At 43.1% G+C, this 71,775-nt stretch overlaps 2 protein-coding genes across 2 annotated transcripts; both read right to left on the reverse strand.

The window, feature by feature from the left end:
* Positions 1–1,401: 1,401 nt before the first annotated feature.
* Positions 1,402–28,619, reverse strand: LOC142312264 (uncharacterized). Its single transcript, XM_075351196.1, has 5 exons — positions 28,091–28,619; positions 27,886–28,009; positions 27,705–27,802; positions 26,802–26,892; positions 1,402–2,018 (listed from the first exon to the last, which is right to left on the reverse strand). Exons 1-5 carry the CDS (start codon positions 28,337–28,339, stop codon positions 1,765–1,767), a joined length of 816 nt encoding a protein of 271 aa, XP_075207311.1. The 5' UTR covers positions 28,340–28,619; the 3' UTR covers positions 1,402–1,764.
* A 13,361-nt stretch (positions 28,620–41,980) lies between these two features.
* LOC142312263 (uncharacterized) lies at positions 41,981–49,594 on the reverse strand. The gene is made up of 4 exons (XM_075351195.1): positions 48,894–49,594; positions 48,713–48,810; positions 48,425–48,515; positions 41,981–43,306 (listed from the first exon to the last, which is right to left on the reverse strand). The coding sequence occupies exons 1-4, from the start codon at positions 49,024–49,026 to the stop codon at positions 42,600–42,602; spliced, it is 1,029 nt and encodes a 342-aa protein (XP_075207310.1). The 5' UTR covers positions 49,027–49,594; the 3' UTR covers positions 41,981–42,599.
* Positions 49,595–71,775: the final 22,181 nt, after the last annotated feature.

Raw genomic sequence — 71,775 nt, forward strand, 5'->3', positions numbered from 1 at the left:
AATACCAGCCTTCAGCCGTATGGCTTTATCTGGCTGGTATTAAAATTGGGGGGGAACGCACGCCGTTTTTTTTTTTTTAATTATTTATTTATTTTACTGCACAGTATAGACACGCCCACCGGCTGCTGTGATTGGGTGCAGTGAGACAGCTTTCACTCAGCGCGGGGGGCGTGTCTGACTGCAACCAATCACAGGCGTCTGTGGGTGGGGAAAGCAGGGAATACGAGATTGATTAATGAGCGGCCGGCATATTCAAAGTAATTGTTGCCGCGTATTCTCTGCACAGCTGTTCCTCGTCGTGCTGGTGATCGGGGAGCGGTATGAGCCGTGGGAAGAAAAAAAACGAGCGCCAATGTAAGTATGACTGAAAACAGCAGAAAAAAAGGTAAGTGTACTGAATTTAATTTAAAAAAAAAATAAAAATAAGATCGCTAGTGTAAAAACGCACACGCACGAAACGTGCTGAACATGGACATACTCCGTGTGCGGGCCGTGCAGGCACGGACCCATAGACTTTACCGGGTCCGTGCCTGCGTGCTGCCGGCCAAAAACGGACATGTCATCCGTGCAGAAAAGCGCACACACGTACTTATCACACGGACACACGTTCCGTGTGATTTTACGTGTGTCTGCCATCTACCATTGTATAACATGGGTCTCCGTGTCTCCGGTACGTGCAAATACGTACCGCATACGTACAAAAAAAACGGAGGTGTGTTGCAGGTCTAAAACATTTCACACATTCTGAAAATGTAGAAGGCTTCTCCCCTGTGTGATTTCTTTGATGTGTAACAAGAAGTGATTTACTTGCAAAATATTTCCCACATTCTGAACAAATAAAAGGCTTCTCACCTGTGTGAATTCTTTGATGTGTAACAAGAACTGACATGTAAAACATTTCCCACATTCTGAACATGAATATGGCTTCTCCCCCCGTGTGAGTTCTCAGATGTTTAACAGCATCTGATTTATGTGGAAAAACATTTTTCACATTCTGAACATGAAAAAGGCTTCAGCTCTGTGTGAGTTCTCTGGTGTGTAACCAAATGTGATTTACATGTAAAACATTTTCCACATTCTGAATAGGAATGATCGAATACCACAAATATTCAGCTTCGCGAATATCTGATAAATAGGTCGCCGCTATGCGAATATTCGATGCGCAATGTAAGTCTTTGGGAAGCCCAAATAGTTGTTATTCGGGTTTTCCATAGACTTACAATGTCTATCGAATATTCGCAAATAGTCGAATAGCGACGACCTATTCTGCAAATATTTGCAAAGCCGAATACATGTGGTATTCGATCATCCCTAATTCTGAACAAAAAAGGGCTTCTCTCCAGTGTGACTTTTTTGATGTTTAACAAGAAGTGATTTATTTATGTGTAAAACATTGCCCACATTCTGAACATGAATAAGGCTTCTCCCGTGTGAGTTCTCTGATGTGCAACAAAATCTGATTTCTGGTTAAAATGTTTCCTAAATTCTGAACATGAAAAAAAAGCTTTTCCCCTGTGTGATTTATTTGAGGTGTAACAAGAATTGATTTACGTATAAAACATTTCCCAGATTCTGAACAAATAAAAGACTTCTCACCTCTGTGAATTTTTTGATGCGTAACAAGAATTGATTTATGTGTAAAACATTTCCTACATTCTGAACATGAAAATGGCTTCTCCCCGGTGTGAGTTCTCTGGTAACTAACAGACTCTGAAGAAAATCTTTTCTCCCATGTGTGAATTTTTTTATGTATTTTTTTAGATTCTAAAGTTGAAAACAGCTTTTCTGCTGTAAGAGCACTTCTATTTTGAATGCCTGTTTTGTGACGTTTAATTTGCTTAATAGTCTGTGATAAATCAGAATGTCGGACTTGTTTAACAGAATCAGATGATAGATCTTTGCTGTGAAGAGATGATGGTATATCTGGATTTGCTTTAGTAATAGCTTGGGTGATCTCAAAATCATCTGATTCAAAACTGAAGATAGCAGTAGTCCCTCTGATCTTCGGATATAGTCATCTGCCAAGAATAAAAAATATTTTTAATATTTAAAAATGTAATGGTATAACTTCTAAAATAGCTAAAAAAAATTGCAAGTTATGTAGCAATCTGTTATTATAATAATTATTTACTGAAACAAAAACAGTTCACAATCTAACAGTAGACCTCAGAGCAGGAACCAGTAGACAATGATGTTCAATCCACTAAAATGATCCAACAGTCTTCGACATCAATGATTTAGTAACTAGAGGTAAAACATCTGGAGTAATTAGAGTACAAGACAAGAGCGAACAACTTCTACAGTTCTGTCTCCTCATATGTTTCTCCTTATTATCTCCAGGAATTGTATTATTACAGCGGATTATTTATGATGTTACATTGTCATCTTCCCATTCAGGTCCCTACAATATTGGATCCTCTTAGTGAAGATCCCTTATATAAGAGAATTATCCCGATTGTCCCGTGAAGGATGGATATGGACAGTGACAAGATGGCGGAGAGGATATTACACCTCACCCTAGAGATCCTTTTCCGGCGTACTGGAGAGGTGAGAGATTCTGATGACGTCACATTACATCATTCTTATCTATGAGAATAACAGATGGACAGAACTGGAGAGCTGAAGACTCTGGAAATGTCTGTAGTGAGATTTATTACTGTGTCTCTCCATAACCAGGATTACACAGTAGTGAAGAAGACCTCTAGTGAGCGCTGTCAGGCCCTTGTGTCTGAGGGATGAGGAAGACCCCTGAGCCCAATCACGGGGCCTCCACCTCACCCCCCGATACATGAGGACATCAATGACCAGAAGATCCTAGAGCTCACCTACAAGATGATTGAGCTGCTGACTGGAGAGGTGACACTGCTGGGAATGCTGGGACATTATACAGTAACGCTATGAAGGGATCGGGGGTGACGGTATCATTGTATGTGTCAGGTTCCTATAAGGTGTCAGGATGTCACCGTCTATTTCTCCATGGAGGAGTGGGAGTATTTAGAAGGACACAAAGATCTGTACAAGGACGTCATGATGGAAGTTCCCCAGCCCCTCATACCACCAGGTAATAGACAGGACTAAATACACACTGCCTACAATTATCTGTATGAAAGTAATGAATTCAGTCCCTGTATGTGTCTCCTCCAGTTACAGTTTCCGCCCAGCCGTGTGCTCATCTTGGCTGTGTATCAAAATAGGAGGAAACAAATGTGACTTTTTTTTTTAATTATTTATTTAAATAATTTAATAATACAGTGTATGGTCCCCACAATTTTAATATCCAGCCATGATAAAGCCTCACACCTGGGGGCTGGTATTCTCTGGTTGGGAAGACCCATGTGTGACGCCCTGGCTTAGCCAGGTAGTCACAGAAGAGTGCATCCTCCTTGGTAATTCCACACACCCCCCCACATGGTGCATATGAGCAGCTGCCCTTCCCCCCCAGGGTAGGAAGTGAAGAGAGCAGGAGGGGGGGAGTTGAGTTCAGTTGTAGGAGAGAGGCAGAGCAGTGAGGAGTGTGTCTCGTGGGCTGCTGGAGAGAAAGAAAAAGAGCAAGCTGTGTGTCGGAGGAGTCTGTAGAGAAAGGAGCAGAGCAATCAGGGGTTGGAGCCCCTGGGCTGCGGGAACAAGTCAGGCATTAGGAGGGGACCCGAAATGGACCGGGGCAGGATAGTGGCCCGCCGGCATTGTGATCGGGAACCCAGACTAGTGCAGGGGAGTGAACTCCCCGTTCCAACCAGAGGAGCTAAGTAGACTACAAAGTGCAGTGCAATAAAGAGGACCCCTGCTCATTGCACCATGTGGAACCCGGACACTACTCGCCCATGGCTCCCGGACACCGGCAGTTTGTTTTACAAAAGGACTCTGTGTTTACTGACCCTCCACATCAGTACAGCCTCATCCAGCACCACGACTACCAACTGTAAGTTCCCTACTTCCTGCCTCCTAAAGACTGCTCCCTGCAACCCCTCACAATACCCTGGGCCCCTACCCGTGGAGGGGATCCCACCTTGCTGCGCTGCTCCATCAGCCCCGGGCACCCCCATATCTAGGCAGCGGCGGTGTCATCATCCATCACCGCCACCCATGGGTGGCGTCACAGACAATTTCACTTGTAAATAACCCTTTTTTACTCGTGGGCGACGGACGGCTGGGCGAGCCCCGGATCTGGCTGCCACTCGAGCCACAGCCACTGCCTGGATCAGAGTGCCTCGAGCGGCCCCCCGGTTGTGATCTGTCCCCCGCCAGCGACACATGCTTATCGGGCCAACCCCCCAGCCTAAAAATAGCAGCCTGCAGCTGCCCGGAATTGTTGCATCTATTAGATGCGACAGTCCCGGAACTCTACCTTTACTCTACAGGTCCCATAGTAACATTTTCAGGTTCATTTCGCAGGGGACCTTCTCCAATGCAACACATAGCGACCATTTACATTTATGATCATTATCTCAGAAAATATACACACACGTGCTTCTCAATAAATTAGAATATCATCAAAAAGTTTATTTCAGTAATTCAATACAAAAAGGGAAACACATTATATAGAGTCATTACACACAGAGGGATCTATTTCACTTATTTCTGTTAATGTTAACGATTATGGCTTACAGGCAATTAAAACCCAAAAGTCATCACAGAAAATTAGAATAATTACCACAAAACACCTGCAAAGGTTTCCCAAGCATTTGATCATTTGATCTAAATAAGCAGCTTACAACACTAAGGAGCATTGCAAACCTGGAGAGGAGTTTAGAGCTCACAGAGCTTTCTCTGGCTGGGGCCAGTGATATGGAGGAGGGTGGAGGTGGGGAAGATCAGGACCCAGAGGTAGGTAGCTGGGTAACAGTTAGAAGAAGAGGTAGGGGGAAAAGTGTCAGGGAGCCTAGTCCAGACCTGGCACAACCTAGTAAATATGCCTGTTTGGCTGATATTAGGAATGAAGGGCCTGGACTAGGGTCACTACAGCAGGATGTTGCTCCTAGCAACCAGGAAAACAACTGCTGTAGGAAGGAGGGAAATAGGAGTGCAGCAAAGCCCAGACAGATGTTGGTGGTAGGGGACTCTATAATTAGGCGGACAGACAGGGTCATCTGTCGCCGAGACCGTGAATGCCGAACAGTGTGTTGTCTGCCGGGTGCTCGGGTTCGGCATATTGCGGATCGGATAGACAGATTGCTGGGTGGGGCTGGGGAAAACCCAGCGGTCATGGTGCACATTGGTACTAATGACAAAGTTAGAGGCAGGTGGAAGGTCCTTAAAAATGATCACAGGGAACTAGGAGAGAAGCTGAAGTCCAGGACCTCCAAGGTGGTGTTTTCAGAAATACTACCGGTGCCACGAGCGTCACTAGAAAGACAGCGGGAGCTTAGGGAGATAAATATGTGGCTTAGAAATTGGTGCAGGAAGGAAGGGTTCGGGTTCATGGAGAACTGGGCCGACTTCTCAGTCGGCTACAGGCTCTACGGTAGGGACAAGCTGCACCTCAATGGCGAAGGTGCAGCTGTGCTGGGGGAGAAAATAGTCAGACGGATGGAGGAGCTTTTAAACTAGGATCGGGGGGGGAGGGAGGGTAGTGGAGCAAATAAGGGGAGAGATAGAGCAGATAGAGATGGTGAGACGGTAGGGGTCAATGAAGGATTAGGGGGGGATGGGACATACAAGGAATGTAGGGAGGCTAGGAGTAATAAAGGTGTTAATAGGATTAAATGTCTACTGGCAAATGCAAGAAGTCTTGCAAACAAAACGAATGAATTGGAGACTCTTATGTCAACCATGGATTATGATGTGGTGGGCATTACGGAAACCTGGCTGGATGAAAGCCATGACTGGGTGACAAACATACAGGGTTATAGTACATTTAGGAAGGACAGGAAAGGCCAAAAGGTGGTGGGGTGTGTATATTTATTAAATCTAACCTAAAACCTGTGTTGTATGATGATATTGAGGGGAACAGCAACAATGTAGAGTCAGTATGGGTAAATGTACATGGGGAGGGGAATAATGGAAAAATGCTAATTGGAGTTTGCTATAAGCCTCCTAACATACCTCAACAAATAGAGGGTGAAATGATGGAACAAATTGAAAAGGCAGCTAATAATAATAATAATCGGGTTCTTATTATGGGGGATTTCAACTATCCAGACATACAGTGGGACATAGAATCTTCTGGTTGTGCTAAAATCTGTAAGTTCTTATCTACTATTCAAGACCATTTCCTCTCTCAGATGGTAGGTGAACCGACCAGGGGAGATAATTTGCTAGATCTGGTCCTGTCAAATAGACCGGATACAATTTCAGATCTACAGGTCCGGGAGCACTTGGGCACCAGCGATCATAATATGGTAAGCTTCAACATAATATTCAATAGAACATTTCAAAGGGGGAAATGCTAAAACCTGGAATTTTAGGAAAGCTGATTTCAACAAATTAAGGGAAGAGCTTAAATGTGTAGATTGGGACAAAGTCATAATAACTGGGGATACCGAACATAAATGGGGTAAGTTTAAGGATATACTACTAGAGTCCTGTAAAAAACGTATACCCTCTGGTAATAAAATGTCCAGGAATAAAAAGAAACCACTATGGATAAATAAGAGTGTACAAAGTATAATAAAACAAAAACAAAGGGCATTTAAAATCTTAAAGGCTGAGAATACAGAAATAGCATTTCAGAAGTATAAAGATATCAATAGGAAATGTAAAAAAGAAATCAAACAAGCAAAATTAGCTACTGAAACAAAAATCGCCAATGACATTAAAATAAATCCCAAAATCTTTTATAAATACATTAATGCCAAAAGGAAAACAAAAGGATAGTATCGGCCCCATAAAATATAATAACAAGTTAGTTATAGAGGACAAACAAAAGACTGAGATATTAAATAGGCATTTCTCATCTGTGTTCACCAAGGAACTGACTGTACCAGGGATCATTCAACAAGTGAAAAATCAAAGTCCACCACCCGATATAATTAATTTAACACAAGATGAAATACGCCTACGTCTGAGTAAATTAAACATTGACAAATCCCCAGGGCCAGATGGCATTCATCCACGAATATTGAGGGAATTGAGCTCCGTAATTGACAGACCGCTGTATCTTTTTAGACTCACTTGTAACAGGGTTGGTGCCTCAGGATTGGAGGATTGCTGATGTGGTACCGTTATTTAAGAAAGGTAAGAGGGTAGATCCAGGCAACTACCGTCTAGTAAGCCTGACATTAGTAGTATGCAAAGTTTTTGAGGGCATTTTAAGGGATGACATGCAAAAATATATTGCAGAAAATAATATGATAACTGACAAACAGCATGGATTCATGAAAGATAAGTCGTGTCTAACCAACCTGTTGGGGTTCTATGAGGGGGTAAGTTCAAACCTGGATATTGGTAATGCAGCTGATGTGATTTATTTGGACTTTGCAAAGGCATTTGATACTGTACCACATAATAGCCTTATACTAAAGCTCCAGAAGCAAGGACTAGGGGACACAATATGCAACTGGGTAAGGAATTGGCTAAAAGATAGGAAACAAAGAGTAGTCATAAATGGTACATTCTCTAAATGGGCTATAGTCAGCAGTGGGGTGCCGCAGGGATCTGTGCTTGGACCGATTCTTTTTAATCTCTTTATTAATGACCTTGTGGATGGGATTGATAGTACAGTGTCAGTCTTTGCCGATGACACCAAACTATGTAGGATATTAAAAACTGACCTGGATAGTACAATATTACAAAAAGATCTGGATAAGATGTAAGAAAGGGCAGATACTTGGCAAGTGAGATTTAATGTTGATAAATGTAAAGGAATGCACCTAGGACGGAGTAATCCTATAGCTGCGTATACATTAAATGGAAGTAAACTCGGGACTACAGAACAGGAGAAGGACTTGGGTATTCTCATTACAAATAAGCTGAGCAGCAGCACTCAATGTCAAGCAGCAGCTGCTAAAGCAAACAAGATTTTAGGGTGTATAAAAAGAGAGATTAGATCCCGTGATCCCAACGTATTGTTACCCCTCTATAAATCACTTGTAAGGCCACATCTGGAATACGGGATCCAGTTTTGGGCTCCACATTTTAAAAAGGACATTCAGAAGTTAGAGTCAGTTCAAAGGCGGGCAACTAGACTATTACAAGGAATGGAAGGCCTCCCATATGATGACAGGTTGAAAAAGTTAGATATGTTTAGCTTAGAAAAAAGACGTCTCAGAGGAGATCTCATTTATATGTATAAATACATGTGTAGTCAATATAAAGGACTGGCACATGACTTATTTCTTCCTAACAATACTAAGGACCAGGGGGCACTCACTGCGAGTGGAAGAAAAGCGATTCCAACAGCTAAATAGGAAAGGGTTCTTTACAGTTAGAGCAGTCAGACTGTGGAATGCCCTACCACAAGAGGTAGTAATGGCAGATACTATAACAGCTTTTAAAAAAGGGCTGGATGATTTCCTCAGTACACAAAACATTGTTAGTTATAAATGACTTAGTGACTAAATGTAGAACTGGTGGAGGAAGGTTGAACTAGATGGACCTAGGTCTTTTTTTCAAACTAAGTAACTATGTAACTATGTAACTATGAAATGCTCCCTTAGGCCCTGTGCGCACTTACCGGATTTTGCCGCGGATTTTTTGCGGTTTTGCTGCATGTTTCGCTGCAGAAAATGTTCATAACATCTCTGCAGTGAATCACCAACAAAACCTAGGGGAAAAAAAAATCCTGTGCGCACTAGGCGGAATTTGACAGCTGCATGTTTTGCTGCGGGATTCCCACAGCAAAAACAATTGCATGTCAATTCTTTCCGCACGTCACTGCGGGATTTCACTCCATTCACTGCAATGTAATCGTGAAATCCCGCAGGGAATAACGCAGGCAGCAAATTCTGTGCGGTTCACTGCGTTTTCCTGCGTTATTCCCTGCGGTATTTTGCGGTTTACCTGTGGTAATGTACATCGCTTGCCTGCGGTTTTGCAGGGAAGTGATGTCATTACAGGAAGAGGAAGCGGAGCAGAGAAAAAACACACACACATCACAGACACACACACAGACATCACAGACATAGAACACAGACACATAAAATACACATAGAAAGCAAACGGAAATATAGAAAAGAAAGCACGTGGGCTCCGCTGTATATTTACCGTCCAGCCAAGGTAAACACACAGCCGCGGCCCGATATTCTCAGGCTGGGGAGGGAGAGGGGCAGGGTTAATGTCCCCCGCCTCACTCCCCCTCCTACAGCCGAGAATATCAGCCGCAGCTACCCCGGGACTGTCGCATGCATTATGCGGCAGTACCGGCGTGTCCCCGGCTCTTCCTGCCACCGTGTAGCAGTGGCAGTCAGGGTAATACAAGGAGTTAATGGTGGCGGATCGCCGCCACTAACTCTGGGCTTGATCATGGCAGCGTCTATGTGACAGCGGACATGATCAACCCGTAAGTAAAGTGAAAAAACACACAGAAAAATCCTTTATTTTAAATAAAACACAAACAAGCCTCGTTCACCCTTTTACTAACCCCTCCCGAAACAAAGCTCCGGCGTAATCCACAGCTCCTGGGCTGCTTACATCCAGCCGCGACTGACACACAGCGCTGAATGAATGCAGCCTCGCAGCAAGACAGCAGAGGTAATTACCGGTCATTTCCCACGGCCGGTAATGTGAACTCACTGCCGAACGTGGGAAATGCAGCGATCTGTCCTCTGTCTGTCTATCTATCTATCCCTCTATCTATCTATCTACTATCTCTGAATGAAATTACTTTTTTTTTTTCAATGTGCTTTATTGCATTGAATGCAATAAAGCACATACCAACCCGCACGCGGCAAAACCGCGGCAATACCGCGAACAATACTGCGGTAAAACCGCAGCAAACCGCATGCGGTTTTCGGGTGCGGTTTGCCGCGGTTTTTTACCGCTGGTGTGGTAATCTTTGAATACCTGCGGAATTTTCTTGAGAAAATTCCATTTTCCAGTGCGCACATAGCCTTAGTCTGGTTAAGTAGGCTACACAATCATGGGGAAAACTGATGACTTTACAGATGTCCAGAAGGCATCATTGACAAACTCCACAAGGATAAAAAGCCACAAAAAGTTATTACTAAAGAAGAGAAGCTGGCTGCTCACAGAGTGCTGTGTCCAAGCATATTACCAAACAGTTGGGTGGAAGGAAAAAGTGTGGTAGAAAAAGGTGCACAAGCAACTGGGATAACCGCAGCCTTGATAGGATTGTTAAGAAAAGGCCATTATAAAATTTGGGGGAGATTCAGACACAGACGTATCCAAGACATGGGCTACAAGTTTCGCATTCCTTGTGTCAAGCCACTCATGACCAATAGACAATGCCAGAAGCGTCTTACCTGGGCCAAGGAGAAACAGAACTGGACTGTTGCTCAGTGGTCCAAGGTGTTGTTTTCAGATGAAAGTAAATTTTGAATTTCATTTGGAAATCAAGGTCCCAGAGTCTGGAAGAAGAGTGGAAAGGCTACAATCCAAGCTGCTTGAGGGCTAGTGTGAAGTTTCCACAATCAGTGCTGGTTTGGAGAGCCATGTCATCTGCTGGTGTAGGTCCACTGTGTTTTATCAAGAGCAAAGTCAGCGCAGCCGTCTACCAGGAAATTTTAGAGCACTTCATGCTTCCCTCTGCCGACAAGCTTTTTGGAGATGGAAGTTTTACTTTCCAGCAGGTCTTGGCACCTGTCCACACTGCCAAAAGTACCAATACTTGGTTTAATAACCATGGTATCACTGTGCTTGATTGGCCAACAAACTCGCCTGACCTAAACCCATTAGAGAATCTTTGGGGTATTGTCATGAGGAAGATGAGAGACACCAGACCCAACAATGCAGACAAGCTGAAGGCTGCTATCAAAGCAACCTAGACTTTCATAACACCTCAGCAATGCACCAGGCTGATCGCATCCATACCACACCACATTGATGCACTAATTCATGCAAAAGGAGCTGCAACCAAGTATTGAGTGCATTTACTGCACAGACTTTTCAGTAGGCCAACATTTCTGAGTTAAAAATCATTTTTTCAATTGCACTTATATAATATTCTAATTTTCTGAGAGAACGACTTCGGATTTCATTGGCTGTAAGCCATAATCATCAACATTAACAAAAATAAACACTTGAAATAGATCACTGTGTGTAATGACTCTATATATCATAATATATGTGATTCACTTTTTGTATTAAATTACTGAAATAATTTATAACTTTTTGAAGATATTCTAATTTATTGAGAAGCACTTGAAATATATATATATATATATATATACACATTTGATATATAATATATATATATATATATATATATATATATATATATATTATATTATATATATATTACACACACACACACGCACTGTATATACACCGTGTGCAGAATTATTAGGGAAGTTGTATTTTAGAGGATTTTTTTTTATTGATCAACAACTATGTTCTCAATCAACCCAAAGGACTCAAACATTAAAGCTTAATATTTTTGGAAGTTAGAGTGGGTTTATTTTTTAATTTGGCTATCTTAGGAGGATATCTGTTTTTTCAGGTAACTAATACTGAGCAGATTTATTAGGCAACTTTATAAAAACCAAATATATTCCCATCTCGCTTGTTTATTTTCACCATGTAAACCAATATAACTGCACAAAATTTAGAAATAAACATTTCTGACATGCAACCCCCCCAAAAAGTAGTGACCAATATAGTCAACTTTCTATATGATGACACTCAACAGCCTAACATCCATAGATTCTGTCAGTTGCTTGATCTGTTTACTATCAACATTGCGTGCAGTAGCCACCACAGCCTCCCAGACACTGTTCCGAGAGGTGTACTGTTTTCCCTCCCTGTAGATCTCACATTTTATGAGGGACCACAGGTTCTCTATGTGGTTCAGATCAGGTGAACAAGGGGGCCATGTCATTATTTTTTAATCTTAGACCTTTACTGGCCAGCCACACTGTGGAGTAGTTGGATGCATGTGATGGAGCATTGTCCTGCATGAAAATCATGTTTTTCTTGAACGATACCGACTTCTACTAAAGCTTGAAGAAGTTGTCTTCCAGAAACTGGCAGTAGGCCTGGGAGTTGACCTGCACTCCATCCTCAACCTGAAAAGGTCCCACTTTGATGATACCAGTACCCCACCTCCACCTTGCTGGCATCGGTGTCAGAGTGGAGCTCTCTGCCCTTTACTGATCCAGCCTCTTGCCCATCTAGAGTCACTCTCATTTCATCAGTCCATAAAACCTTTGAAAAATCAGTCTTAAGATATTTCTTGGCCCAGTCTTGACGTTTTAGCTTCTGTTTCTTGTTCAAAGGTGGTCGTTTTTCAGCCTTCCTTACCTTGACTATGTCCCAGAGTATGGCACACCTTGTGCTTTTTGATACTACAGTAACGTTGCAGCTCTGAAATATGGCTAAAATAGTGGCAAATGGCATCTTGGCAGCTTCATGCTTGATTTTCCTTACTTCATGGGCAGTTATTTCTTGCGACCCTGTTGGCTATTTGCTATGAAACACTTGATTGGAAATTTCAAGACTGCTGCATCCCTCTGCAAGACATCTCACAATTTTGGATTTTTCAGAGCCCGTCAAATCTCTCTTCTGACCCATTTTGCCAAAGGAAAGGAAGTTGCCTAATAATTAAGTACACCTTATATAGGGTGTTGATGTCATTACACTACACCCCTCCTCATTACAGAGATGCACATCACCTGGTTTACTTAATGGGTAGTTGGCTCTCAAGCTTTCAGGCCTATACAGCTTGGAGAAGGACAACATGTATAAAAAGTATCATGTGATCAAAATACTGATTTGCCTAATAATTTTGCTCACAGTATATATTATACACATATATATATATATATATATATATATATACATACATACATATATATATATGTATGTATGTATACACACACACAGGGTGGGCCATAAGTATGGATACACTCTGATAAAATGGAAATGGTTGCTGATATCCCCTTACCGTTTGTGGCATATTAGTACATGGGAGGGGCCGGAGGACTCTTGACACACCGAGAGCAATACCGCAGATCCAGGATCCAGTATGTGGGGCACCTAAAACAACGGATACAGAAGGCCTGTCATAGCATTTCTTCTGCAGTATTGCTCTCAGTGTGTCAAGAGTGGGAGAAGAGAATCGTGTTGACAATTCAACACAATGGGCAGCACTTTGAGCACATCCTTTAGTGGGTTACTGTCATTGTTACATGTCACAAACGTGTCAATAAAGGCCCTGTCACACACACAGATAAATCATTGGCAGATATGTGGTTGCAGTGAAATCATGGACATATTGTTCCATTTGTACACAGCCACAAACCTGGCACTTATTGTCCACACTTTCACTGCAACCACAGATCTGCCACAGATCTGCCACAGATCTGCCACAGATTTATCTGTGTGTGTGACAGGGCCTTAACTCGATAATGAATAGAGCTATGTTAAAAATACACAAGGCCCACATAAAACAAATACTAAAATGACGCACTCCATATAAACACCTACCTGGAGTAAAGTTATTACGAATGTAAAATCATAACCAGCAGGTTTGGTTGGAGACACCAAGGTTTTATATAAGGGAATATAGAAGAATTGACACTGGACACATGTGGGAAAACTTCGGTAGGACAAATTGTTTCTTACACATAAATTGATAAAATGTTGATGATTCAGATGACGCTCCAACAAAATATGATAAACAAAGTCATTACTACAGGAGATTACGAGAAGAGGATTTATTCTAAAAGAAATGCCGGAGCCAAAAATGAGGGAATCTGGGCCCCGGGGCTGGAGACTTCAGGCTTCCAGCGTGTCAGTACAAGACGGGGTCTTTATCCGTTCTCTACTTGGTATAATGAGACTCACTGATCTTATTCATAGAAAAAGCGTCTTTGTAAAATAGAAAATGCCTAAATATGAGGAGCTTGTCTGATCAATGTCATTGTATAAAGAACTATGGAGACAGCGCTATTCTTTTGTATAAAATGTGATGTTGCTGTAGCCCTAAGGCTATAAGCCCACATTGCATTTTTATTTGCAGAAAATGTGCACATAAAAATGCCTGTTTTGGCAGGAAAAAAGCAACTGAACAAAACGCACACTTTTATTGTTTTTTCATATGCTTTTTTCCATGCTTCTTTTTGTGCTTTTTTAAGTCATGGAGATCGCGGGGGGTTCAAGCAATGTATCCCCGAGATTGCCACCAGGTCACTAGCCCTCGCTGCTCCCGACACCTTAACTCCCTAAATGCTGCGATCAGTGCGATCGCAGCATTCAGGAGGCAGGGAGAGGAATCATAGAAGGGACCTCAAGGGCCATTGGGTCCAACCCCCTGCGAGTGCAGGCTTTGCTAAATCATCCCAGCTATATGTTTATCCAGTTTCCGCTTGAAGATTTCCATTGATGGAGAGCTTACCACCTCCTGTGGTAGCCTGTTCCACTCTTTAACTGCCCTCACTGTCAGAAAGTTTTTCTTAATGTCTAATCTGAATCTCTTTCCATTAAATTTCATCCCATTGTTTCTTGTACTTCCTTGTGCTAATGAGAATAGGGTAGTTCCCTCTGCACTTTGACTACCTTTCAGATATGTGTAGACCACTATTAAGTCTCCTCTCAGCCTTCTCTTTTTCAAACTAAACATCCCTAGTTTTTAGCCGTTCTTCATATGACATGATTTGCAGACCTTCTACCATTTTAAACGTAAAAAAGGAGGGGAGCCAGCACTGCTTATGAGTCGCATACAACAATGATGAAATAAAAAGTGTAATATTCACAAATTCATTCCTACTGTAACAATTCAATGAGATTTTTGGCAAATAATTGATCAATGATTTGAGCCCCCCTGCCTCATCATGGCAAATCTCTATAAGGGGGGTCCCTACACTATATTTATAATTTATATATGTACCATAAGGTCTCGTGTAATGCGCAGGACCGTATAAGAACACCACCTACCTGAGAAGTGTCAGAACCGCTCCCATGCTGCATGGGCTGACAACTGCGAATAAAAGGGCAGCCCAGGTGCCAGTGTGTGTGGCAAAACCACACACACCAGCACAACGTCAGAACTGGCCCCCACAGTGCCAGATCAGCAAACATGGATGAAGTTGCTCTTCTCTGCACTTGCTCCAATATATCGATGTCTTTCTTGAATTGGGGCGCCCAGAATTGTACACGGTATTCCAGGTGGGGTCTGACCAGGGCAGAGTATAGGGGAATAATTACCTCTCTTGATCTATATTCAGTGCTTGTCTTGATACATCCCAGAATTTTGTAGGATTTTTAGCTGCAGCTCCGCATTATTGGCTCATGTTGAATCTGGGATCCACTATTATGCCCAAGTCCTGTTCCCTGGTGCTATCACCTAGTTCTATTCCTCCTATACTATATATGCTCTTTACATTTCTTTTACCCAGATGTAGGACTTTGCATTTGTTCCTGTTAAAAACCATGTTGTTCTCCTCAGCCCATTGTTTGAGTGTGTCTAGATCCTTTTGAATACGCTCTCTTTCCTCTCTAGTGTTGGCTACTCCTCCTATTTTAGTATCATCTGCAAATTTTATGATTTTCCCAATAATTCCATTACCCAGATCATTTATAAAAGATATTAAATCGCTTACCTCTCAATGCGATTGGGTCCTTGTCATGAGATCACAGGGACCTGATCGCTGCTATGGTAACCCTAGGTTGTCACCGTGACGACCCCAAGTTACTGAGGTACGGATTGCTTCACAGACCAGGGCACCTACATCACCGGAGTTCCCTGCAGTAAGGTCCCACGGTAAAGACTGCGAGGCCTAGGTGCAGGAAATCCCAGTGACGTCACAAGGTGAACTGAGTTCATGCCGGCGGATCTGCTGGAAACCCCGGTGATCCGCCGACAGCAGCAAGGTGCAGCGGTAAATACCGCAAGATGAGGAAATGGCTGCAGGGAACCCCAGTAACGTCAAAAAAGCAACATGTACATTACACATGCGTTTTTCCTCCATTTTTCACTGACTCCATTGAAGTCAATTGGTGAAAAAAAAAAACCCCACAGATTTCTGCACATGAGATCTCTGTATAGATAATCTTACTCTAGCATTCCTGATTGGGAAAAGGTGGAAATGGAAAAGGGGGGTAATTTTGTCACTTATTCCCATCATTTTCTATGCGCAATAAAAGCTATATTTGGATTTTAAAAAGTATTTAAAAGCATAGAAAATATAATGAAGGACCTCGTGTGGAGAAGTAAACAGCCGAGAAAAGGAAGGAAAAGGACAAGGAGGTCATATTGTCTAAGAGGCCAAGAGTATAGGCTTAAAATTGTTATGTCAGGCCTCACAGAGGAAAAATGGATATACTTTTGGAAAAATTAGCAAACAGTTAAAGCTTTGTTAGTGAGAAATTGCAGTAATAAGAGTATTTTATCCAAGATATTTAATGTCATAATAATGAGGGAACAGGTTGAGCGACCTCTGCTCCAGCAAAAAGGAAATGGAGGAAGAAGAAATGAAGAACGTTAGTTTAGATACTCAGACTTTATTGGGAAAAATGTTTTGGGTGTCAGGTTATTGGGACAATTTAGTAAGTATTTACAACTAAAGTCCCCTTAGAACCTATAATCGGTGTATTGGAGAATAGAGAAGAGAGGCAGTTCCCAATGATGAGGAAAAAACTACTAAACTTAGCGGAAAGTGATAATAAAAACTCGATCACATCAGATGTTCCCACAAAGAAGGAATGGATCGTAGATGGAAATATTAATTTGTAATATGAACATGTTTATTATTGTAGTATAGAGAGGTTACAGACATTGTTCAGACATGGAGATAGTGCGCTGAAAGTAACTAATGAATGGCAGCTAGCTGAGATTGGGAGTTGGGAAGAAGAGGGAGGAGGAATGTTGTGTATTTCTTGGGGCAGGTGTAACGCCCCTTCCTGGAGCCACAGACTCAGACTAGCTGTAAAGGGAGGCCAGAGGAAAGCCGCTCACAAAGCAGGACCCCGAGAACTCTGCAACCCTTTAACTCCTATACAGTGATTTGGAATTTCACAGAGCCCCAGAGATCACCACCTGTGGTAGACTGTAGTCCGTGGTAGTCAGGCAGGGTCAAAAACAAGGAAACGCAATACAGGAAGAGAATCGGCAGGCAAGGGCGTAATGAGGAAACAAAGCAGAGGTCAAATCAAGGACTGGCAGCAAGGTACAAAAACGACAGACAGGAGGGTAGTCCGAAAACAAGCAGAGCTCAGCACACGGGAATCACTATACAAACAAAACAGGAACCAGGAATACAGAAGTATGTCTGGCAGTGGTCAGCAGATAGGAGGGGGATTAAGAAGGGTGTGGTGTCTTCCCATTGGCTGTAGCTGAACTGTGGTAACTTCAGCTAGAAGACAAATGCCACCTACAGTCAGCCAGTGGTACTGCAGGTCCCAGGGAAACTCAGCTTAGTGGATGAGCGGAGCCTGCGCCCACCAGAGCCACTCGCACCGACTCCTCTCCCATCACCAGCATAGTCCATAGCAGGAATACGGCGTCTCCTGGTGATTGGAGCAGAAGTCGTAGGAGCGAACTCCGAAGGGGACCTGACAGCAGGGTTGCAATACTCTTGTCCATATAGTGAATATATACATATATAACAATGTGAAATGCTCGATGCACATGGAATATTGCTTTTTGTTTGATGTGTAGAAAACAGACATCTATTAGTAAATGCATAAACTGTATTGTAATTCTAATTAACTTCTAACATGCTTTTCCTTTCTTGCAATGTTACTTGCCTTTACTTTGCCTGTTTTTTTTTTGTGTTTTCTAGTTCAGTTTGTCAAATCTATATTTTCTCCTCATGTCAATTTTTCTTAATGGTTAACAAGTTATAATTCAAGTAAAACATTTCCCACTTCCTAGGTATGATAATGGATTCTACCCTTGTGAGTTTTATGATGTTTAAAAAGTTGCCATTTTTCTGTAAAATATTTCCCTTATTCTAAACATTACAAGGAGTTCTCACCTGTGTGAATTCTCTGATGTCTAACAAGATGTGATTTTTGGTTAAAACATTTCCCACATTCTGAACATGAATATGGCTTCTGCCCTGTGTGAGTTCTCTGATGTGTAATAAGATGTGATTTTTGGTTAAAACATTTCCCACATTCTGAACATGAATATGGCTTCTGCCCTGTGTGAGTTCTCTGATGTGTAACAAGATGTGATTGATGTGCAAAACATATCCCACATTCTGAACATGAAAAAGGTTTCTCCCCTGTGTGAGTTCTCTGATGTATAACAAGATTTGACTTAATTGTAAAATATTTCTTGCATTCTGAACATGAATAGGCTTTCTCCCCTGTGTGAATTCTTCTATGTTTAGCAAGACTTGACTGATGTGCAAAACATTTCCCACATTCTGAACATAAATATGGCTTCTGCCCTGTGTGAGTTCTCTGATGTGTAACAAGATTTGATCGATCTGCAAAACATATCCCACATTCTGAACATGAAAAAGGTTTCTCCCCTGTGTGAGTTCTCTGATGTATAACAAGATTTGACTTAATTGTAAAATATTTCTTGCATTCTGAACATGAATAGGCTTTCTCCCCTGTGTGAATTCTTTCATGTTTAGCAAGACTTGACTGATGTGCAAAACATTTCTCACATTCTGAACATAAATATGGCTTCTCCCCCATGTGAGTTCTCTGGTAACTAACAGAAGGTGAAGAATGTTTTTTTTCCCTTGTGTGAATGTTTTGGGGGATTTTTAGATATTCTGAAGTTGAAAATGGCTTCTTTCCTCTAAGAACAGTTTGATTTTTAATGCCTCTTTTGTGACATTTACTTTTCTTAATAGTCTGTGATGAATCAGAAGGTAGGACTTGTTTAAAAGAATCAGATGATAGATCTTTGCTGTAAAGGGATGATGGTGTATCTGGAGTAATGACATTCGCTTCAGTTATATTTTGCGTGATATCAAGGTCATCTGATTTAAAAATTGAAGATGTCAGCTGTGCCTCTAAACTCCTAGTACAGCAATCTGCCAAGAATAAAAAAAAATATTTTTAATAATATATTAAAATGTAAGGATATAATTTATAAAATAGCTTGTAATGCCGTTACAAGCATCCCCACACTGTCCTTCACCCTTTGTCCAGCGACGACTCCAGCACACTTACCTTCCCAGCCACACAACGGTGTCTTCAGTGTCCCCGGTCCCTTTTGCCATCTTCCAGGGCCTGCCCATGGCATACAGAACGTCTGGGAGTATACATAGGGCGCACTCACCTATTCTTAAAAGGCTAGAATGCCCTAACTAGGAAAAATCTCTCACTCTATGGCTGAGAGTCATTACGTATTTAAGGCATCCTCCTCCTATGGGAGGTACCTAAGCAGCATAGTCTATCCTTAGATACGTGTTGCTAGCTGTTAAATCCGTTTCCTGAGAGTTATGCTGTGTGTGCGAACACGTGTCTGTATCCTGGTATCCACTGTGCCCGGTGGACCTGCTGCATCTATCTATACCAGTTGTAACTACCATAGCTGACGCATCTATTTATCCCAGCTGTGCGTGCCAGACCTGCAGTGACTGTCAGTATCCTATCTCCAACAACTGGAGCCAGCTGTCACTGTACCTGGACTCCCTGGAGTGACACCAGGTGGGTACCTTCCAGCAAAAGGCTATCATCGCCATCAAAGGCTCTAGTGAAGATGAGGTAGTCACTTAGTTACACCCTTCCTAGTTGATCCAGTGCTGCGGCCCAGTGGGTCCACTTCTGCTCGCACCCACAAGTATAACATAGCTAAAGAAATTGCAAGTTAAATTGTAATTATTTACTAAAACAAAAACCATTTACAATCTAATAGTAGATCTCAGAGCAGGAACCAGTAGACCAAGATGTTCAACCCTTTGTTAATTTTGCCTCCCGTATATTAGAATATGAGCCATCAAATAATATTTTGTAGGTCAGCATTATATTAAATGGCTACTATATCAGTGGAGAAATGGAGAGTTTCCACAGTGGTTGCAGCTGAAAGACTCTTGATTGTAGACATATAGCGTCTGTAGAAAATAGTTGTAGAATGTAGTGAAGAGCAAATCCATGGAGAAAAAATAAAACAAAACAAAAAGCAATGAACTTGACCGCAAACAACGAACCCCATACAAGTCAAATGGGGAGCCTAAGTTCTGGACTGTAAAATGGTCGTACTAAAAGGACTGCAAAAGGAACATAAATAGAGGTAAAAGCAGGACAATTGCCCTGCAAGCAAATGTGGATAGGTAAATTACTTAAACCCATTGTCACGATAGCAAGTAAATGCAGAAACTAAAAATGTTAGCAGTGACCCTACAAAGATGGATTTGAGAGATTCTCCACAGACCAACAATTTAAAAAAAAAAAAAAAAAAGGCCCTTAGAGTCGTCTATATGCCCAGTTCCCCACAAAGCCAAGATTAACAGAGATCCACCACAAAGCGCTCAATTAAAACAGAGATGGGCCACAGAGCCCCATCCAACAGAGTCTTCAAGAAACAGAAGTGACAGGTGCCCGACTTGTTGAGGTTCCCACTGATTTGCTCATTTTCAAAGGGGTGACATTGACAAAAGACTCCCATGCTCGCTCCTTAGGTGTCAACTCTGAGCTTTCAGCAGGGCCCCCGATTCTTTAAGTGCCTGTTTTAACAGTTCCCACACAGGAGCCAAATTTTCTGCTTAGTGGTGGACAGTCTGGTTGCTGCATTTAAAAAGCTCATAGTTGAATTTGGAATCGAGCTGGGGGTACATGAGCTAGACTTTCTACTGCCAGTCCCAGCCATTTACACTTGCAGCAGCTTACCCATGCGGATCAGTGTCTATCCCGAGAATGTGAAGCATTTATTTGGAAAAAATATTGTTCAAAGCAGGAAGCTCTGTTTGAATACGACAGCTTTGAATAATGGAATAAAGACTGTGTTTCCATTTTTGAATTTGGTATTACTGTAATGCTGTGGCCATGATGAAAAGGAGACTCTGCCACACTTCACTGATGGAAGTTACCATGGCACCTTGACATAGTAACGGGCATCCAGAGGGTGGCCACCCAGTAATCAGCACTGGTAACAGGTAGGATAACTTGGAGGTCACTTGGCAGTCACTGCAGCAAAGATTTGCTCACATTAGCCACGCTGCCCAGAGGTGACAACAAGCTGTCATCAGTTGGAGGTGTATTGAGGTTTAAAATCTATAGATTCCCTTATACTCCAGAAAACCTATTTTAAATAGGCTCCTAAACAGCCTCTTTAACCTCTTTGATCTTCACAGCCAAAACTGCACAGACCTGTAACACAGATGGTCTTCATAGCTCCATAACAATGTGCCTGCTGCAGCGCAGTTACAGGTTTGTGACAGATTAAGCCGCAATACCTGGTGCTCAGGGACTACATGTTTTTTATTAATTTTTAAAACTAAAGCCGTAGACCCAGCTGCACACTGGCAACAAGACGAATTGTGTTAAAAACAAAGGCCACACACCCTGATGAGAAGTGGAGACAGACATTTTTTTTCAAGCATTTAAAGCAGTGCAAAATGGCACACAGGTCCTGCATGTAGGCACACTCATTGGTAGTGAAGTGGTGTTGGTCCACAAAGCGATTCTGTCGGGCGTGCTTCAGCCGAAATGCCACTATTCCCTGCTGATGATCGCAGTCTCTCCGTCATATGCAGGGTGGAGTTCCACCTCGTTGGTACGTCACATATGAGGCGGTGAGTGGGAAATCCCAAAGTGACTTTGCAGTGCAGACATGCGAGAAGCATCAGGGTGAAATCACCAAAAGTGCACATACTGCCCACACTTTCATTAGAAGCTCTGACATGTGGATAATTTTGGAGGAAGCTCTGCTCCACCAAATTCAGCACACTTGCCCAGAAAGGATGTGTGTCAAGCCACCTGGGCCCAGAGCTGCAACGATATTTCAGCCATTGTTGCCCACCACCAGATCAGGCTGTAAGTCCACAGTCACCAGCCAGTCAACTGTTCTTTTATGCCAGTCCACAGCTCCTGTGTGGTGTGAGGTTTGTCCCCCAGGCAGATAAGCTTAAGAATGGCCTGCTGTCATTTACCCCTGGCTGAGCTGAAGTTGGTGGTGCAGGTCTTAAGCCCGCTTTACACGCTACAAGATATCTTACGATGTGTCGGCGGGGTCACGTCGTAAGTGACGCACATCCGGCATTGTAAGCTATGTTGTAGCGTGTGACAGCTACGTGCAATTGCGATTGAACAAAAAAAAAAAAAAAAAAAAAAACGTTCATCGCATGCACATCGTTCATTCCTGACGAATTGAACGTCATGTTGTTCATCGTACCCGGGGTAGCACACAGGTGGTGGGCGGGATGTTTACGTCCCGCTCATCTCCGCCCCTCCGCTTCTATTGGCCGGCTGCCGCGTGACGTCGATGTGACGCCGAACGTCCCTCCCACTCCAGGAAGTGGATGTTTGCTGCCCACATCGAGGTCGTATGGACGGGTAAGTACGTGTGACGGGGGTTACTCGTGTGTGCGACACGTTCAACAAATTGAACGTGCCGCACATACAATGGGGGCGTTGCAATCACATACAATATCGTATGCGAAATTGCAACGTGTAAAGCAGGCTTTACTCTGACCAGATGAGAAGGAGGTGGAGGAAGCGGAGTAGAAGGTGGGGGGAAGCAACAGTAACCAATAATTGTCCAGCGATCTGAGGTGGTGGTAGGATATGCGCTTGAACGCCTGGAGCCTCATGCCCAGGACAGAGAGAGACAGAGAGAGACAGAGAGAGACAGAGAGATATACTGTCCCTGCCCGTGATTACTAGTCCAAGTATTCGTAGTTACAAATAAAGAGAGGAGGATCAGCATTTCCTTAAAATCATGTGTACACAAATGCTGATCCTCTCTTTTTTTGACAGGGTCAAACAGTTTTGATCTCTGCACCCACATAACAAGTCTTGATATCTACAATGGCATGGTGAGGCATTTTGCATATATTTTCTTTTCTATCTATTCATAGTTACATGCACATTTCCACTTATGCTGTTGCGGAGTGAACAACAGATTTGTTCTGCCCCATGTGCGGGCAGGGCAGGAATGGCAAACCTGAATCTGACAAAAGTAATAATAAATAAAAAAATCTATGAAAATGAACAAATGAAAGTCAGACATTGCTTTTCTGCTTCCATAAAATTTTTAAAAAACATAAAATTTATGAAACAGGCCTGGACAGAAATGATGATACCCCTGAAAAATAATATGACAAAAGGGACATGTTCAATGAAGGTGTGTCCACTAATTAGCATCACAGGTGTCTACAATCTTGTAATCAGTCAGTGGGCCTGTATATAGGGCTACAGATACTCACAGTTTGGTGACACTCAGCATGGACCAAAGGAAGCAAAAGGAAAGAGTTTTCTCAGGAGCTTAGAAAGAAAGTTATAGAAAAGCGTGTTATAAGTTAAAGGTTATAAGACCATCTCCGAGCAGCTTGATGTTCCTGTGACTACAGTTGCACATATTATTCAGAAATTGAAGATCCATGGGACTGTAGCCAACCTCCTTGGACGTGGCTGCGGAAGAAAAATTGATGACAAATCAAAGAGACGGATAATACGAATGGTAACAGAAGAGCCCAGAAAAATTTCTAAAGAGATTAAAGGTGAACTTCAAGCTCAAGGAACATCAGTGTCAGATTGCACCATCCGTTGTTGTTTGAGCCAAAGTGGACTTCATGGGAGACGACCAAAGAGGACATTTTCTTTCAACAATCATAAAAAAGCCAGACTGGAATTTTCCAAACTACATGTTGACAAGCCACAAATCTTCTGGGAGAATAGACAGATGAGACAAGAATGGAACTTTTTGGCAAGGCACATCAGCTCTATGTTCACAGACGGAAAAATTAAGCATATCAAGAAAAGAACACCGTCCATACTGTGAAACATGGAGTAGGTGCAGTAATGTTCTGGGGCTGATTTGCTGCATATGACATAGGGTGTCTTGAATCTGTGCAATACAAAGAGAAGCCCTGCGTCACTGAAAAGATAGGTGCTCTGAGGTAAAAAACATATACAAAAAGGGAGATAACCCCGGCACACTACCACTCCCAAAAAGGCAATGATACATTAATTTGTATGCAAAAAAATTGTTTTATTGACAAATTTATTCAATATTTCATCACATGTACTTGGTCCAAAAATTATAATTGACGTTTCGGCTGGAGGCCTTAGTCAGTATGGACTTTTTTATCATATACTTATAGATATAAGTGAAGATATATGGCAGTTAAGCCGCAAAATAACATGTGGAAAGTCTCTCAAAATCCTTATCTGTGACTTTAAGAGGACTTCGGGTAATAAATGTACATAAACAATTTTTTGGCAGGCACTGTGACCATATGCTGTGATGTGAAGGGAGAGAGGGTTCCAAAACTATGGACACCACGTCTTCAATGAGATAACGTATATTGGGTAGTATTGTCATATATGGTATAACCAATCGTCTGAATTGTGGATAAATTCTATACTCCTATAGGGAAGCAGAAATGACTGTCAGCAGTGGGACCCCCCCAGCATTAGCAACAGGAATGTGGATAATTCTATACAATCCTAACTGGTCCAGGAGGGGGAGAGAATCCGGTATAACCGGTGGGAGAATATGACCTTCCCTAATGGCTGCTGGACATGTGTTCAGAGAGGAGGGTCCTGCACAGTGACTGTTCACATCCCCCCCCCCCATCCAGCCTGTTCACATCCCCCCCCCCCCATCCAGCCTGTTCACATCCCCCCCCCCCCATCCAGCCTGTTCACATCCCCACCCCCCCATCCAGCCTGTTCACATCCCCACCCCCCCATCCAGCCTGTTCACATACTCCCATCCTGCTATATGCCCCCATCGTGCTCATATACCATCCTGGTATATGGCCTGTATCCTATAGCACAGAGAAAAAAAAAAATAAACGTTTATACTCACCTTTTCCTCACTCCCTGCAGCACCGATCATCTTCCTCTCTGGCACGCTGACCTGTGTGTGTGGAGCCGTTCCCCTGCTGCATCGCGATGTCTTCCTGTCTGTGCCGATCAGCTGACCAGCTCAGCACAGATCAGCTGACCGGCACAAACAGGAAGACATCTCGTGCAGCAGGGGGGCGGCTCCACACACGGGGATGGGTGAGTGTACTGATTCACTGCACCCCGCACTGGTAATGACGCGCGGGGTGCAGTGAATACAGCCGCACATGATCACTCCAGGCTGTAATTGCCAGGGGTGATCATGCGGCCGGCTCTTTGCCATGCGCGCGTCCCCGCTCGTCCTCCCGTCCACCTGTCAGTGCCGGCTTCTGCGCTGAGAGATGGGCGGGAGGATGGGCGTGCATATGTAATGAGCGGGCCCACGTGGTCACGGCAGGCGCTGCTGCTGCCTGCTCGTGTCCCCGATGACCCGCTCCACCGCAGCACCCTCGTTCCCGGCCGCAGCCCTATAGTCAGACCATAAGACGCACCCCCAACTTTCCCCCAACATTTGGGGGAAAAAAAGTGCGTCTTATGGTCCGAAAAATACGGTATTTGTTTTTTAGTAACTGCACCTATCGCTGCTCCTCACTACAACAGCGTACTCTCCCTATTCTAGTTAAGGTAAAATGGCAGCGCGGCCTGTGATCCGGCCTTTATACAAGGAAAGTCACAGGGTGCCAGTAATTTGCACAACTGCGATACCTTCAAAAAAGGGCCCAAAGCCTAAATGTTTGCTGATTGGCTGCTCTGCAACCTTTCAACAAGCTTTATTCGGGCGACAAACCCCGATATGAACCGGACGTACAGTAAAAATTCTGTGTTCGGGGTTCAGCAATGGAAACAAAGTTCGGGCTCGCTTATCCCTGCTTATGATTATTTTTGTTAGCCATTAAAAAGTAACTAAATGATGTTACAAAGCAAGCTTTCCAGACTACTTAAATCTCTTCATCAACTACAAGATCATTATTTAGTTTCTCCCACTGAGAGCAATCAATCTTCATTCACATGACACCAAACTAAGAATCTAGGACGTCACCAGCATCATTACCCTCCGCTTTCTCTTAGGGGTCCACCATACAGATTAGATTCTTCTTCCCATGATTTTCTGAGGTTAGATTAGAGATCTGGGCAACTAAAGGCCGCTTTACACGCAACAATGTATCTAACGATATGTCGTCGGGGTCACGAAATTCGTGACGCACATCCGGCATCGTTAGCGACGTCGTTGCGTGTGACACCTACGAGTGACCGCTAACAATCAGAAATACTCACCAAATTGTTGATACATCGTTCATTTTCCAAATGTCGTTGCTCGTTCAGGACGCAGGTTGTTAGTCGTTCCTGAGGCACCACACCGCTACGTGTGACACCCCAGAAACGACGAACAACAGTATTTGCATATGATTATAGAGTTTTTTTCTCTGAAACGCGTAAGGCGTGGAAAGGCATATGGAGAGATTTTGTTGATCCATTAACATTTTTTTTTTTTAATGTGACCTAATTTACAGACAACGGTGCTCGATTTGTTTCCCTCCCTGTTTTTCCTTTGATTATATCAGCTGTGGATGCCAACCACAGATATACCGTGCACCGACCCAAATGGAATTCTATGCAGAGGAGTGGTGAGTTAGAACTTATTTTTTGTTACTTTTACCTAGCAGCAGAATGGTGACCATTTGATATGGCCGGCCTACAACCCTGATAAAGCAGCCACAGCCGGTGACTGAGAAGAATCTGTGACTTCTCTGCATTTAGTGGTCACTACTCACCTGGGCGGTTATCTGTAGGAATCTCCTCTTTACACCGCTCCTCACCACTCACACATGTCTCTGTAGTATTAATATGGGTCAGATCTTCACCCTGAAACAAATATTGTAAAAGTCACAGACAGATGGAGAAGTCCCATCTATGATCAGCTCTAATCCTGCCATCTCCACCGTTCTCATTACACAAGTATAAAACATATACCATATTTTTTATTTTATCAGACGCACCAGATAAGACGCACCCCAAATTTAGAGATATAAAAAGGTAAAAAAAAATACAAATGGGGTTCATCTTATACTCCAGTGTTGTCTACTGGAGCGAGGCGGCAGCGGTCGTGGAGCGGGGTCACAGGAGGTAGTGGCTGTGCTGCCAGCGGGTCAGTGCTGGCAGTGGTGGGTCTGTGTTGGCAGCGGAAGCTGTAGTGGTTGTGTGATGGAGCAGGCTGCTGTGGCGAGAGTCCCAGATGCTCTGTCGGCGGTCCGGGCTTCAAAGAAACGGCGCCCGGTGCAGCGTGTGTGCAGATGGAGCTCTAATCCAAGTGCTCAATCTGCGCACGCGCTGACTCTGGGCTCCATCATTTGAAGCCCGGACCACTAACAAACCATCTGGGACACCTGCCACCGCAGTCTGCACAGAGTAGCAGCCATACGCATGCAGCAACAGGCATCCTACAGCCCGCACAGAGAGCTGTACAGACAACCCCTGCCAAATATACACCTCCCTGTAAGCTATATTTGGATTTTAAGATGCACTCCTCATTTTCCTCCCAAATTTTTGGAAGGAAAAGTGCGTCTTGTAATCCAAAAAATACGGTAACACTGGTGGAGAAAACAAGACTGAGCACAAGACCTTCACAGCAGTCTACACATCATAGGGAGATTTCATGGCACCTTCTCTCCATCTACCTGATGATCCTGAGGAACATCGGGATCTTCTTGTTTACAGTCCTGTGGGAGAAGAGGACGGGGACATCTCTCTGGTGTTGTCCTCTTACTGGATAGAACTGGAGGAGACACATACAGGGACTGAATTCATTCCTTACATACAGATAATTATAGGCCGTGTGTATTTAGTCCTGTCTATTACCTGGTGATGTGAGGGGCTGGGGAACCTCCATCATGACGTCCTTGTACAGATCTTTGTGTCCTTCTAAATACTCCCACTCCTCCATGGAGAAATAGACGGTGACATCCTGACACCTTATAGGAACCTGACACATACAATGACACCGTCACCCCCGATCCCTTCATAGCGTTACTGTATAATGTCCCAGCATTCCCAGCAGTGTCACCTCTCCAGTCAGCAGCTCAATCATCTTGTAGGTGAGTTCTAGGATCTTCTGGTCATTGATGTCCTCATGTATCGGGGGGTGAGGCCCCGTGATTGGGCTCAGGGGTCTTCCCCATCCCTCAGACACAGGGGCCTGACAGCGCTCACTAGAGGTCTTCTTCACTACTGTGTAATCCTGGTTATGGAGAGACACAGTAATAAATCTCACTCCAGACATTTCCAGAGTCCTCACCTCTCCAGTTCTGTCCATCTGTTATTCCCATAGATAAGAATGGTGTAATGTGACGTCATCAGAATCTCTCACCTCTCCAGTAAGCCGGAAGAGGATCTCTAGGGTGAGGTGTAATATCCTCTCCGCCATCTTGTCCCTGTCCATGTCCATCCTTCACGGGGCAATCAGGAGAATTCTCTTCTATAGAGCGATTGTTCTCCCCCAGCATCTAATGTGTATGGAGCCTGAGCCCAGTAATGGGGAATCTCCACACACCTCCTCCTGCAGAGCCGCACACTAGATATATGGCTGCTCTGTGCTTCCAGGACCTGTGATGATGTCACATGGAGGGGAGGAGTCAGGGGTCACATGATCAGCTCCTCAGTGTATGCAGGACTCTGCTGTGCTGGGTGTCATGGTGCTGGATGAGGGGAAGGTTATGTGTGGGGTCAGGAGGGGTTTACAGTGTGTACGGAGCAGACCTTCATGTATATTATTGTGTTCACCTCTTGTTGTCACCTCTAGTTTCAGCCTTACAGCTCCATTTCTCCATACCTCCCAACTTTTCAAGAAAGGAAAGAGGGACAAAGCAAATGCAAATGCAAATTTTGACCACGCCCCTAGCCACACCCCTAGCCACACCCATTTGGCAGTAAGGGTCATTCAGCAGATGCCCCGGACTGTTCATTCATATTTATAGCCGTCAGAATGTTCTTATATTTCTGTGTCACTATAGACATATTGCTTATTTGTGCCTATCAATCCGTGTTCACACGCTGCATAAATTCTGTTTCTTTTTGTTTCTGTCTGCACCAAACTATACAATAACAATCTTCTCTGGTTTTTCCATTTCTGCTGCATTTTTTCTGCCTTTTCTCCATTATTTAATGCATTTTTGGTTCAGATGTGAATCTGCGTTTTTAAGTGTTTTTATTGTGCAGAGAAGCTTTTTCCTGCATTTTTTAAGCTCCACATAGAAACCTCCAGAGAAACCCCCCCGAAAACCGCAGAGTTCACCGGCGTCTTTTCATGGAACCACATCCACTTTACTTGGACAATTAAACACAGCAGAATAAATGTGCAAAAAACCAGCAGAAAAAAGTGCAGCATTTACACTACATGTGAACACGGACTAATTGTCCAAGCAAAGTGGATGAGACGTCCTGAAATCTCCGCTCCTGGTGCGTGGAAAGACGCCGCTGAACTGTGCGGTTTTGGTGTTTCTTTCTTTATAAGCTTCAGGATTCACATCAGCAACAAACATGTATCAAATAAAGGGACAATGTATAAAAAATACCGCAAACACGCAATAATCAGAGAACATTGTTATTGCACTCGTGGCGCGGACACCTGAAGAAAAAATGCAGCATTTACGCTATGTGTGAACACGGCCTCAGTGATCCATTTTTATTACATTTTTTATGGGTTTTAATAAAGAAAAATAATAAATTGCGCCTTTTTTTCCCACCATTTACCGATCCCCATAAATAACCTGATCGCTGTGTTGTTCAGGTCATTACGATTACAGGGACACCAAATATGTCCATGTTATTTGCTGATTTGTGATGTTTATTATTTTAAAAAAAAGTGCAATAAAATTACATTATTCTATTTTTTTTTATTGTTTTTAGTAACTTTATTAGAAGAAAAAAAATCCTCTTTTCCTCTCCCTCTAGAATACAGGACATAGAGATGCTGCTCTGTACAATGTAGCTGTGTCCTGTGTAATCTGCTGTGTAAGAGGCTGCATTGTAGGTTCATTTATGTAAAATCCTCCCTCTGACATCATCAATCCTAGTGGCTCAACAGCTAGAACAGCTAGGAAAGCCAGGAGGTTGCTGGACACAAGTTTTGAACGTTGCTGGTTTGAATCCAAGGTGGTGAAGATAAAAAAAAAAAAAATTGTATTTGTATTTTTTTCCTCATTTCTTTATATTAGTTTTATGGGAACAAATGAATCTGACTCTTTCACCAACATTAAGATACAGTATTTATCTATCTATCTATCTATCTCCCTCTATCTATCTATCTATGATTCTATCTCTCTATCTATCTATCTATGATTCTATCTATCTATGATTCTATCTATCTATGATTCTATCTCTATCTATTATCTGTCGTGTATCTATATATCCCTCTATCATCCATCCCTCTATCATCCATCCATCCCACTATCATCCATCCCTCCCTCTATCCCTCCCTCTATCTCTCCATTCATCCCTCCATTCATCCCTCTATCCCTCCCTCTATCCCTCCATTCATCCCTCCATTCATCCACCCATCCCTCCCTCTATCCCTCCATTCATCCCTCCATTCATCCCTCTATCATCCATCCATCCCTCCCTCTATCCCTCCATTCATCCCTCCCTGTATCCCTCCATTCATCCCTCTATCATCCATCCATCCCTCCCTCTATCCCTCCATTCATCCCTCTATCATCCATGCATCCCTGCCTCTATCCCTCCATTCATCCCTCCCTCTATCCCTCCATTCATCCCTCTATCATCCATCCATCCCTCCCTCTATCCCTCCATTCATCCCTCTATCATCCATACATCCCTCTATCCCTCCATTCATCCCTCTATCATCCATGCATCCATCCCTCCCTCTATCCCTCCATTCATCCCTCTATCATCCATCCATCCCTCTATCCCTCCTTTCATCCCTCTATCCCTCCATTCATCCCTCCTTCTATCCCTCCATTCATCCCTCCATTCATCCCTCTATCATCCATCCATCCCTCCCTCTATCCCTCCATTCATCCCTCTATCATCCATCCATCCCTCCCTCTATCCCTACTTTCATCCCTCTATCCCTCCATTCATCCCTCTATCATCCATCCATCCCTCCCTCTATCCCTCCATTCATCCCTCCATTCATCCCTCTATCATCCATCCATCCCTGCCTCTATCCCTCCATTCATCCCTCCCTCTATCCCTCCATTCATTCCTCTATCATCCATCCCTCCCTCTATCCCTCCATTCATCCCTCTATCATCCATCCATCCCTCTATCCCTCCATTCATCCCTCTATCATCCATGCATCCATCCCTCCCTCTATCCCTCCATTCATCCCTCCATTCATCCCTCTATCATCCATCCATCCCTCTATCCCTCCTTTCATCCCTCCATTCATCCCTCCTTCTATCCCTCCATTCATCCCTCTATCATCCATCCATCCCTCTATCCCTCCATTCATCCCTCTATCATCCATCCCCCCCTCTATCCCTCCATTCATCCCTCTATCATCCATCCATCCATCCCTCTATCCCTCCATTCATCCCTCTATCATCCATGCATCCATCCCTCCCTCTATCCCTCTCTCCCTTCATCCCTCTATCATCCATCCATCCCTCCCTCTATCCCTCCTTTCATCCCTCTATCCCTCCATTCATCCCTCCCTCTATCCCTCCTTTCATCCCTCTATCCCTCCATTCATCCCTCCTTCTATCCCTCCATTCATCCCTCTATTCATCCCTCTATCATCCATCCCTCCCTCTATCCCTCCTTTCATCCCTCTATCCCTCCATTCATCCCTCTATCATCCATCCATCCCTCCTTTCATCCCTCTATCCCTCCATTCATCCCTCCTTCTATCCCTCCATTCATCCCTCTATTCATCCCTCTATCATCCATCCCTCCCCCTATCCCTCCATTCATCCCTCCCTCTATCCATTCATCCCTCCCTCTATCCATTCATCCCTCCCTCTATCCATTCATCCCTCCCTCTATCCATTCATCCCTCCCTCTATCCATCCCTCCCTCTATCCATCCCTCCCTCTATCCCTCCCTCTATCCCTCCCTCTATCCCTCCATCCATCTTTGCAGCTGAATAATCTGCTTCTGGTGTCTCACCTGCAGTATAGAGGTCAAGATAACAAAATCTTCCTACTGGTTTCATTACAGGCAGTAGCTCAGTGGTAAAGCTGCTGCCTTTGAAACAATTAACTCACAGCTCCATGGGTTCGAGTCCCGGCCGCCCCGAAAATCCAGCCGATGATAATTTAATTTAATTTATTCACTTCACTGAGGGGAGGAGTCGGGACATCAGCTGTGAGCCGCGGGAGTGCGGGACAGCCCTGATAAATCGTGCAAGTACCGCAGAATCCGGGACGGTTGGGAGGTATGATTTCTCTGCCCTGAGCTCAGTCCCGGGGGTCCGGCACTCTCTGGTTTCTCTGCACTGAGCTCAGTCCGGGGGTCCGGCGCTCTCTGGTTTCTCTGCACTGAGCTCAGTCCCGGGGGTCCGGCGCTCTCTGGTTTCTCTGCCCTGAGCTCAGTCCCGGGGGTCCGGCACTCTCTCTGGTTTCTCTGTCCTGAGTTCAGTCCCGGGGTCTGGCGCTCTCTGGTTTCTCTGCACTGAGCTCAGTCCCGGGGGTCCGGTGCTCTCTGGTTTCTCTGTCCTGAGCTCAGTCTCTGGGTGTCTGGTGCTCTCTGGTTTCTCTGCCCTGAGCTCAGTCTCTGGGTCCGGCACTCTCTGGTTTCTTTGCCCTGACCTCAGTCACGGGGTCCGGTGCTCTCTGTGTTATACATTCGTACATCTTGGTAGCAGTGTCTCCCGGTCTCTTACACCGACTCATGGTCACATTTTCAGCCTTATTTGCTCCTCACTTCTGGCACAATTACGCCGTGCTGCATTTTGTAGACAGTTTTTTTTCAACTTTTTATTTTTGAAGTGTTTCATAACAGTATAACAATCACATGGAGAAGAAATATTCAGGTATACAAAGGTAGAGATATCACCAAAGTCTTTCACATTCAGGTAAACATAGATCATCAATCAATGGGGGCTCAAGCGGAGGCTACACCGGTAGAGGGAGGACAGTACCCCAATTCAGAAAAGTCTTGTAACATTCAGTCCCTGGTTTCAAGTTTGCATCGGGATCCCGGACAGGGTGCAGCAGGCCAGGTCATTACATCTGATAGGGGACCAGAAGAACATCCCAGGGGGTCCAAGTCAAGACAAAGCTGTCCATTGAAACATGGAGAACCGCTATCAGCCGCTCCAAAACTCTGATGTCCTTTACACTGGCATGTAGATCTGACGCTTGGGGAAGGGGGGGCATTCACTATCAGCATACCAATATCAAAAATTTAGCTGCCGTCAAAATATGTAATAAGAGTTCGATTTCAAATCTGCCGAGGGACATTGGAAATATGTACATTCAATAGGTAAACAGGATCCCTAGGACTCCCTCTACTCAAGATTTGACCAATTAAGGCCTCCACTTCACGCCCAAAGCCAGCAATTCCCAGACATTTCCAAAAGACGTGGTACAAGGACGCCCGCCCCTCTACATCTCCAACATACATCTGGCAAGGCGTGATTAAATGTATGAAGGAGCTCAGGAGTGTGGTACCATGTCATCAGAACTTTAATTTGATTTTCTTTGTAGAGGGTATTAGCCGAGGATCTGAATGCTCTTGACCATATGACCGACCAAAGCACCGGTGATAGAGGCCTTCCCAACCGTCCCTCCCACCTCAGCATGTAAGAGTGGTTCCGATGGGTTGTGGTTATTCAGGATGGAGTATATAGCCGAGATCAAGCCCTTCTAGACAGTTTTGTGTGTGGAATGTAACCTGTGATTTTTCTTGAAAGCCAAATAGACCAGACACATGAGATTATTATTACCAGTTACCGGACAACCACTATATGGCGGCATTATATATTTCTAAATGTCTTGTTAGTTCATTATTAGGGTTATACATTTAGCATGACATTTCCAAAATCATCATTCTATTTTGGAGATGAATATTATAGAGTATAATATGTGTGTGGGCGATCGCATGAGGTGATTAAATAGGAAAAAATGAGACAATGTAAAGGAAGAAAAGAGCAGAAAATGGGGAAAAATGTGATATAAATATGAATAATATATGTGTTAATTATAAATAGAATATATACAATGAGGACAGTGAAAATGTTCCTGCACGTATTTCATCCACATCAACTTTAGGGGCCGTAGCCGGATCTCCAGACAGGTATGTTTAAAGAAAAACGAAGATAAAGAGATAAAAAACTTACGAAAAATAAAAAAAAAACCTTTATAAACATAATAACTCTCCCAATAAAAAACATTAATGTAATACTCTGTACAAACCCACCGTATCCAATCTAAAGATCCATTGTCTTTTCAGCGGTGACAATCTCCCTTCTATGTTCCATCTCCTCTTGTCACCATAGAATTTATCTCCTCGGACTTTCAGGAAGGTGGAGTTGGACTGATGGAAGATCTTGAGGTGTCCGGGGAGCGTCTTCAGACTGGGAACTTCATGAGCTGTTTTACCCTTTTCAGTATCTCTGATGTGTTCTCTGGTTCTTGCTCCTAATTCTCTTATTCTGACATCAGATTCTGTATCACGGACATTCTGCGTAGTATATCACTGCCTTAAGGGGGCTTTACACGCTGCGACATCGCTAACGATATATCGTTGGGGTCACGTCGTTAGTGACGCACATCCGGCGCCGGTAGCGACATCGCAGCGTGTGACAGCAATGAGCGAAGAACAACAAGTGCAAAAACGTGAAAAATCGCTGCTCGTTGACACCGTTCATTTCCTTAATATCGTTGCTTCTGCAGGTACGATGTTGTTCATCGTTCCTGCGGCAGCACACATCGCTATGTGTGACACCGCAGGAACGACGAACATCTCCTTATCTGCGTCCACCGACAATGAGGAAGAAAGCAGGTGGGCGGGATGTTCCGGCCGCTCATCTCCGCGCCTCCTCTGCCATTGGACGGCTGCCGTGTGACGCCGCACGAACCGCCCCATTAGAAAGGAGGCGGAATGCCGGCCAGAGCGACGTCCCAGGGAAGGTAAGTCCGTGTGATGGGTGTTAGCGTTGTTGTGCGCCATGGGCAGCGATTTACCCATGTCGCACAACTGACGGGGGCCGGTACGCTCGCTAGCGACATCGGTACCGATATCGCAGCGTGTAAAGTACCCTTTAGACGTACACCTTATATGAAGTTTCATTCTGTTCTTTCTGGACCCGCTCACATTTTAAAAGATTTTAGCTTTTGAATGTACATGTCTTGCTACTAACGCAGAGGAAAGAAACCAATGGTGGTACTTTTGTGTCAAGAAATCGGTGTTTGGGGGGTATAGAGTGTGAGCCCTTGCGGACAGGGTCCTCTCTCCTCCTCTACCTGGCTGTGCCTTGTATTGTTCATAATTATTATACTTGTCTCTATTATCTATACCTTTTCACAAGTAAAGCGCCATGGAATAAATGGCACAATAATAATCATAATATATAGTGCCTATAATTTTTTTTTTATCTTCTTGCAGTGCACATGGGTTTATAAGGTAAATATTTCTTGAGGATGGATTCAGCTTTAAAAATCTCTAAATGTTTTTTCAAGATTTTCCACATATTATCCCATTTATTATTATATGTAGTGTGACGTACTCCTCGTGTGGGGATCACCTTTCCCGGGGTGAAGAGTACGGTGTGATTTGCTTGTAGCCCACAATTCAGGTCTCTGGAAGCCGCTACACGATTATAGAACTGTGTGTCACTTTATTGTCACTAGTTGCACAACAAAGTAAAAGCATAAACATAACATCCCTAGCCTTGTCCAGGCGTTAAAGAAACAACCCAAACCCTGGCTACTCAGACACGGCCGGGCTAGTCCCAGTCCAGTCACACAGGAATGTCTACTGTCTATGGCATCCAGTTGTACTTGCAATGCGGCGTGCACCGTCTGTGCAGGCTCCTCTCAGAGAGATGTCTCTTTTCTACTTCTCCTGACTGTGTGACTAAGGTGATCACCTAGCCAGGTTATATGCACAGCTAGCCAGGTGCAGTTCATCAGAACCTGTAGTGCTAGGATTTAACCCCATCCTACCCAGCTTTCCTAAGCATACAGCAAGATTTTGGGAGAAACATAGACCCCTTTATTAACTTCACCATGCAATACACTCCATTTCTTTTGAAAGGCTATAGGGTTGAGCTCTATAGTTTACCAGATGCTGAGTATGTGATAACCCATCACCATTTCCCTATAGGCTACCCGCCTTTCCTGGAACAGAAAACCTAAAAGTTTGAAGTGCTAGAAACCACCATATCACTCTACGTTTCTTTTCCCGGTTACTCTGCATCCATTTCAATCGCTCGTGACCAAGTGAAACTCTCTCCACAGCAGATAGTACCTTAGATTCAAGAGCCCACTTAATGGCCAAGGCCTCTTTTTCCACGGCTGCGTACCTTTTCTCATGATCATTTAGTTTCCGGCTGATGTACAACACAGGGTCCTCTTCCCCATCAATCACCTGTGACAAAACTGCCCCTACCCAATGGTCTGAATCAGCACTTTGCACGGTAAAGGGTTTCTGAAAATCTGAACACATGAATGCTGGTTGGGAACAGAGGTCTTGTTTCAGGGCCTGGAGTGCTCTTTTCGCCTCTGGTGTCTATTTAAACATTACAGAACTCTTTCCTTTTGTGAGGTCTATAAGAGGGGTTGCAATAGATGCAAAATTAGGAATAAACCTCCAGTAATACCCTGCAATCTACAAAAATACCTGCTTTTTATTCAGGGGTCTAGACCAGCTCTGTATGGCTTCAGTTTTATTTACTGAGGCTTAATTCGCCCTCTTCCAATGGTGCACCCCAAATACTTGACCTCTTCTATATTGTACATTTCTTGGGGTTTGCTCTTAGCCCTGCCTGTCTGTGAGTTCACCACAGCTTGTACCATATTAAGGTGGGACTCCCAACCCCCACTGTATATTATCACATCATCAAGGTAGGCAGAAGCATATTGAGTATGGGCTCTGAGTATCCTGTCCATCATTCGCTGAAACGATGCCGGGGCCCCATGTAAGCCAAAAAGCAACCGGATGTATTGATAGTGACCAGTGGGTGCAGAAAAAGCCATTTTTTCCTTGGCACTTTCTGTCAACGGAATTGGCCAGTATCCTTTAATTAAATCAAGTGTTGTTATGTATCGAGCATTACCCAGCTTCTCGATCAGCTAATCCACTCGAGGCACTGGGTAGGAAGAATGGATCAATGAAATTTTAATAAATTCATGATGTATACATAACACCATCTGTAAAAAAGCTGAAGTTGAAAAGAGGATGGCTTCTACAATTGGATAATAAATAATCCTAAACACAGTCAAAATCCACAATAGACGACCTCAAAAGGCGCGAGGTGAAGGTTTTACAATGGCCCTCATAGAAAATCTGTGTCTAGACCTCAAAAGGTCAGTGCATGCAAGACGAGCCAGAAATCTCACAGAACTGAAAGATGTCTCCAAGGAAGAATGGATGAAAAAGCATTTACAAGCTGTGAGACTTGCCAAAGGGGGTGCTACTAACCATGCAGTATTTGTTAATTGCAAAATGTAAAAACTGAAAATATATATTTGTTTGCCTAATATACAATGTAAATGTATCATCTTCACTATTATTATTTATTATTATTGTGCCATTTATTCCATGGCGCTTTACATGTGAAACAGGATACACCTACAGTAGGTACGGAAAATATTCAGACCCCTTTAAATTTTTCACTCTTTGTTTCATTGCAGCCATTTAGTAAATTCAAAAAGTTAATTATATTTTCTCATTAATGTACACTCTGCACCCCATCTTGACAGAAAAAAACAGAAATGTAAAAATGTTTGCAACTTTATTAAACAAGAAAAACCTGAAATATCACAAGGTCATAAGTATTAAGATCCTTTGCTCAGACACTCATTTAACTCACATGCTGTCCATTTCCTTGTGATCCTCCATGAGATGGTTCTGAAACTCCTTCATTGGAGTCCAGTTGTGTTTAATTAAACTGATAGGACTTGATTTGGAAAGGCACACATCTGTCCATATAAGACCTTACAGCTCACAGTGCATGTCAGACCAAATGAGAATCATGAGGTCAAAGGAACTGACCAAGGTGATCAGAAAGATGAATATGGCAAAGTACATGGATATCCTGGAAGAAAACCTCTTCCAGAGTGCTCTGGACCTCAGACTTGGCCAAAGGGTAACCTTCTAACAAGACAATGACCCTAAGCACGCAGCTAAAATAACAAAGGAGTGGCTTCAGAGCAACTCTGTGACCATTCTTGACTGGCCCAGCCAGAGCCCTGACCTAAACCTAAATCTCTGGAGAGGCCTGAAAATGGCTGTCCACCATCCAACCTGACTGAACTGGAGAGAATCTGCAAGGAAGAATGGCAGGGGAGCCCCAAATCCAGGTGTGAAAAACTTGTTGAATCATCCCCAAGAAGACTCATGGCTGTACGAGCTCAAAAGTGTGCTTTTACTCAATACTGAGCAAAGGGTCTCAATACTTATGACCATGTGATATTTCAGTTTTTCTTTAATACATTTGCAAAAATTTCTACATTTCTGTTCTTTTTCTGTGAAGATGGGGTGCAAAGTGTACATTAATGAGAAAAAAAATGGACTTTTTTGAATTTACCAAATAGCTGCAATGAAACAAAGAGTGACAAATTTAGAGGTGTCTGAATACTTTCCGTACCCACTGTAATAGGGAGAAGTACATTAATCATAAACAAAACAGTACAGGAGGTGAGATTACTCTGCCTGTGATGGCTCACAATCTACAAGGGATGGGTGAGGATACAGTAGGTGAGGGTTGAAATGGTTGTTCGGCGTTATAGTGGACTGAGGGTTACTGCAGGTTGTAGGCGTGTCAGAAGAGGTGGATCTTTTGAAGCTTTCCAAGGTAGGCAGGAGTCTGATATGTTGAGGCAGAGAGTTCTAGAGTATGGCGGAGGCAAGGGAGAAATCTTGGATATGATTGTGGCAAGAGGAGATACAAGCAGAGTAGAGAAGTAGATCTTGTGAGGATCGGAGGTTATGTGCAGGTAAGTACTGATAGACTAGGTCACAGATGTACGGAGGACACAGGTTGTCTCATGGTAGACATTTTTACTCTGTTTGCCTGTCCCCGTCTCTTTTTCATACAGCCATTGTCTTACACATTACACGCTAACCTTTGTATTTTATATTTGTATGTCATATATTTATACCTTTTCAGATATTTCTTCTGTCTCCTTTTTTTTTTAAGGACTTAAAACTGCAACGGTTGTTACAAAAGTTTAAACAAAAATCATTGTGTGAAAGAAATTGTGTTTAATTGTGATGTAAAATAAAACCCTTAGGAGATAAAGGCCTCACGTTTTATACATCTGTGGGGAACAATCAGTCCCTTCCTGAATTCCTACATCTAGATGGGTTTGAGAAATGAATTTCATCAGGTATTACGAGACTTAGCCACCTATTGTCCAATAATGATTTCTGCTCGTTTCAGCAATTAGAAGAATTTAACCTCCTCATAGATGTTGTCATCGATATATTCAGGTCTGATCCAGTTAAAAGCTTTTAATACACAAAATAGAATTAAAAAACTGCGGTCCGACATGATGCTGAGCACAATATCTAATTCACAGGGAATGTCTGGTGAGATTTCTGGACTTTATAAAGTGCCACTATCCAAATAGGTGGAAAATTATCCTCTTGTTATTATGTGTAAATGGGAAAGAAACTTTGAGCCGTTACTGACGATCAATGGACAAGGATCCATGAAGGGGTCAGATCTATATACCTAGTGGAAATTGTAGACTGTCAGAGCTACAAATCATCCATAGGGAATATATGACCCCTCTGTTTCTCCACAAGGTCGGCATATGTACAGAGGACAAACGTCGGAAGTGCTTAGCGGAAGCTGCTGATCTTATACACAGGCTGCAGATTATAAATACTTTTTCGGATTAAAGTTATTACAATTGTAAAATCATAATCCGTAGGTTTGGTCGGAAACACTGTGGGAAAATTGCAGTATGACGATTATTGTTTCTTGCACATAAATTGATAAAATTTTGATGATTCAGATGACGCTCCGACAAAACATGATTAACAAAGTCATTACTACAGGACGGTATGAGAAGGGGATTTATTCTAAAAGAAATGCCAGGGCCAAAAATGAGAGAATCTGGGCCCCGGGGCTGGAGATTTCAGGCTTCCAGCGTGTCAGTACGAGACGGGGTCTTTGTCCCTTCTCTACTAGGTATAATGTGACTGACTGATCTTATTCATAGAAAAAGCGTCTGAGTAAAATAGCAACTGCCTAAATATGAGGAGCTTGTCTGATCTGTAAGTCATTGTATAAAGAACTATGGAGCCAGCGCTATTCTTCTGTGTACAATTTGTGAAGTTGCTGTAGCCCTAATATTTCTGTACATGACTTCTCTCTATAGATAATCTTACCCCAGCATTCTGGATTGGGAAAAGGTGGAAGGCAAAGGAGGGATGGGTGCATTTTATTGTCATTTCTCTTAGAAAAAAAATAATACTTATTCCCACCATTTTGTATGTGCACTCAAACCTAAATTTGGATTTTTAAAAAATAATTAAAATCATAGAAAATGTAATCAAGGACCTCGTGTGAAGAAGTAAACAGCCGAGGAAAGCAAAGAAAAGGACGAGTTCATATTGTCTAAAAAAAAACAAGCAAAAGGCCAAGAGAATAAATTGTTATATCAGGCCTTACAGAGGAAAAACGGATATACTTTTGAAAAAATAACAAACAGTTAAAGCTTTGTTAGTGAGAAATTGCAGCAATAAGAGTATTGAATTGAAGATATTTAATGTCATAATGAAGGAATAGGTTGGGCGACCTCTTCTCCAGCAAACATTTGTCATGCCCCGACCCATGGGACCGACCCCTACTGGGCAGAGGGGTTGGTATCCAGCACGCGGCTCCGTCCGGTCTGCCCATCCCCGTTCTTCCTTTAATACAGGGTACTCATTCGGATCGCAGTCCTGGATCCTCCTCCAGCTCTCTGCTTGTGGCCTGCTCATCCAAAAACATGTATGCACTGAACAGGTCTTCCAGGACCTTCCTTAGGCGATGCCCACCGCATTCTGCTGTGATTTAAAGGGCCAGTACTCCTTAACCTGGAAGTGGTTCTCAACCTATTGCAGAGAGGCACTGGATATATAAGGCAGCTTCCCCCTCTGGGAGGTGCCTGAGCAACGTCTTCCTGTTTCTTTCTGTGGCATTGCTTCTAGTCAGATCTCTGTCCCCTGCCTTATTGTTTACCCTTGCTCCTGTTCCTAATCTCTGTATCTTGCCTTCCCTCAGAGCTGGCTGTACCTGTCTGCTGCCCATACCTGGGTTCCTGCACTCCACAGAGTCCATACCTGTCCGGCCGTGACCTCTCCGCTTCAGTCCACTGGATCAGATCAAGCACCACCAAAGAAGGTCCTTACTGAGTTGCCTGTGTTAACATTTTTCCTACTACTGGATCAAGGTCTGGCTCGGTGTTATCATCTACCTCCACTTTGGACCTTGCTGGTGCTCAGGTCGTACCTGCTGTGCATTGTCAATCGGCCATACCTAGGGGTATTCCGTCTATTCATGTGCTGACTATACCTGCACTCCGGACTCTACCATAGGACCCTTTGTTGTTTGACACTGGTCGCGCTCTAATCATTAAAGTCCTTCCCTTCCCTCAAGATTTGTCCGAGTCCGTCTCTGGGGTCAGCTGCCACTGACCTCTGCGGTCCTGTGGGTTCATAACCACGCTCCCCCGTGGGTAGCGCAAAAAAAGTAAATGCGGGGGGGGGGGGGGGAAGAAAAAATGAAGAACCATACTTTAGATACTCAGACTTTATTGGAAACAAAATTGGGTGTCAGGTTATTGGGACAATTAGTAACTATTTAAAATCAAAGTAACCTTAGAACCTAATCTGTATATTGGGGAATAGAGAAAGGGAGTCAGTTCCCAATGATGATGAAAAAAAAAACAACTAAACTTAGCGTAAAGTGATTATAGAAAAAACTCAATCACACCAGATGTTCCCACAAAGAAGGAATGGATCGTAGATGGAAATAGTATTTGTAATATGAACATATTTATTATTGTAGTATAGAGAAGTTACAGACATTGATCAGACATGGTGCGCTGAAAGTAACTGAAATGAACGGCAGATCGCTGAGATTGGGAGTTAGGAAGAAGAGGGTAAAGGAATGTTGGGTATTTTTGGGGGAGGAGCGTTGTAATACTCTTGTCCATATAATTAATATATAAATTTACTACAATTTCAAATGATAAATGCACATGGAATATTGCTTTTTTTTTGAATTTTTAGAAAACCAATGTCTATTACAAACTGTATATATTTTATTTCTACAGTAGTGTAACTGGTAAAGTGCTTTCCCTTTCTTGACTTTACTTTGAATATCTCTTTTGTGTTTTCTTGTTCAGTTTGTCAAACATATGGTTTCTCCCCACATTAATTTTTCTTGGTGGTCAACAAATTATAATTTTCAAGTAAGTGTGAGTTCTCTGATGTCTAACAAGATGTGATTTTTTGTTAAAACATTTCCCACATTCTGAACATGAATATGGCTTCTCCCCTGTGTGAATTCTCTGGTGTGTAACCAGATATGATTTTTTGTTAAAACATTTCCCACATTCTGAACATGAAAAAGGCTTCTCCCCCGTGTGAGTTCTCTGGTGTGAAACAAGATGTGATTTTTGGGTAAAACATTTCCCACATTCTGAACATGAATATGGCTTCTCTCCTGTGTGAATCCTTTGATGTCTAACAAAATGTGATTTCTGTGCAAAACATTTTCTACATTCAGAACATGAATATGTTTTCTCCCCTGTGCGAGTTCTCTGGTAACTAACAGATTCTGAAGAAAATCCTTTCTCCCTTGTGTGAATTTTTTCATGGATTTTTCGATATTCTGAAGTTGAAAATGGCTTGTTTGCTGTAAGAGCACTTGGATTTTTAATGTCTCTTTTGTGATATTTTTTCTTGTTAATATTCTGTGATGAATCAGCGGATAAGACTTGTTTAATAGAATCAGATGATATATCTTTACTGTGAAAAGATGATGGTATATCTGGAGTAACGGCATTGACTTCAGTTATATGTTGTGTGATATCAAGGTCATATGATTTAAAAACTGAAGATTTCAGTTGTGCCTCTGATCTCCTGGTACAGTCATCTGCCAAAAATAAAAATGAATTTTAATAATACATCCAAATTTAAGGCTATAATTTATAAAACAGCTTTTAATGTTGTTACCAGCATCCCCACACTGCCTTGCACCAATTCCCCGGCAGGGACATTGGCTCACTTACTCTTCTGGCCGCCTAACGGTGGCCTCCGTGTCCCCAGTCCCTGCTGCAGTCTCCCAGGGCCTACACAGAGGTCTTGGGAGCACACTTAGGTGGCACGCATCCATTCTTAACAGGCCAGCGTGCCCTAGACTGGAAGTCGCTCTCAACTTATGGTTAAAAGGCCTATAGGAGGTGCCTGGGCAACAAGGTCCATCCTTAGAGATGCATTGCTAATTGTCAGGTCCTATTTGCTGAGTCTTATGCTGTGTCTGCTAACATGTGTCCTTATTGTAATATCCACTGTGCCCACTGTACCGTTCTATACCAACAGTACCAGGACTCCCTAGAGTAGCACCTGGCGGCTACCTTCCAGCAGAAGCTTATCCTCACCATTAGAGGCTCTAGTAAAACCAAGGTAGTCGCTTAGTTACGGTCCTCCTGGTTGAACCAGTGCTGCAGCCCAGTGGGCATACTCCGTTCGCACCTGCATGAATAACAGTTTGCCCAACCATGGATCACACTGGCTCCAGAATGTCTAAACTTGCAGGTATACAGCAAGAGATGGTCCATTAACGGTACAAACAAGACCGGATCCTGACCTACTTGCAGTCAGTGGACACCCACTTGCAAGCATGCCTGCACTGTCCTGCCACCTTTTCCTGGCAGGGACACCGGTACACTGACCCTTTCGGATATCCAACGATAGCTTTCATGACCCTCGGTCCCTGCCGCAGTCTCCTAGGGCCTGAACATGCCATGCAGGTCTCCTTGGAGCAGCCCCAGGGTGCAGAAAAGTGCACACCTATTCTTAAAGTACCACTGTGCCCTAACCCAGAAGTGTTGCTCAGTCTATGGCTTAGAGGCACTGGGTGTTTAAGGCATCCTTCTCCCATGGGAGGTACCTGGACAATGTGGTCTATCCTTAGAGACATGTTTCTAGTTGTCAGGTCCTTTACATTTGCTAAGTCTTATGGTGTGTGTGTGTGTGTGTGCAAACACGTGTCTATATCCTAGTATCCGCTGTGCCCAGAGGACCTGCTGCATCTATCTATACCAGCAATGCCTAGCATACCTGCCATACTTGCTGCATCTTTCTATACCAGCTGTGACTGCTGGACCTGCAGTGACTGTCAGTATCCTATTCCCAACCTCTGGGACGAGCTGTCGCAGTACCAAGACTCCATGGAGTGACACTAGGCAGCTACCTTCCAGCACAAGCCTATCCTCACCCTCAAAAGGCTCTAGTGAAGCTGAGGTAGCCGCTGAGTTATGCCCACTCCTGGTTGAGACAGTGCTGCGCAGAAGTGGGCCCACTCCCATTCGCACTCGAAATATAACAGTTTGCTCAAGCTATGGATCCCACTGGCTCCTGACTCCTCAGCTCGCAGGTATGCAGCAAGAGATCGTCAATCAATGGGAACAAGACCGGATCCTGATCTACTTACAGTCAGTAGGTAGTTGCTTAGTTACGCCACTCCTGGTTAAGCCAGGGCTGCAGCCCAGTGGGTCCGCTCCAGCTCACACCCCCAAGCATAACATAGCTAAAGACATTGCAAGTTATATAAATTGTAATTATTTACTAAAACAAAAACAGTTTACAATTTCACAGTAGACCTCAGAACAGGAACCAGGAGACCAAGATGTTCAATGTTCTTTGTTCATTTTGCCTCCCGTATATTGGAATAATAAGCCATCAAATAATATTTTGTAGGTCAAAATTCTACCAAACTGCTACTATGTCAGTGGAAAAAAAGGAGGGTTTCCACAATTGTTGTTGCTGAAAGACTCTTGATTATAAAAATATATGGCTTCTGTAGAATCAGAATAGTCATTTAGACTAAAAAAGAATACGGTAAATGCTATTTATTCACTATATGTTGCGGTAACACTATTCGTTGCATCCAAATGCAATGTTTGAACACTTTTTATTCTTTTACACTTTGGTGAATTTCAGTTTTTTTTAAATAAATGCAAAACAAATGAACCTAAAGGGGGCTTTACACGCTACGATATCGCTAATGTTTTATCGTCGGGGTCACGTTGTTAGTGACGCACATCCGGCGTCATTAACGATATCGTAGTGTGTGTGACACTGACCAGCGACCTTAAGCGACCTCAAAAATGGTGAAAATCGTTCACCATGGAGAAGTCGTGCCAAACCAAAAATCGGTTATGGTTGTTGTTCGTCGCTCCTGCGGCAGCACACATTGCTATATGTGACGCCGCAGGAGCGAGGAACGTCTCCTTACCTGCCGCCGGCAGCAATGCGGAAGGAAGAAGGTGGGCGGGATGTTACGTCCCGCTCATCTCCGCCCCTCCGCTTTGTTTGGCCGGCCGCTTAGAGACGTAAGCTGTGATGCCGAACGTCCCTCCACCTTGAAGGAGGGATTGTTCGCCAGTCACAGTGACGCCGCCGACCAGGTAAGTACATGTGACGCTGCCGTAGCGATAATGTTCGCTACGGCAGCGATCACAAACAATCGCATGCACGACGGGGACGGGTGCTTTCGCGCTCGATATCACTAGCTATTGCTAGCAATATCGTAGCGTGTAAAGCCCGCTTAACATTACAGCTAAGATAAAGTAGAATATGACAGGAAAAAAATCTCAGAAACACTAGAATCAGATGAAGCATCACAAAGGTGTTATCATGTAAAGTGACAGATGTCAGACTGGAGAAATGGGGCCTGGATAAAAGCAAATAAATGGCTGCAGTGGAAAAGTGGAAAGTAATGAAATAAGAGCGGCTTTGGTACTAACTGCTATAGAAAAAACTGTGACTATAGACAATAACACCTCTACTAAAATGATCGCCCTCCACCCCGACAGCCTTCACCGTCAGTGATTTAGTAACTAGAGGTGACACATCTGGAGTAATTACAGTATGTGGCTCGGGGGCTCTCGGCAATCCAAACTATTGTAGGGGACAATATTTTCTGTCAGATGAGTTTCTTGATGAAATATTATACATTTATTTTCTGCCTTTCAGACTCAACAATGGACGGCTCCAGTACAAGTTCTTATATAATGGACATTTGTACAATTCAGAGAAAATATCTTTCAGGCTCTTGAAGGTAGAAATATCGGAACTTTATATGTTAATTATTATCCTATTTTTTTCTAATTACATTTTGGAAATCATGTGGGTGGGCTGCCCGGCCTCCATGTACCCACTGTGGGGTAATTCTAACCTCCCTCATATGCTACAGTTAAGGCCACGTCACACTAAGCAACATCGCTAGCAACATCGCTGCTGAGGCACGACTATTGTGACGTAGCAGCGATGTTGCTAGTGATGTCGTTGTGTGTGACATCCAGCAACAACCTGGCCCCTGCTGCGAGGTCGTTGGTTGTTGCTGAATGGCCTGGACCATTTTTTAGTTGTTGCTCTCCCGCTGTGAAGCACACATCGCTGTGTGTGACAGCGACAGAGCAACAACTAAATGTGCAGTGAGCCGGCTTCTGCGGACGCTGGTAACCACGGTAAACAGCGGGTAACCAAGAAGCCCTTACCTTGGTTACCTGATATTTACCTTCGTTACCAGCGTCCGCCGCTCTCAGCTGTCAGTGCCGGCTCCCTGCTCTCTGCACACGTATCCGGAGTACACATCGGGTAATTAACCCGATGTGTACTGTGGCTATGTGTGCAGGGAACAGGGAGCCGTCACTGGCAGTGTGAGAGCGGTGGACGCTGGTAACGACGGTAAATATCGGGTAACCAAGGTAAGGGCTTCTTGGTTACCCGATGTTTACCGTGGTTACCAGCGTCCGCAGAAGCCGGCTCCCTGCTGCCTGCACACGTAGCAGAGTACACATCGGGTAATTAACCCGATGTGTACTGTGGTTAGGTGTGCAGGGAGCCAGCGCTAAGCGGGGTGCGCTGGTAACCAAGGTAAATATCGGGTTGGTTACCCGATATTTACCTTAGTTACCAAGCGCAGCATGCTTCCACGCATCGCTGCTGCTGGGGGCTGGTCACTGGTTGCTGGTGAGATCTGGCTGTTTGACAGCTCACCAGCAACCCGTGTAGCGACGCTCCAGCGATCACTGCCAGGTCAGGTTGCTGGTGGGATCGCTGGAGCGTCGCTTAGTGTGACGGTACCTTTATCCTCTGCCGAACTTTGGATAAAAACGCCCCTATCAGCACATTCAGGAGAAAGGAGAGAAGGATCCATCAATAAGATGCCGAGATTCTAGGAAGATGGATTCATTGCTCTCAGTGGGAGAAACAATAAGATACTTGTATTTATGATACTTATTAATGGCGAATAAAAATAAAATCAATGATGTTACAAAGCAAGTTTCCAGACTACTGAGGTCTCTTCATCAACTGCAAGATTATTATTTTGTTTCTCCCCCTGAGAGCAATCAATCTTTATTCACGTGGCGAACACGGCACCAAACTAAGAATCTAGGACGTCAGCAGCATCATTACCCTCCGCTTTCTCTTAGGGGTCCACCATACAGATTAGATTCTTCTTCCCATGATTTACTAAAGGGTACTTTACACGGTGCGACATCGCTAGCAATCTCATTAGCGATGTGAAATTCTAGAGCGCAAGTGCGATCTTTCGAGATCGCACATAGGTCATTTTACGCATGTGCGATCTCGAACGATCGCACTTGCGATCTAGAATTTCATATCGCTAATGAGATCGCTAGCGATGGCGCAGTGTGTAAAGTACCCTTTAGTTGTCTGCATATTCTATGTACACTGTCATTTGGCTTTAGAGAATAGAGATCTGGGCAGCTGAGGGTCAAGATCTTCTAATTTCAGGGTATAAGGTGGCTCCTCCTTGTAAAATCTGTCAAACAAATCTCACTCCAACAGAAGGGCATCCAATGCCCAAAATAATGGGGACACTTTTGGTTAGAGGAGCATGTGGTGGTCTAGCAGCAGAACGGTGACCATTTGATATGGCCGGACTACAACCCTGATAAAGCAGCCACAGCCGGTGACTGAAGAATCTGTGACTTCTCTGCATTTAGTGGTCACTACTCACCTGGGCGATTATCTGTAGGAATCTCCTCTTTCCTCCGCTCATCACCCCTCACATATGTCTCTGTAGTATTAATATGGGTCAGATCTTCACCCTGAAACAAATATTGTAAAACTCACAGACATATGGAGAAGTCCCATCTATGATCAGCTCTAATCCTGCTATCTCCACCGTTCTCATTACACAAGTATAACACATATAATACTGGTGGATAAAACAAGACTGAGCACAAGACCTTCACAGCCGTCTACACATCATAGGGGGATTTCATGGCCCCTTCTCTCCATCTACCTGATGATCCTGAGGAACATCGGGATCTTCTTGTTTACAGTCCTGTGGGAGAAGAGGATGGGGACATCTCTCTGGTGTTGTCCTCTTACTGGATGGAGCTGGAGGAGACACATACAGGGACTGAATTCATTCCTTACATACAGATAATTATAGGCCGTGTGTATTTAGTCCTGTCTATTACCTGGTGATGTGAGGGGCCGGGGAACCACCATCATGACATCCTTGTACAGATCTCTGTGTCCTTCTAAATACTCCCACTCCTCCATGGAGAAATAGACGGTGACGTCCTGACACCTTATAGGAACCTGACACATACAATGATACCGTCACCCCCGATCCCTTCATAGCGTTACTGTATAATGTCCCAGCATTCCCAGCAGTGTCACCTCTCCAGTCAGCAGCTCAATCATCTTGTAGGTGAGTTCTAGGATCTTCTGGTCATTGATGTCCTCATGTATCGGGGGGTGAGGTGGAGGCCCCGTGATTGGGCTCAGGGGTCTTCCCCATCCCTCAGACACAGGGGCCTGACAGCGCTCACTAGAGGTCTTCTTCACTACTGTGTAATCCTGGTTATGGAGAGACACAGTAAGAAATCTCACTCCAGACATTTCCAGAGTCCTCACCTCTCCAGTTCTGTCCATCTGTTATTCCCATAGATAAGAATGATGTAATGTGAAGTCATCAGAATCTCTCACCTCTCCAGTAAGCCGGAAGAGGATCTCTAGGGTGAGGTGTAATATCCTCTCCGCCATCTTGTCCCTGTCCATATCCATCCTTCACGGGGCAATCAGAAGAATTCTCTTCTATAGAGCGATTGTTCTCCCCCAGCATCTAATGTGTATGGAGCCTGAGCCCAGTAATGGGGAATCTCCACACACCTCCACCTGCAGAGCCGCACACTAGATATATGGCTGCTCTGTGCTTCCAGGACCTGTGATGATGTCACATGGAGGGGAGGAGTCAGGGGTCACATGATCAGCTCCTCAGTGTATGCAGGACTCTGCTGTGCTGGGTAAACAATAGGATAAAGAGTTGCACACCAGTCACAATGTATATGGGAATAATGAAATGCAGAACTGCTATGGGAATACTAGACTGAAAAATACAATGGACTATCTGAAATAAGTGAAAAACATGAAAATGGTATCTGCATAACTGCTATGAAAAATAGGAATGAGAGATATTTAGCCATTGTATTGATCATTCTCTAGTTAGTATGCATTTTCTGTCTGAGACCCCTGCCCCACCCATAGCCATGTGTCTTATTTCACATATATAGCTTGGTCCTTTGCTTCCCATACAGAGCAAGTTTTTAACTGCAGGTGAGGTTACACATAAGTTAGGGACCCCAAAAATAGAGATTACCTTGACGTTTGGTTTTGGGTCTCCTTTGCATTGATCAATACAATGGCTAAATATCTCTCATTCCTATTTTTCATAGCAGTTATGCAGATACCATTTTCATGTTTTTCACTTATTTCAGATAGTTCATTGTATTTTTCAGTCTAGTGTTCCTATAGCAGTTCTGCTTTTCATTATTCCCCTATACATTGTGACTGGTGTGCAACTCTTTATCCTATTGTTTAGTTGTATATTTTTGAGTCTTGCACCCTGTTCACACCATTGGTGTTCCAGACATACATTCTCTAGTCTGCTGTGCTGGGTGTCATGGCGTTGGTTGAGGTGACTTATATGTGTGGGGTCAGGAGTAGAGATGACCGGACCTAAATATTAAAGTTCGCTGTTCGTACAGAGCATGGACTTTACAAAAAAATTGTTTTTTGGAGTTTGGGTGCTTTATATATGTGACCACTGGAGGGAGCAGTGCTGTGCTCCGTGCTCGGCCCAGTGGGAGCCTCTTATTATATACACTGGAGATTAAAATTAGAGAACAACACATAATTTCCTAAATGTTGCGGTCATTGTGTCGTCCTCTGTGAATATATCCTAACACAAGGAAACTCGCAGGATTTTCCGCTTATTTAAATAATTTTCTTAATTATCTTACAAACCCTATGTAACTGGCTCCTAACTTTTCAGTTTGCCCTGACCTTGTAAAAATGATGTGCCGTTCCAAAGTGACTGAAACCCTCCAGCAGCAGGTTGTCCAGATGAAGGCCAAAGAGGTGACCCTATCATCCATAGCAAAAGAAGTTGGTCCTTCTATGTCTGTATTTTCAAGCATATTTTATCTTTACAACATCACAAACTCTTTCAAGTCCCCCCAAGAAGGCTCATCGCTCGCAAAAGACAATTGCAAGAGAGGTCAGGATAATGAGGAGAATCTCCATGCGTAATCATTTCAAGACTGCAGCTTGAATTGCTTGCCAGTTCAGCACCGAGCAGGGTAAAGAACTGTCTCGTCATACGGTGTCCTGACTTTTAAGATTATAGGATGGAAAGCCCACTCTGCAGTGACTAAACCTCTCAGCAGATAGACTCAAAAGGCTAGACTCCCCTTTGGTGAGGAGCATGTTGTGTGGAGAGAGGAGAAGTGGTCCACAGTTCAATTTAGTGATGAAAGCAAGTTTAATTTATTTGGGTCTGATAAGAAACATTATGTTTGTTGACAAACTGGGGAAAGACTGAACCCAAAGTGTGTTAAGAAGTCAGTGAAAGGTGGTGGAGGAAGTGTGATGGTTTGGGGAGTGTTTTCTGCAGCAGGAGTTGGACTTCTCATGTGTTCATCACTCAATCAGCCAGTAATTTTCATGCAGGACAATGCCCCCAGTCACACAGCAAAATGGGTAAAGCAGTTCATTGAAACAGAAAACATTGACACAATGAAATGGCCACCCAGAGTCCAGATCTAAGCCCAATAGAAAACCTCTGGAAAATTCTTTGTGACAAAGTTATGGCCAAGAAACCCACAACAGTCAAAGAAGTGTGGAAAAAAAAATGGAAGAAGAGTGAAAAAAACCCCCACATCACAGGAGAGTGAAAGACTAGTGATGTCCTGTGGCTGCAGATATGCTGAGGTCATTCACAGCGACGGCCGGTACACGTCCTAATGATTGGTGACTGTTGTTACCGTCAGAAAATTTAGTTACCGCATAATCTTTCTTTGTGCTACAGTCATTGCTGTTCTCTAATTATCATTATCACGTTTTGGGCAAAATAAAGGTTTTATGTTGAGAAACTTTGGATCTTTTGTAAAACACTGTTCTAGTGGCATGTGTGACGCCCTGGACCCCAGGGGTCACAGGTCACAACACTCCCCATATACACCCCCCACACTAGAAAGGTACCATCAGTAAACCACAAAGGCCTGATTGCCTCCCTCAGTGTTAGACAGGCACACCAGGTGGGCGGAGTCAGGTGGAAAGACACGCCCCCGAGGAGTCTGCTGGCCTGAGGCAGGAAAAACACGAGGAGTTCAGTTCAGTACAGTGGAGTGGAGAGAAGTGGAGTACAGTTCTGCTTGGGACCTGGGCTGGAGCCTAGGACCCCAGACCAGGCAGGCAGACGGCAGTGACCGCCTGCAGGAGAACAGGAATATGACCAGCGGAACCATAAGGGACCGGGACAGGGTAGTGGCCCGCCGGAATCGAACCGGGGAGCTAACAGGATACCGGAGCACCAGACAGGGTACTCAGACCCCGAACTAGGCTATACGCCACCATCATAGTCGAATTAACTGATTGCGGTCTGGACATCAGGGGTTCATTCCCACCAAAGTCCCGATTGAAGGCAACAGCCCAACCCGTCCGGATAGTAGCCACCGCCAGAGGCCAGAGATCAAAGAGCCAGCGCCTGCAGGCAAAAGGGGCTCCTACGACACATACACGCCGGGGAGCAGACTACCAGTGCCCACAGTGGTCACACTACAAACAGGTGCAGGAGAAAGGAAGACATTGCCAATCCGACTAGGAAGATGCAGCCGGCTGCGGGCCCCATTCACACATTCGTTTGGTTTACCAGTAACTCTGTGTGGTTTAATCGTGAGTACACCAGTGCTATCCGGCACCGCGCCGCATCGCAGCCCTGCGCCCTGCACCCCGGCCCTCTCACAATCGGGCCCCGGGACCAACATCCCCTACCCACGGAGGGGGTCAACACCTAGCTGCTTCACTACACGACTCCCGGGAGTCCCCGTACCTTCACCGCAGCAGTGGTGTCCACCATCACCACCACCCGTGGGTGGCGTCATGAACAATCACTCCAAAACCCAAACACCCGCATTCTCCCCGCGCGTAGCACCAAACACCCTTCCAGAGCGGCGTGACCCCCGGGTCCAGAGGCGCTCGAGCCAGCGACACACGCGAGCCCGGACCCGAGCGGCTCGGCGGTCGCAGCCGAGGCCGCGGGGCGGTACACATGGTGCACCCCTTACAAAAAACCTTCAAATGTTGATCAGTGTAAATTACATTATTTCTGAAAAAAGCAAGTGATCATACATTGTTCTCTTATTTTGATCTCCAGTGTACAGCAGTAATAGGATACAAGTTCTGCAAACATATATGTGTATAAGTATCCACTAAGTATTACAGTATGTATAGAGTATCCATGAGGAATAGAGTGTAGCATACAATATACTAATGTACACAGTTCATAGAAGTAGATATAACTAAACATTGCACCAAAGAAAGTGGAAAGATCACTGAACTATATGGAGTCATAGTAATAATCCGTACAGTAACACTCACATGTAAAGTAGAGTAATAGATGTTGTCAAGAAAACAGCCCTCTGGAGCCCCCATAATGTCAGGACTATTACGGAATTGACAGACAATAAGTAAATGAGGCCATTGATGTTCTTCTTTAGCGGTTATAGAGGTGCTGACTGTGACGGTAATATATACCGTATATATGTCACCAGGGCCGGATTATAGGCAGGGCAGACGGGGCTCCAGCCCAGGGGCCCCCACCAAAAGAGCTTCTAAGGGGGCCCCCACCATACTTGGCACTAGGCACCTGTCAGCATTTTTTTTTTCTTCACACCCTCTCCCCCTCCGTAAAGACAGTCTAATAAATCAGCTGTGTTTTCGGGGGGGGGGGGGCGCGGGGTGTTGAAGCACCGCTATTTATTTGTATCTGCGTCTTTAAGACGCAAAAACAAACTGCGGGCACAGGACGCTGATTGACACCGGAAGTACCAGTGGCTGCTTGCACTTCCGGGGTCAGGTGTGCTAATGCTCCCTGCTATGTGCTGCGACCGTACCCAGCGAGAGGTGGGGGCAGCTGCCAGGCACACTAGCAGGAGACAGCGCGCTGTGCTCTGTCGGCTCTGCTGTGTACTGTGCTTAGCATGCACCCAGTGTAGAGGAGCGCAGCAGAGCCGATGACCGCAGCTTCCTCTTTCCGTTCCTATTCAAATGTATTTGCGTCTTTCAGACATAAATACATTTGAACAGCGTGCCGGGACCCGGCCCCGCCCCCGACGTGCAGCAACGTGATGAGATCAGCACCTTGCTGACGTCATCACAGTGCTGCGGGCGCCACACAGGGGACAAGAGGAAGCGAGCGCTCCATGAAGGAACTGAAGAGACAGCTGTAATTAATGGGGATGAGTGAGGAGGGGCTGAGGACACATAACGGGGAACATTTGTGAAGGAACACAGCTCTGTGACAGGCAGAGGAGTACTGTATTCCGAGGGAGGGAGGAGTGTGTAGTGATGGGGCAGTGTAATTTGTGTGTGTAGGGGGTGATGAGGGTTGTATTGTGTGTGGGGGGAGGGGTAATGGAGGGTGCATTGTATCGTGTGTGTGGGGAGGGGTAATGGAGGGTGCATTGTATTCTGTGTGGGGAGAGGTAATGAGGGGTGCATTGTATTGTGTGTGGGGAGGGGTAATGAGAGGTGCATTGTATTGTGTGTGGGGGAGGGTTAATGGGGGGGTGAATTGTATTGTATGTGGGGGGGAGGGGTAATGGGGGGGTGCATTGTATTGTGTGTGTGTGTGTGTGTGTGTGGGAGGTGATGTGGGGTGCATTGTGTGTGTGTGTGTAGGAGGTGATGTGGGGTGCATTGTGTGTGTAGGGGGTGCATTGTAGTGTGTGTGTGTGTGTGTGTGTGTGTGTGTGTTAGAGCTGTGTGTGTAAGAAGCAGTACTATGTGTGTGTGTATGTAAAAACATTACAATTAATACATCTAGTTATCAAATATTTTATAGTAGGACATATATGTTCACAGTTCTGTTTATGTTGGAGGGCATAGTTTATTGATAAAGTTTTTATAAGAAATAAATAATAAGGTATCTGTATTAAGTATGGATAAATGCTGACATAAGCATGGTACCTAGTTATACAGTTAGGTCCAGAAATATTTGGACAGTGACACAAGTTTTGTTATTTTAGCTGTTTACAAAAACATGTTCAGAAATACATTTATAGATATAATATGGGCTGAAAGTGCACACTCCCAGCTGCAATATGAGAGTTTTCACATCCAAATCGGAGAAAGGGTTTAGGAATCATAGCTCTGTAGTGCATAGCCTCCTCTTTTTCAAGGGACCAAAAGTAATTGGACAAGGGACTCTAAGGGCTGCAATTAACTCTGAAGGCGTCTCCCTCATTAACCTGTAATCAATGAAGTAGTTAAAAGGTCTGGGGTTAATTACAGGTGTGTGGTTTTGCATTTGGAAGCTGTTGGTGTGACCAGACAACATGCGGTCTAAGGAACTCTCAAATGAGGTGAAGCAGAACATCCTGAGGCTGAAAAAAAAGAAAAAATCCATCAGAGAGATAGCAGACATGCTTGGAGTAGCAAAATCAACAGTCGGGTACATTCTGAGAAAAAAGGAATTGACTGGTGAGCTTGGGAACTCAAAAAGGCCTGGGCGTCCACGGATGACAACAGTGGTGGATGATCGCCGCATACTTTCTTTGGTGAAGAAGAACCCGTTCACAACATCAACTGAAGTCCAGAACACTCTCAGTGAAGTAGGTGTATCTGTCTCTAAGTCAACAGTAAAGAGAAGACTCCATGAAAGTAAATACAAAGGGTTCACATCTAGATGCAAACCATTCATCAATTCCAAAAATAGACAGGCCAGAGTTAAATTTGCTGAAAAACACCTCATGAAGCCAGCTCAGTTCTGGAAAAGTATTCTATGGACAGATGAGACAAAGATCAACCTGTACCAGAATGATGGAAAGAAAAAAGTTTGGAGAAGAAAGGGAACGGCACATGATCCAAGGCACACCACATCCTCTGTAAAACATGGTGGAGGCAACGTGATGGCATGGGCATGCATGGCTTTCAATGGCACTGGGTCACTTGTGTTTATTGATGACATAACAGCAGACAAGAGTAGCCGGATGAATTCTGAAGTGTACCGGGATATACTTTCATCCCAGATTCAGCCAAATGCCGCAAAGTTGATCGGACGGCGCTTCATAGTACAGATGGACAATGACCCCAAGCATACAGCCAAAGCTACCCAGGAGTTCATGAGTGCAAAAAAGTGGAACATTCTGCAATGGCCAAGTCAATCACCAGATCTTAACCCAATTGAGCATGCATTTCACTTCCTCAAATCCAGACTTAAGACGGAAAGACCCACAAACAAGCAAGACCTGAAGGCTGTGGCTGTAAAGGCCTGGCAAAGCATTAAGAAGGAGGAAACCCAGCGTTTGGTGATGTCCATGGGTTCCAGACTTAAGGCAGTGATTGCCTCCAAAGGATTCGCAACAAAATATTGAAAATAAAAATATTTTGTTTGGGTTTGGTTTATTTGTCCAATTACTTTTGACCTCCTAAAATGTGGAGTGTTTGTAAAGAAATGTGTACAATTCCTACAATTTCTATCAGATATTTTTGTTCAAACCTTCAAATTAAACGTTACAATCTGCACTTGAATTCTGTTGTAGAGGTCTCATTTCAAATCCAATGTGGTGGCATGCAGAGCCCAACTCGCGAAAATTGTGTCACTGTCCAAATATTTCTGGACCTAACTGTATATATTCTTCCTTCTGGAAGCTTCTAGTGTTTATGTCATATGGAACTGTGTTCAGTTGAAACACCCTATATGGATTGGACAGTTGTCATATAACACATGATGGAGGGGGCTACTTCTGCTCCTGCACGTCGCCTACTGTCCCAGAAGCCTTCCAGGCTGCAAAATGAACACATGCTGTCAAGCCTACGGTATATCACCCCTGCCTTACCATTCAGAATCCAAGGAGAGATGGATGAAGATTTTCTATTGATCAGTATGGACTAATTGAACTCTTTTCCGTAAGCTAATGAAGTATATTATTTTTCCTTTCTGTAACTGAACCCTGGCAACCATTTTAAATAGATAAAATACATTTATTTTTTACATTTTTGAAGTTCTTTCTTTCATGTGCTTTTACGTATTTGAAGAAAAATATATTTAAGAGTATATTTTTTAACATTTTGGAGAGCCAGCCATTCGTGATTTTTTTACATTTTTTGTTGTTCCTTCACTTTGCATAAGGGGGGTCAGAAGTAATAAGTATCTCAAGTATCTCCTGCAAAGGATCAGGAATCGACAATTTATAAAAATCACGCAGAACCTAGGAAATACGTATAAGTCAAGTTGCATGAATGTTTTTTTTAAATGAACTTTAAAGACTTTACAAAGCCACAGAAGTTAACTTTTGACGTATCTTTGAGCAAGAAAGAATAAGTCAGTCCAAAAGAAGTATTGGACGTGCTGAACAAGGTGAATCAAGTCTTAGAGGATTATCCATGAGATCATCTGATCATTTCAGGTAAGAAAATGGATTTTATCTCTTCATATGTTAAGCAAAGTAAACTTCAGTTCATTCAGATATTTCTAATGTGGAAGAGATTTGGTTACGCTTTTATGGGGAGTGTGAACTTGAGAATTCACGTGTAGAATGTGCAAGGTCTTTTAATAGAGAGAAACAGAAAATCAGAAATGTCTGTCATTTAGTCTATGAATTTCACAAGTTAATTGTAGAAAAATGTAAAAATGGTGGAAATAGACAACCTGAATTGTCAGTGATAGAGAAATCCAAAGACTGCTTAGAACCTGGAATGTCAGTCAGTGATATTGTGAATTCTGACTGTAATGTTGCAAATGAAAAGTCAGATTTAGACTGTAATTTTGCAAATCAGAATCTTGACAATGGCTGCAGACATGTGTCGTCTTTCTGGGACTTTGGAGAAGAAGCAGGAAATGACGTAGAGAAGCAAGAAGGGGGAGGAGCCAGAGTGGGAGACGTGTAGAAAGTTGTCAGAGAAGGACACGTGCAGAGAGAAAATGGCGACGATCAGTTTCTAAAAATAGAACAGACTAAGTTAGGGATTAATAAATAAATGAGATTTGATGATTCTTTGCTGGTTTGTCCTGAAGAAGGGAGCTGTGTCTCCTGAAACGCGTTGATTTGACCTGTGCATGAAATAAAGAAGCATTAATCTTAAGCTAATCTGATCCAGTGGTCTTTGGCGCGGCTTTGAAACCCATCTCTACTACTCTCTGTTATCTACCTTATGGGGACCGCTGCCGGGACTTGGTGTTACATGCTGTTATAGGTGTTGTGACTTTCACAACCCTTTTTGGTGAGTAGTATTACTCTTTGCCTCACCCTGTATATATTGGGGTAAGACCCTATTGCGCTTTCTTTTTCCACAGTTTTTCTTCATAAGTTAGGGATTAAACTTAGAAAGAGTCTATTGGACTTAAGCAAATTAATTCCCGCATATAATCCTAAAATACATGTTTGCAGAAATTCAGAGATATTTGAAAGTTCCGTTGAGAAGTTAAATTTAACCAATAGTGAGAAGACTCAGTTATTCCGTATATGGATACCTCAGCATTTTTTTCAGACAATTGGCATTAAAAAAGTCTTCTGCCAATGAGTAGAGATGAGCGAACCGGTCCCGGTTCGGCTCGAGGTCGGCTCGACGAACGGGGGTCCCGTTCGAGTTCGGCTCGTCGAACGTTCGACGAACCGAACTCGAACGTATAGGCTATAATGGGAGGCAATCACAAACACATAAAAATGCATTATAAATGTACACAAACAGTTAATAAACATTGCCATAACACTTACCGGTCCTCGCGATCCCTTCTGCACTCTGTCTCCTGCCGCTATTCCATCCGATGATCGCTGAATCCTCCCGGTGACCTGCACTGCCAGCAGAGAAGCAGGACCTATTGTGACGTCAAAATAGCCATGTGACCAGTCACGTGGCTATTATCTCATTGGCTACAGACTGGTCACATGACTATGACACGTCATGTAGGACCTGCGAGTGCATCTCTCCGGTACACTCCGGTGCACATATGTGTATCGCCGTGTACCGGCGACATGCTCTAGCACACGGTCGACTCCCCGTTCCGTTAGGGACCGGCTGACACAGCCGGTCATTAACGGAGATCACCGTTGCCATAGCAACGCAGTTAGCGGTGACGTCACCACTAACCGCAGCTCCGAGAGCACCGTTGCTATGGTAACGCGTCTGTCAGCGTTACCGCTAGCAGCCAGCACTGATCACTCACGGAGTGAAGGCTGCACGCTGCTTCCCGATTGTAGTGAGGATTGTAGTGAGGATGAGGTTCCCCAGCCCCAAGTGATGGGCTGGTGCACCTCATCCTCACTACAATCGTCACTACTACTACTACACTAGTGAGGATTGTAGTGAGGATGAGGTTCCCCAGCCCCAAGTGATGGGCTGGTGCACCTCATCCTCACTACAATCGTCACTACTACTACACTAGAAAGAAAGAAGACAGAAGAGCAGGATCGTGGAGGGCTGACAGGGGGTAATAAAGATGGAGTCTCTAATGTGTCTGTGTATTTATTTCTATTAAAGTATTTTTTCTCTGTGTGGTGTCTTTTTTTAACCCTTTATTGGAGATTCTTAATGGCCGGGTCAAACGTGCCTGACATTAAGAATCTCTGGCTTAATACTGGCTGGTAAAACAAAGCCAGTATTAACTCATGATTACCCAACAAGCCACCCGGCTCCAGGGCTGTTGGAAGAGTTGGATACAGCGCCAGATGATGGCGCTTCTATGAGAGCGCCATTTTCTGGGACGGCTGCGAACTGAAATCCGCAGCAGAGGCGCCCACAAACCTCGGGCTAACCTGTGCTGCGGATTCCAATCCCCAGCTGCCTAGTTGTACCCGGCTGGACACAAAAATAGGGCGAAGCCCACGTCATTTGTTTTTTAATTATTTCATGAAATAAGTGAAATAATTAAAAAAAACGGGCTTCCCTATATTTTTGGTTCCCAGCCGGGTACAAATAGGCAACTGGGGTTTGGAGGCAGCCCGTGGCTGCCAGCTGTACCTGGCTAGCATACAAAAATATGGCGAAGCCCACGTCATTTTTTTGGTGGGCAAAAAACCTCTGCATACAGTCCTGGATGGAGTATGCTGAGCCTTGTAGTTCTGCAGCTGCTGTCTGCTCTTCTCCATACAGACAGACAGCAGCTGCAGAACTACAAGGCTCAGCATACTCCATCCAGGACTGTATGCAGAAGTTTTTTGCCCCCTGAAAAAATTATGTGGGCTTCGCCATATTTTTGTATGCTAGCCAGGTACAGCAGGCAGGTACGGCTGCCCCCAACCCACAGTTGCCTATTTGTACCCGGCTGGGAACCAAAAATAAAGGGAAGCCCTTTTTTTATTATTACATGAATTTCATGAAATAATTAGAAAACAAATGACGTAGGCTTTGCCCCATTTTTGTGTCCAGCCAGGTACAACTAGGCAGCTGGGGATTGGAATCCGCACCACCGGTTGGCCTGAGCTTTCTGGGCCCCACTGCTGCGAATTGCAGTCTGCAGCCACCTCAGAAAATGGCATTTTCATAGAAGCGCCATCTTCTGGCGCTGTATCCAACTCTTCCAGCACCTGCCTGCTATACCTGGCTAGCATACAAAAATATGGCGAAGCTCACGTCCTTTTTTTGTAGTTTTTTGGCAAAAAAAATAAAAAATGCTTCCCTGGATTTTCCATTGCCAGTGAAGGTAACACCAAGCAGTGGGGGTTAGCAGCCAGTAGCTGCTTGGATTACCCTTAGCTAGCAATACTAAAAATGCAGCGGGAGCCCATATATATTTTTTTTAATTATTTATTTAAATAACTAAAAATAAAATGGGCTTCCCTGTATTTTGATTGCTGGACATCACAGTGCTGTAAAAATAAATCTTTAAAAAAATGACGTAGCGCTCCGCGGTATTTTTGATTCTCAGCGCAGATAAAGCAGACAGCTATGGGTTGCCACCCCCATCTGCCTGCCGTTACCTTGGTTGGCAATCAAAATACAGGGAAGCCCATTAATTTTTTCTATTTAAAAAATAGTTAAAAAAAAAATGACGTTGGGTCCCCCCATTTTTGATAGCCAGCTAGGGTAAAGCAGACGGCTGTAGCCTGAAAACCACAGCTGGCAGCTTTACCGTGGTTGGGGATCCAATATGGAGGTCCCCTCAGGCTCTTTTTTATAATTATTTTATGAATATTAATAATTACACAATAAAAGAAGGGTCCCCCCCAAATTGGATCACCAGCCAAGGTAAAGCGGACAGCTGTGGTCTGGTATTCTCAGGGTGGAAAGGTCCATAGTTATTGGGCCTTCACAGCCTAAAAATAGCAGGCCGCAGGCACCCCAGACGTGGCGCATCCACTAGATGCGCCAATCCTGGCGCTTCACCCCAGCTCATCCCGTGCCCTGGTGCAGTGGCAAACGGGGTAATAAATCGGGTTGATACTAGCTGTAAAGTCACCTGAGATCAAGCCCAGCAGTTTGTGATGTCATGGCGTCTATTAGATACCCAACATCATAAACTGTCAGTACTAACAAAAAAAAAAATCGACAAAAGAAATTTATTTGAAAAAACAGTCCCCAAAACATTTCCTCTTTCACCAATTTATTGTAAGAAAAAAAATAAAGGGGTCCCACGACGACTCTGGACCGTCTAGAATATGGGGGGGAGACACTCAGGGAACGTATCCCCCATTTTCTAGGAGTGCGGACCCTTCATGTGAGGAGTGTGGGTGCAATGAATCTGCACTCACTCTCCCCGGGTCCACAGCAGCAGAGTCCATGTCGTAATGGTTGCTACCAAAGCTGCAATGCCCTGCTCATGAGGTATGGGCATGCCTAATCAGGAGAACTACTGTAGAGGAAGCTCTGCTCACTGGTATATAGGTGCTCAGAGGTAATAATAGATAAAATTAGTGAGTAACCTCGGCACTCTAAATCTCCCAGACTAAGTCAGTAAGTCACAATGGATAGTAATGCAAAATCACTCTTTATTGGTCCGTATTAAGAAAAATTTTTTATTCATAAGCATATATGTTTTTGTCCAAAACAAGTTACAAATGACGTTTCGGCCTGAGCCTTCGTCAGATTGGACTTATCTGCATGTAATCATGAAAAATGACAATAATCAGTATCACATAAGAGTGAGAGAACAATAACATAAACTCGAACAATGTAGAGGTACAATTGGGATGCAGCAAAAAAATTGCAACACAGCAAGAAATGAAACGCATGATACAAATGTCATAATACAGTACAAGGACAATATAGTAATGACAAATATGGGGTCAGAGTAGGCTTAGACAGCTCTGGTACGAAAGAGATGTCAATCATAAAGTAACATGTGCAGTAGGTGTAGAGCTACAATATGCATGGCAGAGCTAATGGGTAGACCGACCATAGAAAAAGAACGGAGAAAAAGTGGAGAAAAAGTGGAGCATAAGAGGAGAAAAAGTGGAGAAAAAGTGTAGAAAAAAGTGGAGAAAAAAGTGGAGAAAAAGTGGAGAAAAAGTGGAGAAAAAGTGGAGCATAAGAGGAGAAAAAGTGGAGAAAAAGTGGAGAAAAGGTGGAGAAAAAGTGGAGCATAAGAGGAGACAAAGTGGAGAAAAAGTGGAGCATAAGAGGAGAAAAAGTGGAGAAAAAAGTGGAGAATAAGAGGAGACAAAGTGGAGAAAAAGTGGAGCATAAGAGGAGAAAAAGTGGAGAAAAAAGTGGAGAATAAGAGGAGAAAAAGTGGAGAAAAAGTGGAGCATAAGAGGAGAAAAAGTGGAGAAAAAAGTGGAGAAAAAGTGGAGAAAAAGTGGAGCATAAGAGGAGAAAAAGTGGAGAAAAAGTGGAGAAAAAGTGGAGCATAAGAGGAGAAAAAGTGGAGAAAAAGTGGACAAAAAGTGGAGAAAAAGTGGAGAAAAAGTGGAGAAAAAGTGGAGCATAAGAGAAGAAAAAGTGGAGAAAAAGTGGAGAAAAAAGTGGAGAAAAAAGTGGAGAAAAAGTGGAGCATAAGAGGAGAAAAAGTGGAGAAAAAGTGGAGAAAAAGTGGAGCATAAGAGGAGAAAAAGTGGAGAAAAAGTGTAGAAAAAAGTGTAGAAAAAAGTGGAGAAAAAGTGGAGAAAAAGTAGAGAAAAAGTGGAGAAAAAGTGGAGCATAAGAGGAGAAAAAGTGGAGAAAAAGTGGAGAAAAAGTGGAGAAAAAGTGGAGCATAAGAGGAGAAAAAGTGGAGAAAAAGTGGAGAAAAAGTGGAGCATAAGAGGAGAAAAAGTGGAGAAAAAAGTGGAGAATAAGAGGAGAAAAAGTGGAGAAAAAGTGGAGCATAAGAGGAGAAAAAGTGGAGAAAAAAGTGGAGAAAAAGTGGAGAAAAAGTGGAGCATAAGAGGAGAAAAAGTGGAGAAAAAGTGGAGAAAAAGTGGAAAAAAAGTGGAGAAAAAGTGGAGCATAAGAGGAGAAAAAGTGGAGAAAAAGTGGAGAAAAAGTGGAGAAAAAGTGGAGCATAAGAGGAGAAAAAGTGGAGAAAAAGTGGAGAAAAAAGTGGAGAAAAAAGTGGAGCATAAGAGGAGAAAAAGTGGAGAAAAAGTGGAGAAAAAGTGGAGCATAAGAGGAGAAAAAGTGGAGAAAAAAGTGGAGAATAAGAGGAGAAAAAGTGGAGCATAAGAGGAGAAAAAGTGGAGAAAAAAGTGGAGAAAAAGTGGAGAAAAAGTGGAGCATAAGAGGAGAAAAAGTGGAGAAAAAGTGGAGAAAAAGTGGAGCATAAGAGGAGAAAAAGTGGAGAAAAAGTGGAGAAAAAGTGGAGAAAAAGTGGAGCATAAGAGGAGAAAAAGTGGAGAAAAAGTGGAGAAAAAAGTGGAGAAAAAAGTGGAGCATAAGAGGAGAAAAAGTGGAGAAAAAGTGGAGAAAAAAGTGGGGAAAAAGTGGAGAAAAAGTGGAGCATAAGAGGAGAAAAAGTGGAGAAAAAGTGGAGAAAAAGTGGAGCATAAGAGGAGAAAAAGTGGAGATAAAGTGGAGAAAAAGTGGAGAAAAAGTGGAGCATAAGAGGAGAAAAAGTGGAGAAAAAAGTGGAGAAAAAGTGGAGAAAAAGTGGAGCATAAGAGGAGAAAAAGTGGAGAAAAAAGTGGAGAAAAAAGTGGAGAAAAAAGTGGAGAAAAAGTGGAGCATAAGTGGAGAAAAATTGGAGCATAAGAGGAGAAAAAGTGGAGAAAAAAGTGGAGAAATAGTGGAGAAAAAGTGGAGCATAAGAGGAGAAAAAGTGAAGAAAAAGTGGAGAAAAAGTGGAGAAAAAGTGGAGCATAAGAGGAGAAAAAGTGGAGAAAAAGTGGAGAAAAAGTGGAGGAAAAAGTGGAGCATAAGAGGAGAAAAAGTGGAGAAAAAAGTGGGGAAAAAGTGGAGAAAAAATGGAGCATAAGAGGAGAAAAAGTGGAGAAAAAGTGGAGAAAAAGTGGAGCATAAGAGGAGAAAAAGTGGAGAAAAAGTGGAGAAAAAGTGGAGCATAAGAGGAGAAAAAGTGCAGAAAAAGTGGAGAAAAAGTGGAGCATAAGAGGAGAAAAAGTGGAGAAAAAAGTGGAGAATAAGAGGAGAAAAAGTGGAGAAAAAGTGGAGCATAAGAGGAGAAAAAGTGGAGAAAAAAGTGGAGAAAAAGTGGAGAAAAAGTGGAGCATAAGAGGAGAAAAAGTGGAGAAAAAGTGGAGAAAAAGTGGAGCATAAGAGGAGAAAAAGTGGAGAAAAAGTGGAGAAAAAGTGGAGAAAAAGTGGAGCATAAGAGGAGAAAACGTGGAGAAAAAGTGGAGAAAAAAGTGGAGAAAAAAGTGGAGCATAAGAGGAGAAAAAGTGGAGAAAAAGTGGAGAAAAAAGTGGGGAAAAAGTGGAGAAAAAGTGGAGCATAAGAGGAGAAAAAGTGGAGAAAAAGTGGAGCATAAGAGGAGAAAAAGTGGAGAAAAAGTGGAGAAAAAGTGGAGCATAAGAGGAGAAAAAGTGGAGAAAAAAGTGGAGAAAAAGTGGAGAAAAAGTGGAGCATAAGAGGACAAAAAGTGGAGAAAAAGTGGAGAAAAAGTGGAGAAAAAGTGGAGCATAAGAGGAGAAAAAGTGGAGAAAAAAGTGGAGAAAAAAGTGGAGAAAAAAGTGGAGAAAAAGTGGAGAAAAAGTGGAGCATAAGAGGAGAAAAAGTGGAGAAAAAAGTGGGGAAAAAGTGGAGAAAAAGTGGAGCATAAGAGGAGAAAAAGTGGAGAAAAAGTGGAGAAAATAGTGGAGAAAAAAGTGGAGAAAAAGTGGAGAAAAAGTGGAGCATAAGAGGAGAAAAAGTGGAGAAAAAAGTGGAGAAAAAGTGGAGAAAAAGTGGAGCATAAGAGGAGAAAAAGTGGAGAAAAAGTGGAGAAAAAGTGGAGAAAAAGTGGAGAAAAAGTGGAGCATAAGAGGAGAAAAAGTGGAGAAAAAGTGGAGAAAAAAGTGGAGAAAAAAGTGGAGCATAAGAGGAGAAAAAGTGGAGAAAAAGTGGAGAAAAAGTGGAGAAAAAAGTGGGGAAAAAGTGGAGAAAAAGTGGAGCATAAGAGGAGAAAAAGTGGAGAAAAAGTGGAGAAAAAGTGGAGCATAAGAGGAGAAAAAGTGGAGATAAAGTGGAGAAAAAGTGGAGAAAAAGTGGAGCATAAGAGGAGAAAAAGTGGAGAAAAAAGTGGAGAAAAAGTGGAGCATAAGAGGAGAAAAAGTGGAGAAAAAGTGGAGAAAAAGTGGAGAAAAAGTGGAGCATAAGAGGAGAAAAAGTGGAGAAAAAGTGGAGAAAAAAGTGGAGAAAAAAGTGGAGAAAAAAGTGGAGAAAAAGTGGAGCATAAGAGGAGAAAAAGTGGAGAAAAAGTGGAGAAAAAGTGGAGCATAAGAGGAGAAAAAGTGGAGAAAAAGTGGAGAAAAAGTGGAGCATAAGAGGAGAAAAAGTGGAAAAAAAAGTGGAGAATAAGAGGAGAAAAAGTGGAGAAAAAGTGGAGCATAAGAGGAGAAAAAGTGGAGAAAAAAGTGGAGAAATAGTGGAGAAAAAGTGGAGCATAAGAGGAGAAAAAGTGGAGAAAAAGTGGAGAAAAAGTGGAGAAAAAGTGGAGCATAAGAGGAGAAAAAGTGGAGAAAAAGTGGAGAAAAAGTGGAGCATAAGAGGAGAAAAAGTGGAGAAAAAGTGGAGAAAAAAGTGGGGAAAAAGTGGAGAAAAAGTGGAGCATAAGAGGAGAAAAAGTGGAGAAAAAGTGGAGCATAAGAGGAGAAAAAGTGGAGAAAAAGTGGAGCATAAGAGGAGAAAAAGTGGAGAAAAAAGTGGAGAAAAAGTGGAGAAAAAGTGGAGCATAAGAGGAGAAAAAGTGGAGAAAAAGTGGAGAAAAAGTGGAGCATAAGAGGAGAAAAAGTGGAGAAAAAGTGGACAAAAAGTGGAGAAAAAGTGGAGAAAAAGTGGAGAAAAAGTGGAGCATAAGAGAAGAAAAAGTGGAGAAAAAGTGGAGAAAAAAGTGGAGAAAAAAGTGGAGAAAAAGTGGAGCATAAGAGGAGAAAAAGTGGAGAAAAAGTGGAGAAAAAGTGGAGCATAAGAGGAGAAAAAGTGGAGAAAAAGTGTAGAAAAAAGTGTAGAAAAAAGTGGAGAAAAAGTGGAGAAAAAGTAGAGAAAAAGTGGAGAAAAAGTGGAGCATAAGAGGAGAAAAAGTGGAGAAAAAGTGGAGAAAAAGTGGAGAAAAAGTGGAGCATAAGAGGAGAAAAAGTGGAGAAAAAGTGGAGAAAAAGTGGAGCATAAGAGGAGAAAAAGTGGAGAAAAAAGTGGAGAATAAGAGGAGAAAAAGTGGAGAAAAAGTGGAGCATAAGAGGAGAAAAAGTGGAGAAAAAAGTGGAGAAAAAGTGGAGAAAAAGTGGAGCATAAGAGGAGAAAAAGTGGAGAAAAAGTGGAGAAAAAGTGGAAAAAAAGTGGAGAAAAAGTGGAGCATAAGAGGAGAAAAAGTGGAGAAAAAGTGGAGAAAAAGTGGAGAAAAAGTGGAGCATAAGAGGAGAAAAAGTGGAGAAAAAGTGGAGAAAAAAGTGGAGAAAAAAGTGGAGCATAAGAGGAGAAAAAGTGGAGAAAAAGTGGAGAAAAAGTGGAGCATAAGAGGAGAAAAAGTGGAGAAAAAAGTGGAGAATAAGAGGAGAAAAAGTGGAGCATAAGAGGAGAAAAAGTGGAGAAAAAAGTGGAGAAAAAGTGGAGAAAAAGTGGAGCATAAGAGGAGAAAAAGTGGAGAAAAAGTGGAGAAAAAGTGGAGCATAAGAGGAGAAAAAGTGGAGAAAAAGTGGAGAAAAAGTGGAGAAAAAGTGGAGCATAAGAGGAGAAAAAGTGGAGAAAAAGTGGAGAAAAAAGTGGAGAAAAAAGTGGAGCATAAGAGGAGAAAAAGTGGAGAAAAAGTGGAGAAAAAAGTGGGGAAAAAGTGGAGAAAAAGTGGAGCATAAGAGGAGAAAAAGTGGAGAAAAAGTGGAGAAAAAGTGGAGCATAAGAGGAGAAAAAGTGGAGATAAAGTGGAGAAAAAGTGGAGAAAAAGTGGAGCATAAGAGGAGAAAAAGTGGAGAAAAAAGTGGAGAAAAAGTGGAGAAAAAGTGGAGCATAAGAGGAGAAAAAGTGGAGAAAAAAGTGGAGAAAAAAGTGGAGAAAAAAGTGGAGAAAAAGTGGAGCATAAGTGGAGAAAAATTGGAGCATAAGAGGAGAAAAAGTGGAGAAAAAAGTGGAGAAATAGTGGAGAAAAAGTGGAGCATAAGAGGAGAAAAAGTGAAGAAAAAGTGGAGAAAAAGTGGAGAAAAAGTGGAGCATAAGAGGAGAAAAAGTGGAGAAAAAGTGGAGAAAAAGTGGAGGAAAAAGTGGAGCATAAGAGGAGAAAAAGTGGAGAAAAAAGTGGGGAAAAAGTGGAGAAAAAATGGAGCATAAGAGGAGAAAAAGTGGAGAAAAAGTGGAGAAAAAGTGGAGCATAAGAGGAGAAAAAGTGGAGAAAAAGTGGAGAAAAAGTGGAGCATAAGAGGAGAAAAAGTGCAGAAAAAGTGGAGAAAAAGTGGAGCATAAGAGGAGAAAAAGTGGAGAAAAAAGTGGAGAATAAGAGGAGAAAAAGTGGAGAAAAAGTGGAGCATAAGAGGAGAAAAAGTGGAGAAAAAAGTGGAGAAAAAGTGGAGAAAAAGTGGAGCATAAGAGGAGAAAAAGTGGAGAAAAAGTGGAGAAAAAGTGGAGCATAAGAGGAGAAAAAGTGGAGAAAAAGTGGAGAAAAAGTGGAGAAAAAGTGGAGCATAAGAGGAGAAAACGTGGAGAAAAAGTGGAGAAAAAAGTGGAGAAAAAAGTGGAGCATAAGAGGAGAAAAAGTGGAGAAAAAGTGGAGAAAAAAGTGGGGAAAAAGTGGAGAAAAAGTGGAGCATAAGAGGAGAAAAAGTGGAGAAAAAGTGGAGCATAAGAGGAGAAAAAGTGGAGAAAAAGTGGAGAAAAAGTGGAGCATAAGAGGAGAAAAAGTGGAGAAAAAAGTGGAGAAAAAGTGGAGAAAAAGTGGAGCATAAGAGGACAAAAAGTGGAGAAAAAGTGGAGAAAAAGTGGAGAAAAAGTGGAGCATAAGAGGAGAAAAAGTGGAGAAAAAAGTGGAGAAAAAAGTGGAGAAAAAAGTGGAGAAAAAGTGGAGAAAAAGTGGAGCATAAGAGGAGAAAAAGTGGAGAAAAAAGTGGGGAAAAAGTGGAGAAAAAGTGGAGCATAAGAGGAGAAAAAGTGGAGAAAAAGTGGAGAAAATAGTGGAGAAAAAAGTGGAGAAAAAGTGGAGAAAAAGTGGAGCATAAGAGGAGAAAAAGTGGAGAAAAAAGTGGAGAAAAAGTGGAGAAAAAGTGGAGCATAAGAGGAGAAAAAGTGGAGAAAAAGTGGAGAAAAAGTGGAGAAAAAGTGGAGAAAAAGTGGAGCATAAGAGGAGAAAAAGTGGAGAAAAAGTGGAGAAAAAAGTGGAGAAAAAAGTGGAGCATAAGAGGAGAAAAAGTGGAGAAAAAGTGGAGAAAAAGTGGAGAAAAAAGTGGGGAAAAAGTGGAGAAAAAGTGGAGCATAAGAGGAGAAAAAGTGGAGAAAAAGTGGAGAAAAAGTGGAGCATAAGAGGAGAAAAAGTGGAGATAAAGTGGAGAAAAAGTGGAGAAAAAGTGGAGCATAAGAGGAGAAAAAGTGGAGAAAAAAGTGGAGAAAAAGTGGAGCATAAGAGGAGAAAAAGTGGAGAAAAAGTGGAGAAAAAGTGGAGAAAAAGTGGAGCATAAGAGGAGAAAAAGTGGAGAAAAAGTGGAGAAAAAAGTGGAGAAAAAAGTGGAGAAAAAAGTGGAGAAAAAGTGGAGCATAAGAGGAGAAAAAGTGGAGAAAAAGTGGAGAAAAAGTGGAGCATAAGAGGAGAAAAAGTGGAGAAAAAGTGGAGAAAAAGTGGAGCATAAGAGGAGAAAAAGTGGAAAAAAAAGTGGAGAATAAGAGGAGAAAAAGTGGAGAAAAAGTGGAGCATAAGAGGAGAAAAAGTGGAGAAAAAAGTGGAGAAATAGTGGAGAAAAAGTGGAGCATAAGAGGAGAAAAAGTGGAGAAAAAGTGGAGAAAAAGTGGAGAAAAAGTGGAGCATAAGAGGAGAAAAAGTGGAGAAAAAGTGGAGCATAAGAGGAGAAAAAGTGGAGAAAAAGTGGAGAAAAAAGTGGGGAAAAAGTGGAGAAAAAGTGGAGCATAAGAGGAGAAAAAGTGGAGAAAAAGTGGAGCATAAGAGGAGAAAAAGTGGAGAAAAAGTGGAGAAAAAGTGGAGCATAAGAGGAGAAAAAGTGGAGAAAAAAGTGGAGAAAAAAGTGGAGCATAAGAGGAGAAAAAGTGGAGAAAAAGTGGAGAAAAAAGTGGGGAAAAAGTGGAGAAAAAGTGGAGCATAAGAGGAGAAAAAGTGGAGAAAAAGTGGAGCATAAGAGGAGAAAAAGTGGAGAAAAAGTGGAGAAAAAGTGGAGCATAAGAGGAGAAAAAGTGGAGAAAAAAGTGGAGAAAAAGTGGAGAAAAAGTGGAGCATAAGAGGAGAAAAAGTGGAGAAAAAGTGGAGAAAAAGTGGAGAAAAAGTGGAGCATAAGAGGAGAAAAAGTGGAGAAAAAGTGGAGAAAAAAGTGGAGAAAAAAGTGGAGAAAAAAGTGGAGAAAAAGTGGAGAAAAAGTGGAGCATAAGAGGAGAAAAAGTGGAGAAAAAGTGGAGAAAAAAGTGGAGAAAAAGTGGAGAAAAAGTGGAGCATAAGAGGAGAAAAAGTGGAGAAAAAAGTGGAGAAAAAGTGGAGCATAAGAGGAGAAAAAGTGGAGAAAAAGTGGAGAAAAAGTGGAGAAAAAGTGGAGCATAAGAGGAGAAAAAGTGGAGAAAAAGTGGAGAAAAAGTGGAGAAAAAAGTGGGGAAAAAGTGGAGAAAAAGTGGAGCATAAGAGGAGAAAAAGTGGAGAAAAAGTGGAGAAAAAAGTGGAGAAAAAGTGGAGAAAAAGTGGAGCATAAGAGGAGAAAAAGTGGAGAAAAAAGTGGAGAAAAAGTGGAGAAAAAGTGGAGCATAAGAGGAGAAAAAGTGGAGAAAAAAGTGGAGAAAAAGTGGAGCATAAGAGGAGAAAAAGTGGAGAAAAAGTGGAGAAAAAGTGGAGAAAAAGTGGAGCATAAGAGGAGAAAAAGTGGAGAAAAAGTGGAGAAAAAAGTGGAGAAAAAGTGGAGCATAAGAGGAGAAAAAGTGGAGAAAAAAGTGGGGAAAAAGTGGAGAAAAAGTGGAGCATAAGAGGAGAAAAAGTGGAGAAAAAGTGGAGAAAAAGTGGAGAAAAAAGTGGAGAAAAAGTGGAGAAAAAGTGGAGCATAAGAGGAGAAAAAGTGGAGAAAAAGTGGAGAAAAAAGTGGAGAAAAAAGTGGAGAAAAAGTGGAGAAAAAGTGGAGCATAAGAGGAGAAAAAGTGGAGAAAAAGTGGAGCATAAGAGGAGAAAAAGTGGAGAAAAAGTGGAGAAAAAGTGGAGAAAAAGTGGAGCATAAGAGGAGAAAAAGTGGAGAAAAAGTGGAGAAAAAAGTGGAGAAAAAAGTGGAGAAAAAGTGGAGAAAAAGTGGAGCATAAGAGGAGAAAAAGTGGAGAAAAAAGTGAGGAAAAAGTGGAGAAAAAGTGGAGCATAAGAGGAGAAAAAGTGGAGAAAAAGTGGAGCATAAGAGGAGAAAAAGTGGAGAAAAAAGTGGAGAATAAGAGGAGAAAAAGTGGAGAAAAAGTGGAGCATAAGAGGAGAAAAAGTGGAGAAAAAGTGGAGAAAAAGTGGAGCATAAGAGGAGAAAAAGTGGAGAAAAAGTGGAGCATAAGAGGAGAAAAAGTGGAGAAAAAGTGGAGAAAAAGTGGAGAAAAGTGGAGCATAAGAGGAGAAAAAGTGGAGAAAAAGTGGAGAAAAAAGTGGAGAAAAAAGTGGAGAAAAAGTGGAGAAAAAGTGGAGCATAAGAGGAGAAAAAGTGGAGAAAAAAGTGGAGAATAAGTAGAGAAAAAGTGGAGCATAAGAGGAGAAAAAGTGGAGAAAAAAGTGGAGAAAAAGTGGAGAAAAAGTGGAGATTAAGAGGAGAAAAAGTGGAGAAAAAGTGGAGAATAAGAGGAGAAAAAGTGGAAAAAAAAGTGGAGAATAAGAGGAGAAAAAGTGGAGAAAAAGTGGAGCATAAGAGGAGAAAAAGTGGAGAAAAAGTGGAGAAAAAGTGGAGCATAAGAGGAGAAAAAGTGGAGAAAAAGTGGAGAAAAAGTGGAGCATAAGAGGAGAAAAAGTGGAGAAAAAGTGGAGAAAAAGTGGAGAAAAAGTGGAGCATAAGAGGAGAAAAAGTGGAGAAAAAAGTGGAGAAAAAAGTGGAGAAAAAGTGGAGAAAAAGTGGAGCATAAGAGGAGAAAAAGTGGAGAAAAAA

This window comes from Anomaloglossus baeobatrachus, chromosome 5, assembly GCF_048569485.1.
Source record: "Anomaloglossus baeobatrachus isolate aAnoBae1 chromosome 5, aAnoBae1.hap1, whole genome shotgun sequence".
Classification (NCBI taxonomy): Eukaryota; Metazoa; Chordata; class Amphibia; order Anura; family Aromobatidae; genus Anomaloglossus; species Anomaloglossus baeobatrachus.

Coding starts and splice junctions, on each gene's coding strand:
- LOC142312264 (XM_075351196.1), bottom strand. CDS start 28,339: ATGGACAGAACTGGAGAGGTGAGGACTCTGGAAATGTCTGGAGTGAGA. Junction 27,803..27,885: donor CCAGCCCCTCACATCACCAG/GTAATAGACAGG, acceptor TGTCTCCTCCAG/TTCTATCCAGTAAGAGGACA. Junction 2,019..26,801: donor TCCTACAGATAACCGCCCAG/GTGAGTAGTGAC, acceptor TATTCTTGGCAG/ATGACTATATCCGAAGATCA.
- LOC142312263 (XM_075351195.1), bottom strand. CDS start 49,026: ATGTGTCAGGTTCCTATAAGGTGTCAGGACGTCACCGTCTATTTCTCC. Junction 48,811..48,893: donor CCGGCCCCTCACATCACCAG/GTAATAGACAGG, acceptor TGTCTCCTCCAG/CTCCATCCAGTAAGAGGACA. Junction 43,307..48,424: donor TCCTACAGATAATCGCCCAG/GTGAGTAGTGAC, acceptor TATTTTTGGCAG/ATGACTGTACCAGGAGATCA.